We start from the raw sequence: 72,089 nt of genomic DNA, 5'->3' as shown, positions 1-72,089 counted from the left end.
CTCGCTGAATCTACAGAATGTGTATGGCCAGATGCAAAGAATTATCCATGCCAATGCCAGGTTTGCTGGAAGTTACCAGGACACTCTCGTCCTCGGGAATTCTGCCCCCCCCCCCCCCCGATCTGTTCAAGAGAGTATCTGAACTAATGGGAAGGATAGTGGGCAATAAAGCATAGCCCCTACTGCCGTGGAACATAACCCCTCTGCAAGTTGCAAGAATGGCAGCTGAGGAGCACAACGCTTCTATGACAAGTTATATAACTGGGCAGATGAAATTTAATGCAGGCACCCACATAAGAAGGGAAAATCGATGTCATGTGTACTCCATGAATTACAGTATATATTCAGTTTGTGATGAGGGTAAATCGTGTGTGTGGAAAACAAATTGTTTGAAGGGTAGAAAAAAGCAGGAACTTAGTAATGGAATTGCTTTGAGGTTAAGGAAGTGCTAAGTGGGATGCCTCAGGCATCAGAATTGGTACTACCACTTTTTTTTTGTTTACACCAATGACTTAGCTTCAGAATCCAAATGAAATTGGTCACATTTGCAGATGGTACCAAATTATCGGAGGAGGCAGCTGAGAAATTACAGAATGAGTTGGACAAAATATGCAGAACAATGGCAGATGACATTTGATACAATTGTAAAGTGCTTCACATAGGAAGGAAGGAAAGACAACACAACAGCTCCATGAAATGGGTTGAAATCGCAAAGTATGAATCGGAAAGAGACCTAGGAATCTCAGTAGATTCGACACTCAACATGTCCAACCAATTCAGTGCAGCAATCAACAAAGCCAATAGGACATTGAACTACATAGCCAAAACAGTAGAATATAGGTCAGAGGATTTAATGGTCAAACATTATATTGTTCCAGTAAGACCGCACCTTGAATATTGAGTCCAGTTCTGGTCACCAAGACACAAGAGAGACATTCAAGCACTGGAAGCAGTGCGGAGAAGAGCCACGAGGCTGATCCCTAATGTCAGGGGTCTGAGTTCTGGGGAAAGACTTGAGGAACTTGGGTTTTTCAGCCTAGAAAGGAGGCACCTGAGATGTGATCTTATGGTGGTATATATGATCGTTAAGGATATAGCAAATGTTAACCCTGGATGTTATTTTAAATATAACGGTGGGAGTAGAACAAGTTCAAACTAGTAAAAGGTAATTTTACTAATAATATCTGGAAATCCTTCTACAGCAAAGAGTCATCAACATGTGGAATAAACTTCCAGATAGAGTAATAGAGGCAAAATCCTTACAATCATTCAAAAAACACTTGGATGCTACAATGGTGGGAGGGGGTGGGATTAGGATCACTCTGGATGGATGAATTCAGATGCGTCAAATGGCCTTCCTCATCTGTAATTATCTGTAAAAACTGGACATTCATCTCATGGTTATTATTGGATGTTGCTGACGCAGAATAGTTACTGCATTTGCCTACATAACAACAATCAGTACATTGCAAAAGTCACTCATTTCATGAAGGGCTTTGAGACATTTTTATATGATCAGGTGTTATATAAATGCGAGAATTATTAAATAAATTGGGCAGTGGACTAATCTCAGCAACCAATAAGCAATTTCACAGACAATATGTAGATCACTTGTACTTTAAGTGCACTCAGTTTAGGTTGTGCAAGGAAAACGCTAAAACAAAATAGCAACTGTTGTGGTTTCAATATTGTCTTTTGTCAAATAATTTGCATACATGAGGATGTATCTCAATTCTGGGTAGAGCATCTCGCAGTCAGAATAAAGTGCCTTTTTTAGCCCTTCTCGTTAATCATAGTTAATGGGAGCCATTGTCATTAACAGTGAGATTCTTCTACACTTTTCCATTGTAGGTTCTCACACACTATGAACTGGTTTGAGACTGTCCAATCTAATTTCACTTAGGACCCTTTCAACAGAGGGAGAGCATTCAATGTGGAATGTATTCGTACTCAGCTCCTCCGGGTGTAAACGTCCAGTATGCTAACCCACTGTGCCAGCCTGCCCACCCAACATAAATTGGGGGTGATTTTGACTTTAGGCGATAATGCAAAATGTGCGATAGTGAATAGATAGCCCATTTTATATCTCTCTCAATTTGTCTGACTTCAATGGAAATAAAAATCAGGGGAGATGTAAAACGGGCAGCCGATTCACTGTTGCCCGTTTGGGTCAGTTAGAGATAAATAATTTGGGGGCTGGGTGGAGACAAATAATTGTTGGATAACTACAGGTCATTAAGTAATGCTGTGGGCACTTTTAAGAATTAAAAGAGGTCGCAGGGGTACAGCAGTCATGGCTGTTTTTGAATTAGAACAAAATAGGTGTAGGAGCAGGGCACCATGAAGGCAATGGACACTTTTGAAGTTTGAAAAACATGAATATATTATAAACGATCAGCGCTCGGACATCAGCTGTTTACAATATATATCAATGACTTAGATGAGGGGACCGAGTGTAATGTATCCAAGTTTGCTGACGATATAAAGCTAGGTGGGAAAGTAAGCCCTGAGGAGGACGCAAAGAGACTGCAAAGGGATATAGATAGGTTAAGTGAGTGGGCGAGAAGGTGGCAGATGGAGTTTAATATAGGGAAATGTGAAATTATCCACTTTGGTAGGAAGAATAGAAAAGCAGAATATTTTTTAACAGGTGAGAGACTAAGAAATGTTGGTATTCAGAGGGATTTGGGTGTCCTTGTACATGAATCACAGGTACAGCAAGCAATTAGGAAGGCAAATAGTATGTTAGGCTTTATTGCAAGGGGATTGGAGTACTGTGTAAAGTTTTGGTCTCCTTACCTAAGGAAGGATATACTTAACTTAGAGGGGGTGCAACAAAGGTTTACTAGATTGATTCCTGGGATGAGAGGGTTGTTCTATGAGGAAAGATTGAGTAGAATGGGCCTATATTCCCTGGAGTTTAGAAAAATGAGCGGTGATCTCATTGAAACATATGAAATTCTTAGAGGGCTTGACAAGGTAGATGCTGAGACGCTGTTACCCCCTGGATGCCATAGTCTTAAGATAAGGGGTCGGCCATTTAGGACTGAGCTAAGAAAAAATTTCTTCACTCAGAGGATTGTGAATATTTGGAATTCTCTACCCCAGAGGGCTGTGGATGCTCAGTTGTTGAGTCTATTCACATATGGATATTTGGACACTAAGGGAATCAAGGGATATTGGTCTAGGGCAGGAAAGTGGAGTTGAGGCAGAAGATCAGCCATGATCTTACTGAATGGCGGAGCAGGCTCGACGGGCCGTATGGCCTACTCCTGTTCACATTTCTTATGTTCTTATGGTGTCCATTGAAGGAATCAAACTAAAACCATTACAACTTTTTCATCTTCATTCTTTAACCCCAATTTTTTTCTGTTGTATTGACGGTCAATGATTTATGCAAATATATTTATCAAACACAAAACTCCCCCTCCATTGGACGGTCAGCCAAAATAATGAGTATGTCGAATACTGATAATGCACCCTGCAACAGCCAAAATCTGCTGCGTGCAGACGAAAGCCACTATTGCACAGCATGGACTTATCTGATTCGGACACTTCCCGATCGGATTCCAGGATTGACACAGATTCCAATCTATGGAATTTCCTATAGATTTATTTACTGATGAGCCTCATAGGAATAGGAGTAGGCCATTCAGCCCCTCGAGCCTGCTCCACCATTTAATTAGATCATGGCTGACCTGTACCTCATCGACATTTACCCACCGTTGTTCCGTATCCCTTGATACCCTTACCTAACAAAAATCTATCAATCTCATTCTTGAACACTCCAATTGACCCAGCATCCACAGCCTTTTAGGGGAGAGAATTCCAGATTACTACTATCCTTTGTGTGAAAAAGTGCTTCCTGAATTCCCTTCTAAATGGCCTGTCTCTAATTTTAAGATTATGGGCTTCATTTTAGCACCCGCTATCGGGTGCGTTCCTGGCGGGCGGGGCTCCGAAAATCGGGGAATCCCGGAGCGGGTCGGGAGCCCGGCTCCAACCCGCCCACTTCCGGGTTCCCCACAGACGCGCCGACGTGCGCGCGCAGCCCCCGCATGTGGGACTCCCGCAGGCAATTAAAGCCAGCGGGGTGCCACTTAACAATATTTATCTAGCTATTTCAGGTCATTAACAGACCTGATTAAGGGAATATGTCAGGAGGGGTGGGATTTTAGAGACAACTGGGACTGTTTCCCATACTGGGGGAAACACTCCCAGTTGAAATGGACGTGATGCAGCTGTCAGCCTGTGGCAGCTGCAAAGGTCCATTTGACAGGTGGGGGGGGAGACCCTCACCCATTGCAGGAGGCCACTCTGTCACTTGGGACAAAGTTTGGCCTCCACCACCCTCCTCCTGACAGGAAAATTCACCAACTTGCACACTTACCCCGGGGTCCAGAGACATGTACCTACCTTGCGGACCCCCTCAAATGTGTATCTTCTGGATGGGGGCCGCCGTAGCTGCAGTCATGACCTCCTCGGAGGGCAAACAGCATCATCAGCCTCACCAGCCTCGCCATCCACCTCTGACACGTGGAGCTCCACAACAGAGCACTGTGACACATCCACCTGCACAGCAGGAGGGAGGGCAACCGCAGAGAGAGATGCGTCACAGAGGGCACTACCCTCGCCACAGGGGCCACAGACCGAGGCTCAGCTTCCTGGACCTCTCTGAGCAGCAGTGCACACGGAGGCTCAGAGTCACTCGACATGTAGTCGTGGACATCTGCAGCCTCCTTCATGCCAAGCTGCTCCTGGCTGGCCCGAGCACCATCTTCTTACCTGTCGCTGCCAAAGTCACCACTGCCCTCAACAACTTCTCCTCCGCATCCTTCCAGGGTGCCACCAGGGACATCGCCGACGTCTCTCAGTCGTCTGCACAAAAAAGCCCTGCAAATACACCCACTCTGCAGTGACACAATGGGTGGCATCAGTTGTGGGTCTTCATTATAATCCTCAGGAAAGGGCATTATTACACAAACCAGACAAGATTCGCAAAGACGTGGCAGTAGTGGTGCCAATATAATATGTAATGTGAGTTGGTCAGAAATTCAATATAAGTAAAAACCATGACAAACCCTCAAACACCCTTGTGCATCCCCTTTATGCTCACAACACGTTTGCCTTACGCTTCCTACTGCACATATGTGATGCATGCCCTGTGGCTGCAGCACAGGTAGTGGCAGGTTGGGTGAGGCTGACTGTGAAAGAGATGCATGAGAAGGTGAGTATGAGATAGAGCCATGAGATTGTATGAGGATTGGGTTGCGTGGTAGTGGCGGGATGAGTACTGGCGAGGTGAGTAAGTGCAGGTAAGATGAGGATGAGGTTTGAGTGGGTGTGAGGGGTGATGTGACAGAGTAGTGTTGGCAGTGCAGAAGGAGATGTGGGGTGGGGGCGGTGATGTGGCAGACGGAGTGTAGGGGAATGAGTAAGTGTACTCACTTTGGCTGACCTACTTAGGTCATTGCAGCGCCTCCTGCACTGTATGCAGGTGCGTGATATGTTGGTGGTGCAGGTGACCTCCTCTGCCACCTCGAGCCAGGCCTTCCTGGTGGCAGAGGCAGGCCGCTTCCTCCCGCCCGCCGGGGGGAAGATCTCTGTCCTCCCCCTCCTCCTCACCCCATCCAATAAGAGCTGGAGTGAGGCATCATTAAACTGGGAGCAGCCTTCCCCCTGGGCTGCTCCATGCTGTAATTTTTGCTATTTGTTGCAGCATCTGTCAGTGGAGGACTGCTCCTTTAAATAGAGCTCCTCCAGCTGACAGATCTTACTGCGCATGCGCAGCCTGCCCGACGCGCAGATCAGCAGCGGGGAACCCAGAGGAGCAGGTAAGTGGATCCAATTAGGCTGCGATCGCGCACGGGGCAGACTGATTTCGCCCATAGCCCCCCCGCCGCGAACCCGCAGCCCTGCTAACATCGAGCCCCATGTCTCCTTGTTCTTGATTCCCCCACCCCACCACCAGAGGAAATAACTTCTCCATATCCACCCTATCAAATCCTTTTAACATTTTAAACACCTCGATCAGATCACCCCTCAATATCCTAAACTCAAGGGAATACAAGCCAAGTTTATGCAACCTGTCCTCATAATTTAACCCTCTGAGCCCCGGTATCATTGTGGTGAATCATTATCAGTGGAGTATCTCCTTGCAGCAAGGTGAGGTGATGGGTGAGGGGGGAGATAGGCTAAATATCTGAACATCATCTATCAGGTAGGGGATTTTTTTTTTAATTAACAAAAGCAACCCAACTGGTAACAATACTTAATATTTGGAAGATCTGCCTTTTACAGTAATATTCACCTTTAATTAGTCTGAATATGGTTTCATTTTTAGACCTGACCACAGCAGCAAGCGTGTCTATACGTAACCTGCAGTCTAGGTTTCAGGCATGTCTATACACAGACCAGTCATGCCTAGACAAATTCCGATGTACAGGGATGGTAACACACAATGTAAATGTGAGTCAATCTGTTTTGGAAAAGGAAATTTACTGGAACTTCAGTTATACCAAACCACAAAACCAGCGAGCAACGATAGATAACACATCTGCAAATATGAGGGGAAAAATGTTCAGGGCGAGAGAATTTTTTTTATCAGAACGTAAAGATGAGCAAAAATTACTTCTTTTATTTATATTCCTGTAGGAATCCAGGCACTTCTAAATTTCTGAGATGAACTAGAGGTCAATTATATTCTTGTAAATTTCAGCCACACAATTACTACAAGAGCAGGTCAGAGGCTGGGTATTCTGCAGCGAGTCACTCACCTCCTGATTCCCCAGGAGGCACGAGTCGGGAGTGTGATGGAATACTCTCCACTTGCCTGGATGAGTGCAGCTCCAACAACACTCAAGAAGCTCGACACCATCCAGGACAAAGCAGCCCGCTTGATTGGCACCCCATCCACCACCCTAAACATTCACTCCCTTCACCACCGGCGCACTGTGGCTGCAGTGTGTACCATCCACAGGATGCACTGCAGCAACTCGCCAAGGTTTCTTCGACAGCACCTCCCAAACCCACGACCTCTACCACCTAGAAGGACAAGGGCAGTAGGCCCATGGGAACAACACCACCTGCACGTTCCCCTCCAAGTCACACACCATCCCGACTTGGAAATATATCACCGTTCCTTCATCGTCGCTGGGTTAAAATCCTGGAACTCCCTTCCTAACAGCACTGTGGGAGAACCTTCACCACACGGACTGCAGCGGTTCAAGAAGGCGGCTCACCACCACCTTCTCAAGGGCAATTAGGGATGGGCAATAAATGCTGGCCTCGCCAGCGATGCCCACATCCCACGAATGAATTAAAAAAAAGGTTTCCTGTTGAAAGAACCCAGGCTGAAATGCCTTGCTCTCTCTACTTTTTCAAGACTGTTTTGCATCAGTAACAAAGCGTGAAATCTGGAGTGTGATGGTTGCAAACTGGGTGGATATCTTTTTATATACATACTATGGTAAGTCAGAGGATACACTATTTTATAAGGACAGAAGTACTATGGCATATAATGCACAATGTGTTACTCTCCTGTTAAAGTAAACCCATGTCCCTTTAAGGCCACAAAGTCTAGCCGCTGCTAAGTAAACACTCAGTGAGTTCATTTAGAGATTAATTGCTCTTTGGGGTGCAGGTCAGAAGCCTGACTTTGTCATTTCTTTTGGTGATGTCAATTAAGAGGCTGCGGACATTCTGACTCTGGTGCTTCCTGTTTCTGAAGAATTTCTCTGTGCGTTACAAATTATATGTCTTTGCTTTTTTATACTCTCTTATTAAATGTGACACAAAAAATTGGAGTGTGACATTTGAAGTGAGACAGACTGGAATGGCCCACTGGACATACCATTTAAATATACTTGGTGCTAATTCATTTCCCTACATTTTATTAAATTAGGTTCTTGTAACTGTTTGTTTCAAACTTGTTTTTCTCTCTCTGTATTCCTCTCACACGTCCTCAATATCATCTTTATTGTTGTTGGTCTGCAGCTCTCTCTCATTCTTTCACTCTTTCTGAAGGAAAAGAGGAAGTTGTTCCATTTTAAATAAAACTATAGCATCTCGCTATGATATGATTAAAATTGCTATGGCAACAGTCACAAACGTTATTGGAGAGGATTTCTTCATTAAGCATGTGTACATATGACACCAAATTGGGGGGGGTATAATTAATACTGAGAAAGACTGCGACAAAGTACAAGAAGACTGTAATAAACTTGCAGAATGGGCGTGTAAATGGCCCCATCTCCAACCTCCCTTTCCTCCCCAAGGTGCTTGAATGTGGTGTTGCCTCCCAGGCCCGTGCCCATCTCTTCCTCTATGTTTGAATCTCTCCACTCAGGTTTCCACTCCTCTCACAGCATTGATACAACCCTAACCAAAGTTCCAAATGACATTCTCTGTGACTGTAACCATGGTGCATCTGCCTCCTTGTCCTACTCATCCTCTCTGCTGCCTCCCACATGGTTTATCACACCATCTTCCTCCCACGCACTTCTGATGTCCAGCTCAATGAGACTGCCTCTGTTTGGTTCCACTCTTACCTATGCCAACGTAGTCAGAATATTTCCAGCCATCGCTTCCCTTTCCGCCTCCGCACCATGTTCTTAGAAGTCTGCCGAGGCTCCAATCACATACTGCCCCTTGGATACATCATCCGCAGATGTGGGCTCAGTTTCCTCATGTGATGACACACGTCTCCAACACCTCTCTCGACCCGTCCACTGCCACTGTGCTGTCAGATTGCTTGTTCAAGATCCAGCCTCCACCTCCCTCTCCTCCTTTAAACCCATCTCTCTGACCTAGCTTTTGTTACCCTCCCTAATCCCTCTTTGGTTCATTGTCCATTTTTCCTTAGGCCTCTGTGAAGCACCTTGGGACACTTTCTGATGTTAAAGTTGCAATATAAATGCAAGTTGTCGTAGTAATACAAATTCTGAAGTTGGAATACAAAAGTGTGGCAGTGCTTCAGTTGTACAGATCCTTGGACAGGCTCCATCAGGAGCATCTCATTCAGCTTTGGGCACCGCACCTCAGGAACGAATTATTGGCCTTGGAGGGGGTGACAACGCAGATTCACCAGAATGATACCAAGGCTGAAAGGGTTAAATTATGAGGACAGGTTGCATAAATTTGGTTTGCATTCTCTTGAGTGTAGACGGTTGAATGTGGCGGGGAGGGGAAATATTAATCTCTAGAGGATGAGCAGTCCCACTGACAGATGGTGAGGTCGGGTGAGATGGCAGTGCCTCACACAGTCTTTCTTACTCTGTGATGTGGGCGCGCACAGGTCTTCAGTCCATGCCTCAGTACATTACATTCATCAGAAAAAAAAAGTACTAGTTTAGTTGGTAGCAGACTTCAAAGCACGACTGTTAGGAAAACATCCAGCAATAAGACAAAGATAAAGCAAAAATGCATATGTTACATAGAATTACAATCACACAATGTATAACACAGAAACAGGCCATTCAGCCCGACTGGTCCATGCTGTTGTTTGTGTGCCATATGAGCCTCCTCCTACCCCTCCAACTAATCCTATCAGCAAATCCTTCTACTCCTTTCACCCTCTCGTGTTTATCTAGCTTCCCCTTAAAAGCATCCATGCTATTTACCTCAACTACACCTTATGGTAGCAAATTCCACATTCTAACCACTCTCTGGGTAAAGAAGTTTCTCCTGAATTCCCTATAGGATTTGTTAGTGACTATTTTATATTTATGGCCCCTAGTTCTGATCTCCCCCCACAAGTGTAAACATCTCTATATTTACCCTATCAAACCCTTGCATAATCTTAAAGACCTCTATCAGGTCGCCCCTCAGCCTTCTCTTTTCTAGAGAAAAGAGCCCCAGCCCTTTCAATATACCCCACAAGTGGAAACATGGGGGGTTATATTGGATAACCCCCGAAACCGGGTGCGGGGGTCGCGATGCGTGATTAACCCGTGCCTGGTCGTTGAGGTTCAGGCAACACGTAACATTCGTGCTGCCTTTGATTTCTATGATTGCTGTGTGCAGCCAGGCCGACCTCCGCTGTTAAGTGACTGCTCACCAGCAGGGGGCCCAGATATCATGAGTGGCGAGCACCAGTTAAAGGCAGTCTGCTCCTCTTAAAGGGAAGGTGCATTGTGGCTGCAGAAAGTGGTGGAAGTCAATTGTGAAGTGAATCTGTGCTGTGATATAGTGCAGCATGGTGATGATGGGACCTCTGGAATTTTTAATGAGCAACAACTGGGCTGCTCAACGGGACTCTGATATTTGCAAAATATAAGATACGGGTCCACACGGAGTCTGAACGGAGATCAGACATCGTAAACACAAAACACAGATGCAGGTCCCGTCCCTATGTTTACAAACTGTTGAGTTATTTTAAAACATTGAATAAAGGTTGTGCACTACTAAATCCCACATCCTCCAATCTGTACGCCAGACCTCACCAATCTGTCGATCTGAGATTGTACCGGGTCTGCAAGAGAGCATGCACCAAGGTTCTCTGATGATGCACTGGAGGCCTTGGTGCAAGAGGTGGAAAGAAGGAGGGACATCCTATATCCGCAGTGGGGAAAGAGGCCTCCAGACATATGTTGCCGAGGCAGTGGGGGGCAGTAGGGGACGCAGTCAATGCCAGGCGCATAGCACCTTGAACATTAATGCAGTGCAGGAAGAAGTTCAATGCTTTGACACAAGTGGTCAAGGTGAGTGAGGTCAACTGTCAAGTGGTGTCTCCTACCAACTGCACCATTAGCCCCATCCACTGCTCCACTCACTACACCCCCCATCACCCACGTACCAACAAACTCTTTCAATCAGTACTCAACTCTTCCAATCAAATGCTTCCCCTCACCTTCACACATTACCACAGTTGCAAGCCGCACACCCACAACTCACAGGTCACACACACTGGCAGCTATTCAACCAAGACAGCCACATCACCCAAACATCCTGCAGGACACTCATCGACACACGTCCCACTTTCTTGCAGGAGAAGGTGGCGCATAACAGAAGGCAGCAAGTGACAGTGGCTCCATGGAACATGAACCTGCTGTCCTCTCTCAGGATGACAGCGTTCCTCTCCCACCCCTGCCCTTGCTGTTTCCTGTCAGCTAGCCAGCCCACTCCCTTTTGAATATTGAAACTTTATTATAGGACATAGGAAGATAGGAACAGGAGAAGGCCATTTAGCCCCCCAAGGAGATCATGGTTGATCTGTGACCTAACTCCATATACTCACTTTAGCCCCATGATCCCTTAATACCTTTGGTTAACAAAAATCTATCAATCTCAGATTTAAAATTAACAATTGAGCTAGCATCAACTGCCGTTTGTGGAAGAGAGTTCCAAACTTCTACCATCCTTTGCGTGTAGAAGTGTTTCCTAACTTCACTCCTGCAAGTCCTGGCTCTAATTTGTAGGCTATGTCCCCTAATCCTAGTATTCAAGTATAGGAGACCTCTAAAAACAGTTACAAATGCACCAGCAGCCAGAAGCAATAATCCAGCAACTAACCTGTAAATCCTGCAAGATCCCTTTAAATAGCGCTGGTGGGGGGTACTCCATGCTGTTTACGACCTGTTCAGCTGTGCGAGCTTAAGACAGTGCGTTGGCTGGAGCATTGAGTTCCAAAATCACATCTGTCCCTTTAAATCAGCGTTGCACACTGATCTATAGCATATTCTCCCTACTCTACATGATGCCGGTGTTCGTTATGTAAGCGTGCGTAAACGCCTTTACCAAGATGGCGTCCGGCGCACGTCACGCTAGAAGTGTGTGTGCGCATTCCAGATGCCATTTTTGGAGTTTAGGAGGCCACGTAGAGCCTACAAAACGGGTGCTGCACGGCCCAATTTAGCTTCCATATTCCCTACGTCAACCCTATCGAACCCCTCCATAATTTTAAAGACCTCCAGCAGGTCATCTCTCAGTCTTCTCTTTTCTAGAGAAAAGATTTCCAGTCTGTTCAATCCTTCCTGGTAGGTATATTCTCTCAGTTCTGGTATCATCCTAGTAAATCTTTTTTGCACACTCTCCAATGCCTCTATATCCAGAACTGTGCACAATACTCCAAGTGTGGTCTAGCCAAGGTTCTATACAAGTTTAACATAACTTCTCTGCTTTTCAATTCTAATCCTCTAGAAATTAACCCCAGTGCTTTGTTTGCTTTTTTTATGGCCTTATTAACCTATGTCGCTACTTTTAGTGATTTGTGTATCTGTGCTGCTAGATCCCTTTGCTCCTCTAGCCCATTTAGACTCTTATTTTCCAAGGAGTATGTGGCCTCCTTATTCTTCCTACCAAAATGCACACTTATTTACATTAAAATTAATTTGCAATTTTAAATTGAAGTATTTCAATTATTTCAGATGACTGTAACCATGAATAAGAAACTTTCACACTCTCTCTCCCCAAACTCCCTGTTAGCTGGTTACTATATTTAGGACACCACGGACTTGCTGTAATATGCTGCTCTGATGTCATAGTGGATACAGGACATTGAACGGTGGAGAGGGAGGGGATAACTCCTGGCAAACCACAGCCAACGGTAAAACCTTTAGATAATTAGCAGGCGATTGGAAATGGAGATATTTCTAGTCAGAGAAAAGCTGATAAATGTTACAGTATCCTGGTGGTTTCATTAATTTTATACAGCTACAGTCTGTCACTTTGTGTAAAAACAATCCGAAAGCTCCTCATATTACATATTCACCAATGTTTCACTTTATTTGTGGCTGTGCCTTCAGCTGCCTAGGCCCTAAGCTCTGGAATTCTCTCCCTAAACCTCTCCGCCTCTCTACCTCTTTCTCCTTCTTTAAGACGCTCCTTATAACCTACCTCTTTGTCCAAGCTTTTGGTCACCTGTCCTAATATCTCGTTATGTGGCTCGGTATCAAATTCTGTTTGATAATCGCTCCTGTGAAGCGCCTTGGGACGTTTTACTATGTTAAAGGCGGTATATAAATCTAAGTTATTGTTGTTGTTATTCTAATGAGTAGCAAGGAGACTAAATCATGGATGAAAACCATTCTGCCAAGTCCCAACTTCTTTGGCAGTTTCCCTAAAAAGAAGCAAGTACCAAGAACTCATCATACAGTTATCTCCCATTGAAACCCATAATTCACTAGTTTAGAAGGGGCCTTGTCTGACATCAGGCATCAGCTGGTTTATTTTTAACTGTCGAAAGTGAAGCTGCTGCCTGGCACCTGTTGCCCTCTCTCCGGTTGACAGCATGTCTGCTCCCCCGTCACCCCCTCATCCAATGCCTACCACAGTGCCAGAAAGCCAAAGGGGCCAGACTGCCCCAGCAGCAGCTGAGATGCTGCAGTCTACAGCCGGGCCCTCTGAGGCCCGAGTTCCCAGAGATCACCAACCATGAGTGCCACATTGGATCACGAGCAAGCAGCCTTCCACCATCCATGCTGAAAGCACTGCGGCAGAACCTCGTAGGAACACAAGAATAGCTAAAAATAAACATTTAAGAAAAGCACTATGGGCTAAAAACATGGGTGAAAATATTGTTTGATGGCAGCCATTAAAATGTCAATCCGTTAGAAATTGTGACTTTGTCTGCAGGGTAGTTCGGTACTGGCTGCTGAGCCTGCTGTGTCAGGTATAATGTATACAAATGTTGGTCAGAGGTTGGAAGGACTGATTGAGATGGCGTCGAGGACTATTAATGCATTGGTAGGAGAAAAGGGTAGATCAGCTGAAGCGGTGGTTAATCAACTGTTGCTGATCTGCTCCACCTTCTGAGGTTCCCTGATCTGCCAGGCTGACTCCTATGTTGAGCACTGTGTAGTCCCTCCCTAAGTTTCCTGAAGGCTTTGAAGCAGAATAGAGTAGAAGTTTCAACGGCAGAAGCTTCGAAGAAAAAATACAACCAGGTGAATTGCAAGCAGATTCCAATGACCTGAGCACATGCAGGTGAGTGCTCCTTTAATTGAGTTTCTAAATGCCATTCCTTGCCTGTACTGCCCAGTACTACAAGGCGATCCAGCACTGCGCATAACATCCATTTTTTGGGCAAAAATAGCATCAGGTTCCTATTGACGTCCTAAGACCCTGATTCGATTATGGCAAACATTTGGGTCATCCTTCTGACTGCCCCCCACCAAATGGGTGGATTGGAAGCGGGAATGGGGAGGTGATTTTCGTAGCGCTACCTCTTAGTTCACACCCATTGGAGGCAGATAAAATCGATCCCAAAAATGTCTTTACTGTTAAAAATTTAAAGAATATTTTCTTTAAGTTTGTCTTGCCAGCCTTTAAACTCACTTTCATCTTGGAGAAGTGACAAATGCTTTAAGGTGATGTTCAACGCAATGTAGATTCATAATCTTCTTCCGAAGGAGAAGTTTAAAAAGAGGGCGTCTTTCCCAGACAAATTCTATTCCTCAGGGAATCTGGTTGGGTTAAAAGGAGTTGTACAATTTCTCTCCACATGAAAGGACTTACTCGCACTGACCCGACGCCTTCCATGATTCTTTCCACCATGGAACATGTTGCAGAATTATCCCTTTGATTACATTTTCTCTCTTTTGGTCTGCACTTGTTACACACAACTCCAGGCACAACACAAGAGGGCAGGCAAGTGAACTGCAACTGAGCCTCCACAGACATCACAAGACGGTGCACAGGAGCATCATTGGGGCTCCATTTACTACATCCCCACAACAAACAGCACAGTCAAGATCAGGACCTCAGCAAGGAATCCTCAAACTCCCTTCCTAACAGCACTGTGGGAGAACCTTCACCACACAGACTGCAGCGGTTCAAGAAGGCGGCTCACCACCACCTTCTCAAGGGCAATTAGGGATGGGCAATAAATGCTGGCCTTACCAGTGACGCCCACATCCCATGAACGAATAAAAAAAAAGACAGCGCTCAAGAACCTTGTTGCAGTTATACTGCTATCCTTCATTTTGTTAAATCAAACCTTTACACAATTCTAATCAAAGAAAGAAAGACTTGGGTTTATAAAGTGCCTTCCAAGATCTCAGGATGTCCCAAAACGCTTTACAGCCAATTAAGTATTTTTGCAATGTAGTCACTGTTGTAATGTAAGAAACGCAGCAGCCAATTTGCGCACAGCAAGGTTCCATAAACAGCAATGAAATAAATGACCAGATAATCTGTTTTTAGTGATGTTGGTTGAGGGATAAATATTGGCCAGGACACCGGGGAGAACTCCCCTGCTTTTCTTCGATTAGTGTAATTAGGGTCTTTTACGTCCACCTGAGAGGGCAGACGGGGCCTCCGTTTAACGTCTCATCCAAGAGACACAGTATTGCTGCAACAAGGTTTCTTGAGTGCTATCTCTCCCTGACTGAGCTCCTGATCTTGATAATGCAGCACTCCCACAATATTGCACTATAGAGTCAGCTTGGATTATGTGCTCAAGTCCCTGGAGTGGGACTATGAACCTACAACCTTCTGACTCAGAGCCAAGGCTGGCACTGTGCCAGGTATTTTAACAGGAATCGCCAGGCCAGTCTCTTATAAAGTCAACATTGGTAACATAAAGACAGAACCTCCTTCTCAACACAGAATTGTCAATTGTGCATTACCTTTTTCTACAGAACCTACACACACTGGGGGTAAAATTGGGCAAGAGCAGGGACACAGAACAGGTGGTACTGCATCAATCACCTCAGTCCCATTCACTTCGAGAGTTGGTAAATGCATTTCCGCCTGCTTTGCGGCCCCGCCCTTGTCCAGTGTCACCCCCACCATTTGTTAGGGTCATCTCTTATCAGACCACTGTATGTAACAGAGATCAATGGGGAGATGATGAACCGCAAAGCTTCCCTTCACTCTCACTTTCTCTGCCCCTTCAGTTTGCATCAGCTAAACCAGCGATTTTTTAAAATATTATTATTAAAGTTAAAAATTAAACGATTAGCAACCATCATCCTGCACGAAATATTTACTAGTTTTTTTACACAAAAACTTGTTTGATCGAAAAGCCAGAAACCTGCTGTGTGTTAATGTTCCATTTACAGCGAGAAATAGTGGCATTTTAAGCCCTGTTTACTACACCTGAATCATATTGAACACAAGATAACTACAATTAGAACCCAATTTTAAACATTAACATAAAAATGTTACCTGACCAAACCAAATTGAATGAAATAATTAAGCTACACATACCAGCATCTTCTGTTCCTATGCAGCTCTATAGTCAATCATTGATTGACAATAAAAATCAGAGGCAGGGAGTGGTGAATATCATCGCTGTGGTTAGATGTTTAAAAAAATGCAGCTTAAATTAACCTGAGGGAGTGAACAGTTATGCAAAAAAAAAACACAAACCGCTGTGAAAAGACTTGAGTTTGAACTGAAATGAACATCTGCCCCTTGCTCCCTTCAAATCACGGGCCCAGCTGGGAGTTTGGCTCAGTTCTGAGTACATGAAGTGATAATTCAGGACGTCAGTCACTACCCAGAGAGGAATTGCCCTCCCCAGCCAGCTGCACTCAGAGTCGCGCTGGGCCTTGTGTCGTTACAGTCTTGCGACCTTGCTGAACATAAATCCATCCACCACTACCAATCCCCCCCATCTTGCCCCTCATAACTGACAAGGACCCATCCCACCATGAGACAGCAGGTCAATGATTAGTCACAGATACGGGGGAACGTGCATGCATGAGCAAGCAGCAGCTCAGTCACACTCTCCAGGGAGCACACTTGGTGATATGACCATAGTTGTCACGTCACCGCCTGCAGGCCGGGGATTGGTTTTGACGCTCCAGTTGCTTCACATCTGTGGAGTGAGCTGCGGAGCCAGCATTTCAGAGAACAGATGACAGATGCAGCATTTAGGGGAACAGAAAGACGCAGCACTTCAGGGACTCTGGGAGCAGCTGGCAGAAGAAGATTGAGGTCTCAGCATCAGCAAATCGTGATAGGAGAATGAGTGAGAGGAAAAATAATTACATTTGATTTTTTTACATTTAAGTAAAATGTAGACAAGGGAAGGTCATAGAAAGATAGAAAGGTTACAGCACGGAAGGAGGCCTTTCGGCCCATCTAGTCCATGTCGGCTCTGTGCAAGAGCAATCCAGCTAGTCTCACTCTCCCGTGCTATCCCCGTAGCCCTGCAAATTTTTTCCTTTCAAATGCTTATCCAGTTCCCTTTTGAAGGTCTGATTGAATCTGCCTCCACCACCCCCTCGGGCAGTGCATTCCAGATCCTAACCACATGCTGTCTAAAAAAGATTTTCCTCATGTTATCTTTGGTTCTTTTGCCAATCACCTTAAAACTATGTCCCTATCTACTCTGTCTAGACCCTTCATGATTTTAAATACCTCTATCAAATATCCTCGCAACCATCTCTGTTCCAAGTAGAACAACCCCAGCTTCTCCAGTCTATCCATGTAACTAAAGTCCTTCATCCTTGGAACCATTCTAGTAAATCTCTTCTGCAACCTCTCTAAGGCCTTCTCATCTTTCCTAAAGTGCGGTGCCCAGAACTGGACACAATACTCCAGTTGTGGCCGAACCAGTGTTTCATAAAAGTTCATCATGACTTCCTTGCTTTTGTACTCTATGCCTCTATTTATAAAGCCCAGGATCCAGTATGCTTTTTTAACCACTTTCACAAACTGCCCTGCCACCTTCAACAATTGTGCACATATATCCCCAGGCCTCTCTGTTCCTGTAACCTTTTTAGAATTGTGCCCTTTAGTTTATATTGCCTCTCCTCATTCTTCCTACCGAAATGTATCACCTCGCATTTTTCTGCGTTAAATTTCATCTGCCACGTGTCCGCCCATGCCACCAGCCTGCCTATATCCTCTTGAAGTCTATCTCTATCCTCCTCACTGTTCACTACACTTCCAAGTTTTGTGTCATCTGCAAACATGGAAATTGTGCCCTGTACACCCAAGTCCACATCATTAATATAGATCAAGAAAAGCAGTAGTGCTAGTACCGACCCCTGGGGAACACCACTGTACACCTCCCTCCAGTCCGAAAAACAACTGTTCACCACTACTCTCTGCTTTCTGTTGCTTAGCCAATTCTGTATTGCTGCTGCTCCTGCCCCTTTTATTCCATGGTTTCAATCTTGATGACAAGCCTAGTATGCGACACTTTATCAAATGCCTTTTAATAGTCCATATACACCACATCAACTGCATTGCCCTCATCTGCCCTCTCTATTACTTCATCAAAAAACTCTATCAAGTTAGTCAAACATGATTTGCCTTTAACAAATCCGTGCTGGCTTTCCCTAATCAATCCACACTTGTCCAAGTGACTGCTAATTCTGTCCTGGATTATCATCTCTAAAAGTTCCCCACCACCGAGTTTAAACTGACTGGTCTATAGTTGCTGGGTTTATCCTTATACCCTATTTTGAACAAGGGTGTAACATTTGCAATTCTCCAGTCCTCTGGCACCACCCCAGTATCTAAGGATGTTTGGAAGATTATGGCCAGAACCTCCGCAATTTCCATCTTTACTTTCCTCAGCAGCCTAGGATGCATCCCATCCGGACCGGGTGACTTATCTACTTTAAGCACAGCCAGCCTTTCTAGTACCTCCTTTTTATCAATTTTTAGCCCATCCAGTATCTCAACTATAACTTCCTTTACTGAGACTCTGGCAACATCTTCTTCCTTGGTAAAGAGAGATGCAAAGTATTAATTTAGTACCTAGGCCATGCCCTCTGCCTCCATGAGTAGATCTCCTTTTTGGTCACTAATGGGTCCCACCCCTCCTCTTACTACTTGTTTACTGTTAACATGCCCATAGAAAACTTTTGGATTCCCTTTTATGTTGGCCGGAAGTCTATTCTCATACTCTCTCTTTGCCCCTCTTATTTCCTTTTTCACTTCCCCTCTGTACTTTCTATATTCAGTCTGGTTCTCACTTGTATTATCAACCTGACATCTGTCATACGCCCCTTTTTTCTGCGTCGTCTTACTCTCTAGCTCTTTTGTCATCCAAGGAGCTCTGGCTTTAGTTGCCCTACCTTACCCCATCGTGGGAATATACCTAGTCTGTACTCGAACCATCTCCTCCTTAAAGGCCGCCCATTGTTCAATTACAGTTTTGCCTGCCAATCTTTGATTCCAATTTACCCGGCCCAGATTTGTTCTCAACTCACCGAAATTGACCCTCCTCCAATTGAGTATTTTTACTTTAGAGTGGTCCTTATCCTTTTCCATCGCTATTCGAAACCTTTATGATACTATGATCGCTGTTCCCTAAATGTTCCCCCACTGACACTTGCTCCACTTGGCCCGTCTCATTCCCCAGAACCAGATCCAGCAATGCCTCCTTCCTCATTGGGCTGGAAACGTACTGGTCAAGAAAGTTCTCCTGAACACACTTCAAAAATTCGGTCAGTAGTGGTGTTACCGAGCCACTCTTGGTGATAGACATTGAAGTCCCCCACCCAGAGTACATTCTATGCCCTTAGCTACCCTCAGTGCTTCCTCCAAGTGGTGTTCAACATGGAGGAGGACTGATTCATCAGCTGAGGGAGGGCAGTAGGTTTCCTTGCCCATGTTTGACCTGATGCCATGAGATTTCATGGGGTCCAGAGTCAATGTTAAGGACTCCCAGGCCCACTCCCTCCTGACTGTATATCACTGTACCGCCACCTCTGGTGGGTCTGTACTGCCGGTGGGACAGGACATACCCCGGGATGGTGATGAGAGTCTGGGACATTGGCTGAAAGGTATGATTCTGTGAGTATGGCTATGTCAGGCTTTTGCTTGACTCGTCTGAGGGACAGCTCTCCCAATTTTGGCACAAGTCCCCAGATGTTCATGAGGAGGACTTTGCAGGGTCGACTGAGCTTGGTTTGCCTTTGTCGTGACCGGTGCTTAGTGGTCCGATGCTGGGTGGTCTGTCTGGTTTTATTCTTATTGTGACTTTCTGTAGTGAGATTGCACAACTAAGTGGCTTGCTGGGCCATTTCAGAGGGCAATTAAGAATCAACCACATTGCTGTGGGTCTGGAGTCACATATAGGCCAGACCGGGTAAGGACGGCAGGTTTCCTTCCCTAAAGGGCATTAGTGAACCAGGTGGGTTTTTACGACAATCCAGTAGTTTCATGGCCACCATTACTGATATTAGTTTTGTTTTATTCCAGATTTTTATTTAAATTCAAATTCTCCAGCTACTGTGGCAGGATTTGAACTCATGACCCCAGATTATTAGTCCAGGCCTCTGGAGTACTAGTCCAGTAACATAACCATGATGCTACCGTACCCCTACCACGACACTGCCGTACGCCTAGAATATCTGAGTCATTTATCAGCTGTTGCCTTGGAGATTGGATGAATTTACTTCTAAGGTCAGAGCATCCTCTGCTGGAACAATACGGTATTGTACCATCAAAATTTTCCAGTGTAAAACAACTGTCGGGTAGCTCTTCCAACCTGTATATATGACATGACTTAACGTCTTACAGCACATTCATTAACTTATCAATGGCCTCAAACGCCAAGTGGGATAACTTCTTTCATATGAGTAGTCTTGATTTTTTTTCTCTCTTTTATATGGTGAAACCAAGGTGAAGGGCCAACGTCCAAAGTCCTTGGGCTCAATTTTAAACTTAAATTGCGGGTGCGTTGGGGGCGGAGGGGGGGCTGCGAAAATGGCGAAAATCCCGAGCGACTTCCTGCCGACTTCCAGGTTCCCCACAGACGCACCTGTGTGCGCACACTTCACCAATCCGGAAATCCCACCGGCAATAAAAGTTGATTTCTGACGTAGTAGATAATTTTAAAAATTTTAAACTTACCAGGTGTGAAGGGCCGGATCAGGCAAAAATAAACAAAATAAATTAAATAAAAAACCAATGCACAAAGTTAAAAAACAAAATCAACCTACCTTTCCACCCTGCTCCGATGTCCAATGTCCACCTCTCCGATCTCCACCTCTCCACCTCCCCCGATGTCCCTCTCCTATTTCCCCTCTCCCCCCCTATCTTTTACTCTCCCCCCGATCTCCCACTCTCCCCCCCCCGATCTCCCACTCTCCCCCCCGATCTCCCACTCTCCCCCCTGATCTTCCACTCTCCCCCCCCTGATCTCCCACTCTCCCCCCCCCGATCTCCCACTCTCCCCCCTGATCTTCCACTCTCCCCCCCCGATCTCCCACTCTCCGCCCCCGATCTCCCACTCTCCCCCCTGATCTTCCACTCTCCCCCCCCGATCTCCCACTCTCCCCCCCCCGATCTCCCACTCTCCCCCCTGATCTTCCACTCTCCCCCCGCAATCTTCCACTCTCCCCCCCAATCTTCCACTCTCCCCTCCCTGATCTCCCCCTCTCCCGCCCCCGATCTCCCCCTCTCGCCCCCTCGATCTCCCCATCTCCCCCCCCCCGATCTCCCCCTTTCCCCCCCCCGATCTCCCTCTCTCCCCTCCCTGATCTCCCCCTCTCCCCTCGCTGAGTTAGAGTAAAAGACCACCATCGTTGCAATTAGGAACATAGAAACAGGAGTAGGCCATTCAGCCCCTCGTGTCTGCTCCGCCATTTGATAAGATCATGGCTGATCTATGATCGAACTCCATATACCTGCCTTTGGCCCATATCCCTTAAGACTTTTGGTAGCCAAAAAGCTATCTATCTCAGATTTAAATTTAGCAATTGAGCTAGTATCAATTGCCGTTTGCGGAAGAGAGTTCCAAACTTCTACCACCCTTTGTGTGTAGAAATATTTTCTAATCTCGCTCCTGAAAGGTCTGGCTCTAATTTTTAGACTGTGCCCCCTACTCCTAGAATCCCCAACCAGCGGAAATAGTTTCTCTCTATCCACCCTAACTGTCCCCCTTAATATCTTATAAACTTCGATCAGATCACCCCTTAACCTTCGAAACTCTAGAGAATACAACCCCAATTTGTGTAACTTAACCCTTGAAGTCCGGGTATCATTCTAGTAAACCTACGCTGCACTCCCTCCAAGGCCAATATGTCCTTCCGAAGGTGCGGTGCCCAGAACTGCTCACAGTACTCCAGGTGCGGTCTAACCAGGATTTTGTATAGAGTGAAGGCAGACACAATGCCTAGTTATTTTACATGACCATCCAATACCTCACACAGGACTATGTTGAAGTCACATTGAGTGATTCTGTGGAGATTAGGCCAGAGATTTTCAAACTTTTCTTTTCGTGACCCAGGGACCCAAAACAATAATATCTTCTGACTAGAGTTTGCATAAAATCACAATAAAAGTCAATACATGCTAGCTTTACCCACTTCATTTCAAGTAATAACTAAAATTAGACAACGATGTTACTTGGAAAACATTTTAAATACAAAAAGATCAGGTTGAGCTTCACTTACTTAATGTGACGGGTGGGTCTGCCTGTTTTTTTATGATCTCGTTCTAATCTGACACCACTCACCTTGGCTTTGGCAGTGAGGAAGAGTGCGTCCTGGTTGATGCTCGAAAACACTAAATGTAGCAGGAAGACTATTACACTGGAACAAGGTCATCGCTCCACAGAATGGAATGACTCTCATCTGCCCAATGTAAGGTAACTGTGCAATAATAAAAACGGGAATGTAACTTCAGTCCAACATTCAACCAATCAATATCACGCAATCACAAGTTTTGACTACAAAACTGCCTGTAACATATCATGTCTTTATAAAATAAATGTTTGCCCTTTTTTTATTTGCCATCCAGTTGACAACTCAACCGACATGAAGTAATTGTGTAGTCACAAAAATTTTGTAAAGTACTAGTCTATATATTCCATGGAATGGGTTCTGTTTGGTTTGAAACGTGTTTCAACTGTGCCTTGGGGGATCAAAGCAGTGTGCAAGTTTTCAGTTTTAACTATAATTCTGTTTCAGGACATGTTCCACACCCAGAAATTAAAGTTTTCCCCACTTGTTCTCCCACTTCAAGCTGTCTCCTCCATTCATCCTCCTTCAGCTGGGAGGGATCTGGAATGCAGTGTGCGGTGTAAACAATGCCTCAGCCCAGCTTCCGTTCAGGTTAGAATGCACCAGGAGCAACTGAGGTTGTGGAAGTCACGTCTTGCAGTCTGATTAAAACGTAGCCGTCGGGAGTTTAAGGGTTAATCTCTTTTAAAATCTAGTGTAAATTGCTATCAACTGTTTAAGTTCAATTGCTATCAACTGTTTAAGTTCAATTTTAAACTTTAAATTTTTAAGTTTCTGTCAGGCAGAGACAAACAAGCAAGCTCTCCTACTGGAGAGCTGCTGCAGTTAGTGTTTGCTAGTGCTGTTGGGGAAGGTTTAAACTAGAGTGGCAGGGGGATGGGAACCTGAGCGGGGAGTCAGAAGGGAGTAAAGTTGAGAGCAGCAAGAGAGGGGAAGACCCAGGGGAAATTTACAATACAAATAGTACAAACAGTTGTTCAAGAACAAGTGAAAGGGAAAAGTGTAGAGCAGCAGAAAGAAAGTGTACTTTAGATACTACAGATAAAGTGAAAACTAGAAGGCGTAAGGCGATTAACCCAGCATCAAAGCTGAAGGTCAGGCTAGGGTGTGTGGCCCAACTAAGAGTTCTATATACAAATGCATGGAGTATAAGAAATAAATTAAATGAACTACAGGTTCAAATTCAAATTGGAGGGTATGACATGATAGCTATTACTGAGACATGGCTGCAGGATGGTCAGGATTGGGAACTAAATGTACCGGATTATAAGGTCTACAGGAGAGATAGGGAAAATTGAAGAGGGGGAGGAGTAGCCTTAGTGATTAGAGATGAAATCACTTCAATGATAAAGGAGGATAAAACGAAAGGTAAGCAGCCAACAGAGACCTTATGGGTTGAATTGAGAAATAGGAAAGGATCTAAGACTATAGTGGGAGTTGTATATAGGAGCCCTGGCAGCAGCTCTGAAGTGCTAGATTGTATAAATGCAGAGATTGGACAAGCGTGTAAGAAAGGCATAGTGGTCTTAATGGGGGACTTTAACCTTCACATAGATTGGGGAAAGCAGACTAGCAACTGTCAGAAAGGTAGTGAATTTCTTGAGTGTGTCCGGGATAGTTTTTCTGCAGCAGTATGTCCTAAAGGCAACAAGGGGGCAAGCCATATTAGATTTAGTAATGAGTAATGAACCAGATTTAGTTAACAGCTTAACTGTGTGTGAACATCTATCCAATAGCGATCATTACATGATCGAGTTCAATGTAGTGTTTGAAAGGGAAAAAAGTGAATCAGCTGCTAAGATTCTAGACTTGGGTAAGGCCAATTTCAATGGGATGAGACAGAGACTGTCCACAGTAAACTGGGCAAATCTGTTAATGGGTAAAACGACTGATGATCAGTGGGAAATGTTTAAAGAAACATTTAACAAGATACAGAACCGGTTTATATCTCTAAGGAGCAAGAACTCTACTTGCCAAAAAAAACAGCCATGGACAACTAGAGGTAAGGGATACAAGGAAAGGGCATACAAAAAGGCAAAAAATGGCACAGATCCTGGCGAATGGGAAAGATACAAAGATCAACAAATGGTCACAAAACAGATAGTAAGAACTACAAAAAGAGGGCATGAAAAGAAACTTGCAAGGGATATCAAAACCAATACAAAGAACTTTTATAATTACATTAGGAAAAAGAGGGTGGTCAGGAGCAGTGTTGGCCCCTTAAAAACTGAAAGTGGAGATATTGTCATTGACAATGGGCAAATGGCGGACATGTTGAACAATTACTTTGCGTCAGTATTTACAGTAGAAAAAGAGGATAGCATGCCGGAAATCCCAAGAAAACTAACATTGAATCGGGGACAGGGACTCGATAAAATTAACATAAGTAAAGCAACAGTAATGAAGAAAATAAGAGCACTGAAGAGTGACAAATCCCCAGGACCAGATGGTCTCCATCCCAGGGTTTTAAAGGAAGTAGGTGAGCAGATTGCAGATGCCCTAACTATAATCTTTCAAAGTTCTCTAGATTCAGGAACTGTCCCTCTGGATTGGAAAATTGCACATGTCACTCCGCTTTTTAAGAAAGGAGAGAGAGGGAAACCGGGGAATTATAGACCAGTTAGCCTAACATCTGTTGTGGGGAAAATGCTGGAGTCTATAATTAAGGATAGAGTGACTGAACACCTCGAGAATTTTCAGTTAATCAGAGAGAGCCAGCATGGATTTGTGAAAGGTAGGTCGTGCCTGACAAACTTGATTGAATTTTTTGAAGAGATGACTAAAGTAGTGGACAGGGGAATGTCAATGGATGTTATTTATATGGACTTCCAGAAGGCATTTGATAAGGTCTCACATAAGAGACTGTTAGCTAAAATAGAAGCCCATGGAATCGAGGTAAAAGTACGGACTTGGTTAGGAAGTTGGCTGAACGAAAGGCGACAGAGAGTAGGGATAATGGGTAGGTACTCACATTGGCAGGATGTGACTAGTGGAGTCCCGCAGGGATCTATCTTGGGGCCTCAATTATTCATAATATTTATTAACGACTTGGATGAAGGCATAGAAAGTCTCATATCTAAGTTTGCCGATGACACAGAGATTGGTGGCATTGTAAGCAGTGTAGATGAAAACATAAAATTGTAAAGGGATATTGATAGATTAAGTGAATGGGCAAAACTGTGGCAAATGGAATTCAATGTAGACAAATGTGAGGTCATCCACTTTGGATCAAAAAAGGATAGAACAGGGTACTTTCTAATTGGTAAAAAGTTAAAAACAGTGGATGTCCAAAGGGACTGAGGGGTACAGGTACATAGATCATTGAAATGTCATGAACAGGTACAGAAAATAATCAAGAAGGCTAATGGAACGCTGGCCTTTATATCTAGAGGACTAGAGTACAAGGGGGCAGAAGTTATGCTGCAGCTATACAAAACCCTGGTTAGACCGCACCTGGAGTACTGTGAGCAGTTCTGGGCACCGCACCTTCGGAAGGACATATTGGCCTTGGAGGCAGTGCAGCGTAGGTTTACTAGAATGATACCCGGACTTCAAGGGTTAAGTTACGAGGAGAGATTACACAAATTGGGGTTGTATTCTCTAGAGTTTCGAAGGTTAAGGGGTGATCTGATCGAAGTTTATAAGATATTAAGGGGAACAGATAGGGTGGATAGAGAGAAACTATTTCCGTTGGTTGGGGATTTTAGGAGTAGGGGGCACAGTCGAAAAATTAGAGCCAGACGTTTCAGGAGTGAGATTAGAAAACTTTTCTACACATAAAGGGTGGTAGAAGTTTGGAACTCTCTTCCACAAACGGCAATTGATACTAGCTCAATTGCTAAATTTAAATGTGAGATAGATAGCTTTTTGGCTACCAAAGGTATTAAGGGATATGGGCCAAAGGCAGGTATATGGAGTTAGATCACAGATCAGCCATGATCTTATCAAATGGCGGAGCAGGCACGAGGGGCTGAATGGCCTACTCCTGTTCCAATGTTCCTATGTTCCTAATTGGTTAGCTGGATTAAACTGGTTCCTGAAACAGGAGCAGGCCTGACTCATCTGAGTCACGAACAGTAGAAATACAGGGGCCTGTGATTGCAACTGGCACTCAGCGCAGTGGGCACAGAGTGAACAGCTGAGAGTTTGATGAGTGTGGGAGTTCGGTGAAGTGGGGGAAGGAGGTGCTGCTTTGCCTTGCATTTCCTAACTTTTTCCACAGTGCGGCGGCAGACCTGAGCAGCAGAAGACTGAGAGCGGGGATAAAAGCAGCAGCAGACCGACAACAAGAGAAAACTACTGTGTGACGTCACAGGTGAGGCAGGTCACTCGGAGAGCGGGAGGAGAGTCCGAGAGGTGAGCACAGTGTAAAAGGAGAGATCGGGAGCGGGAGGAGAGTCTGAGAGGTGAATGCAGTGTAAATCTAAGGCAAGTCATGGCAGCAGAGCTCGCACCCGTGATATGCTCCTCCTGCACTATGTGGGAAGTCATGGACACTACCAGTGTCCCTGGTGACCATGTGTGCAGGAAGTGTGTCCAGCTACAGCTACTGGCTAACCGTATTTCGGAGCTGGAGCTGGAGCTGTGGGTGGATTCACTGTGGAGCATCCGCGATGCTGAGACTATCGTGGATAGCACGTTCAGTGAGGTGGTCACACCACAGGTAAAGATTACGCAGGCAGCAAGGAAATGGTTGACTGCCAGGCAGAGTAAAAGGACTAGGCAGGTAGAGCAGGAGTCCCCTGGGGCCATCTCCCTCTCAAACAGATATACCGCTTTGGATACTGTTGGGGCAGATGGCTTATCAGGGGAAAGCAGCAAGAGCCAAGTTCGGGGCACCACAGGTGGCTTTGCTGCACAGGAGGGGAGGAATAAGAGTGGCAGGGCTATAGTGATAGGGGATTCAATTGTAAGGGGAACAGATAGTCATTTCTGTGGCCCCAAACGTGACTCCAGGATGGTATGTTGCCTCCCTGGTGCTCGGGTCAAGGATGTCATGGAGCGGCTGCAGGGCATTCTGGAGGGGGAGGGTGAACAGCCAGTAGTCGTGGTCCATATCGGTACCAGCCACTTAGGTAAAAAAAGGGATGAGGTCCTGCAAGGTGAATTTAAGGAGTTAGGAGATAAATTAAAAAGCAGGACGTCATAGGTAGTAATCTCAGGATTACTACCAGTGCTACGTGCTAGTGAGTATAGGAACAGGAGAATAGACAGGATGAATGCGTGGCTGCAGGGATGGTGTAGGACAGAGGGATTTAGATTCCTGGGACATTGGGACCAGTTCTGGGAAAGGTGGGACCTGTACAAGCGGGACGGGTTACACCCGAGCAGGACCGGGACTGATGTCCTCGCGTGGGTGTTTGCTAATGCTGTTGGGGAAGGTTTAAACTAGAATGGCAGGGGGATGGGAACCTGAGCAGGGAGACAGAGGAGGGGGAAACAAGGATAGAAACAAAAGACAGAAAGGGAAGAAGCAATAGTGGAAGGCAGAGAAAACAAGGGCAAAAAACAAATAGGGCCAAAGTGCAAAATAATACTGAGATGACTAGCAATCTTAAAAAGACAAGTCTAAAGGCATTGTGTCTTAATGCGCGGAGCATTCACAATAAGGTAGATGAATTAACAGCGTAGATAGATATTAACGGTTATGATATAGTTGTGATTATGGAGACAGGGCTGCAGGCTGACCAAGGATGGGAACTGAACATCCAGGGGTATTCAATATTTAGGAAGAACAGGCAAAAAGGGAAGAGGTGGGGTAGCCTTGTTCATAAAGGAGGAAATCAATGCAATAGTGAGGAAGGATATTGGCTCGGAAAATCACAATGTGGAATCTGTATGGGTGGAGCTAAGAAACACCAAGGAGCAGAAAACATTGGTGGGGGTCGTCTATAGGCCCCCAAACAGTAGTGGAGATGTAGGGGAGAGCATTAAACAGGAAATTAGAGACATGTGCAAGAAGGGTACAGCTATAATCATGGGTAACTTTAATTTACATATAGATTGGTCAAACCAAATTAGCAAATAATACAGTGGGGGAGGAATTCCTGGAGTGTGTACATGATGGATTTCTAGACCAATATGTTGAGGAACCAATTAGAGAGCAGGTGATCCTAGAGTGGGTATTGTGCAATAAGAAAGGATTAATTAACAACCTGTTGTGCGGGGTCCCTTAGGGAAGAGCGACCATAACATGATAGAATTCCTCATTAAGATGGAGAGTGAAGTAGTTGAATCCGAAACTAGGGCCCTGAATCTAAATAAAGGAAATTACGAAAGTATGAGGTGTGAGTTGGCTAGGATAGATTGGGGAACTTTACTAAAAGGGATGATGGTGGATCGGCAATGGCTAATATTTAAAGAACGTGTGCAGGAATTACAGCAATTATTCATTCCTGTATGGCTCAAAAATAAAACAGGAAAGGTGGCTCAACTATGACTTACAAAAGGAATTAGGGATAGTATTAGATCCAAAGAGGAGACCTGTAAAATTGCCAGAAAAAGCGGCAAGCCTGAGGATTGGGAGCAGTTTAGAATTCAGCAAAGGAGGACAAAGAGATTGATTAAGAGGGGAAAAATAGAGTATGAGAGTAAATTAGCAGGGAACATAAAAACTGACTGTAAAGGCTTCTATAAATATGTCAAGAGAAAAAGATTAGTGAAGACGAATGTAGGTCCCTTACAGTCAGAAATGGGGGAAATTATAATGGGGAACAAAGAAATGGCAGAACAATTAAACACATACTTTGGTTCTGTCTTCACAAAGGAGGACACAAATAACCTCCCAGAAATGTTAGGGAACCAAGCGTCTAGTGAGAGGGAGGAACTCAAGGAAATCAGTATTAGTAAAAAAAATAGTGCGAGGGAAATTAATGGGGCTAAAGGCTGACAAATCCCCAGGGCCTGATAATCTACATCCCAGAGTAAGAAAGGAAGTGGCCCTGGAAATAGTGGATGCATTGGTGATCATCTTCCAAAATTCTGTAGACTCTGGAACAGTTCCTACAGATTGGAGGGTGGCAAATGTAACCCCACTATTTAAAAAAGGAGGGAGAGAAAAAACAGGGAATTACAGACCAGTTAGCCTAACATCAGTAGTGGGGAAAATGCTAGAGTCTATTATAAAGGATGTGATAACAGAACACTTGGAAGGCATTAACTGGATTGGACAAAGTCAGTATGGGTTTATGAAAGGGAAATCATGCTTAACAAATCTACTGGAGTTTTTTGAGGATGTAACTAGTAGAATAGATAGGGGAGAACCAGTGGATGTGGTGTATTTGGATTTTCAGAAGGCTTTTGATAAGGACAAGAGGTTAGTGTGCAAAATTAAAGCACATGGGATTGGGGGGAATATATTGGCATGGATTGAGAATTGGTTGACAGACAGGAAACAGACAGTAGGAATAAACAGGTCTTTTTCTGGGTGGCAGGCAGTGACTAGTGGGGTACCGCAGGGATCAGTGCTTGGCCCCAGCTATTCACAATATATATCAATGATTTGGATGAGGGAACTGAATGTAACATTTTGAAGTTTGCAGACGACACAAAGCTGGGGTGGAATGTGAGCTGTGAAGAGGATGCAAAGAGGCTCCAATGTGATTTAGACAAGTTGGGTGAGTGGGCAAGAACATGGCAGATGCAGTATAACGTGGATAAATGTGAGGTTATCCACTTTGGTTGTAAAAAGAGAAAGGCAGATTATTATGTGAATGGTGATAGATTGGGAAAAGGGGAGGTGCAATGAGACCTGGGTGTCCTTGTACACCAGTCGCTGAAAGCGAGCATTCAGGTGCAGCAAGCAGTTAGGAAGGCGAATGGTATGTTGGCCTTCATTGCAAGAGGATTTGAGCACAGGAACAGGGATGTCTTACTGCAGTTGTACGGGGCTTGGTGAGACCACATCTTTGTGTGCAGTTTTGTTCTCCTTATCTGAGGAAGGATGTCCTTGTCATGGAGGGAGTGCAAGAAAGGTTTACCAGACTGATTCCTGGGATGGCAGGACTGATGTATGAGGAGAGATTGGGTCGACTAGGCCTATATTCACTCAAGTTTAGAAGAATGAGAGGTGATCTCATCGAAACATATAAAATTCTAACAGGACTAGACAGACTAGATGCAGGGAGGATGTTCCCGATGGCTGGGGAGTCCAGAACCAGGGGTCACAGTCTCAGGATATGGGGTATGCCATTTAGAACCAAGATGAGGAGAAATTTCTTCACTCAGAGGGTGGTGAACCTGTGGAATTCTCTACCACAGAAGGCAGTGGAGGCCAAGTCACTGAATATATTCAAGAAGGAGATAGGTATATTTTTTAATACTAAAGGGATCAAGGGATATGGGGAAAAAGCGGGAACGGGGTACTGAGTTAGACAATCAGCCATGATCATTTTGAATGGCAGAGCAGGCCCGAAGGGCCGAATGGCCTACTCTTGCTCCTATTTTCTATGATTAAATAAGAGAGGGGGAAGCGAACAAAAAAAAGGCATGATATTTCAAATGCAGACCGAGTGAGATCGTGCAGAGTGTACGGTCCTGAGCCCAAGTGGGATAGTGCAGAGTGCAGAGTGTACGGACCTGAGCCCGAGTGGGATAGTGCAGAGTGGAGAGTGTAAGGTCCTGAGCCCGAGTGGGATAGTGCAGAGTGCAGAGTGTACGGTCCTGAGCCCGAGTTGGATAGTGCAGAGTGCAGAGTGTACGGTCCTGAGCCCGAGTGGGATAGTGCAGAGCGCAGAGTGTACGGTCCTGAGCCCGAGTGGGATAGTGCAGAGTGTACGGTCCTGAGCCCGAGTGGGACAGTGCAGAGTGGAGAGTGTAAGGTCCTGAGCCCGAGTGGGACAGTGCAGAGTGGAGAGTGTAAGGTCCTGAGCACGAGTGGGATAGTGCAGAGTGCAGAGTGTACAGTCCTGAGCCCGAGTGGGATAGTGCAGAGAGTACGGTCCTGAGCCCGAGTAGGATAGTGCAGAGTGTACAGTCCTGAGCCCGAGTGGGATAGTGCAGAGTGTACAGTCCTGAGCCCAGTGGGATAGTGCAGAGTGTACGGTCCTGAGCCCGAGTGGGATAGTGCACAGTGTACAGTCCTGAGCCCAGTGGGATAGTGCAGAGTGTACAGTCCTGAGCCCGAGTGAGATAGTGCAGAGTGCAGAGTGTACGGTCCTGAGCCCAGTGGGATAGTGCAGAGAGTACAGTCCTGAGCCCGAGTGGGATAGTGCAGAGTGTACGGTCCTGAGCCCGAGTGGGATAGTGCAGAGTGCAGAGTGTACAGTCCTGAGCCCGAGTGGGATAGTGCAGAGTGCAGAGTGTATGGTCCTGAGCCCGAGTGGGATAGTGCAGAGTGCAGATTGTACAGTCCTGAGCCCGAGTGGGATAGTGCAGAGTGTACGGTCCTGAGCCCAAGTGGGATAGTGCAGAGTGCAGATTGTACAGTCCTGAGCCCGAGTGGGCTAGTGCAGAGTGTACAGTCCTGAGCCCGAGTGGGATAGTGCAGAGTGCAGAGTGTATGGTCCCGTGCCCGAGTGGGATAGTGCAGAGTGTACGGTCCTGAGCCCGAGTGGGATAGTGCAGAGTGCAGAGTATACGGTCCTGAGCTCACGTGGGATAGTGCAGAGTGTACAGTCCTGAGCCCGAGTGGGATAGTGCAGAGTGTACAGTCCTGAGCCCGAGTGGGATAGTGCAGAGTGTACAGTCCTGAGCCCGAGTGGGATAGTGCAGAGTGTACAGTCCTGAGCCCGAGTGGGATAGTGCAGAGTGCAGAGTGTACGGTCCTGAGCCCGAGTGGGACAGTGCAGAGTGCAGAGTGTACGGTCCTGAGCCCGAGTGGGATAGTGCAGAGTGCAGAGTGTACGGTCCTGAGCCCGAGTGAGATAGTGCAGAGTGTACGGTCCTGAGCCCGAGTGGGACAGTGCAGAGTGTACGGTCCTGAGCCCGAGTGGGATAGTGCAGAGTGTACGGTCCGGAGCCTGAGTGGGATAGTGCAGAGTGTACGGTACTGAGCCCGAGTGGGTTGGTGCAGAGTGCAGAGTGTAAGGTCCTGAGCCCGAGTGGGATAGTGCAGAGTGCAGAGTGTACAGTCCTGAGCCCGAGTGGGATAGTGCAGAGTGCAGAGTGTACGGTCCTGAGCCCGAGTGAGATAGTGCAGAGTGTACAGTCCTGAGCCCGAGTGGGATAGTGCAGAGTGTACTGTCCTGAGCCCGAGTGAGATAGTGCAGAGTGTACGGTCCTGAGCCCGAGTGGGACAGTGCAGATTGTACGGTCCTGAGCCTGAGTGGGATAGTGCAGATTGTACGGTCCTGAGCCTGAGTGGGATAGTGCAGAGTGTACGGTACTGAGCCCGAGTGAGTTGGTGCAGAGTGCAGAGTGTACGGTCCTGAGCCCGAGTGGGATAGTGCAGAGTGCAGAGTGTACGGTCCTGAGCCCGAGTGGGATAGTGCAGAGTGCAGAGTGTACGGTCCTGAGCCCGAGTGGGATAGTGCAGAGTGCAGAGTGTACGGTCCTGAGCCCGAGTGGGATAGTGCAGAGTGCAGAGTGTACGGTCCTGAGCCCGAGTGGGACAGTGCAGAGTGCAGAGTGTACGGTCCTGAGCCCGAGTGGGATAGTGCAGAGTGTACGGTCCTGAGCCCGAGTGGGACAGTGCAGAGTGCAGAGTGTACGGTCCTGAGCCCGAGTGGGATAGTGCAGAGTGCAGAGTGTACGGTCCTGAGCCCGAGTGAGATAGTGCAGAGTGTACAGTCCTGAGCCCGAGTGGGATAGTGCAGAGTGTACGGTCCTGAGCCCGAGTGGGACAGTGCAGATTGTACGGTCCTGAGCCCGAGTGGGATAGTGCAGAGTGTACGGTACTGAGCCCGAGTGGGTTGGTGCAGAGTGCAGAGTGTAAGGTCCTGAGCCCGAGTGGGATAGTGCAGAGTGCAGAGTGTACGGTCCTGAGCCCGAGTGAGATAGTGCAGAGTGTACAGTCCTGAGCCCGAGTGGGATAGTGCAGAGTGTACGGTCCTGAGCCCGAGTGGGTTGGTGCAGAGTGCAGACTGTACAGTCCTGAGCCCGAGTGGGATAGTGCAGAGTGTACGGTCCTGAGCCCGAGTGGGATAGTGCAGAGTGCAGAGTGTACGGTCCTGAGCCCGAGTGGGATAGTGCAGAGTGCAGAGTGTACGGTCCTGAGCCTGAGTGGGATAGTGCAGAGTGTACGGTCCTGAGCCCAAGTGGGATAGTGCAGAGTGCAGATTGTACAGTCCTGAGCCCGAGTGGGCTAGTGCAGATTGTACAGTCCTGAGCCCGAGTGGGATAGTGCAGAGTGCAGAGTGTACGGTCCCGTGCCCGAGTGGGATAGTGCAGAGTGTACGGTCCTGAGCCCGAGTGGGATAGTGCAGAGTGTACGGTCCTGAGCCCGAGTGGGTTGGTGCAGAGTGCAGAGTGTACGGTCCCGTGCCCGAGTGAGATAGTGCAGAGTGTACAGTCCTGAGCCCGAGTGGGATAGTGCAGAGTGTACGGTCCTGAGCCCGAGTGGGTTGGTGCAGAGTGCAGACTATACAGTCCTGAGCCCGAGTTGGATAGTGCAGAGTGCAGAGTGTACGGTCCTGAGCCCGAGTGGGATAGTGCAGAGTGCAGAGTGTACAGTCCTGAGCCCGAGTGGGATAGTGCAGAGTGCAGAGTGTATGGTCCTGAGCCCGAGTGGGATAGTGCAGAGTGCAGATTGTACAGTCCTGAGCCCGAGTGGGATAGTGCAGAGTGTACGGTCCTGAGCCCAAGTGGGATAGTGCAGAGTGCAGATTGTACAGTCCTGAGCCCGAGTGGGCTAGTGCAGAGTGTACAGTCCTGAGCCCGAGTGGGATAGTGCAGAGTGCAGAGTGTATGGTCCCGTGCCCGAGTGGGATAGTGCAGAGTGTACGGTCCTGAGCCCGAGTGGGATAGTGCAGAGTGCAGAGTATACGGTCCTGAGCTCACGTGGGATAGTGCAGAGTGTACAGTCCTGAGCCCGAGTGGGATAGTGCAGAGTGTACAGTCCTGAGCCCGAGTGGGATAGTGCAGAGTGTACAGTCCTGAGCCCGAGTGGGATAGTGCAGAGTGTACAGTCCTGAGCCCGAGTGGGATAGTGCAGAGTGCAGAGTGTACGGTCCTGAGCCCGAGTGGGACAGTGCAGAGTGCAGAGTGTACGGTCCTGAGCCCGAGTGGGATAGTGCAGAGTGCAGAGTGTACGGTCCTGAGCCCGAGTGAGATAGTGCAGAGTGTACGGTCCTGAGCCCGAGTGGGACAGTGCAGAGTGTACGGTCCTGAGCCCGAGTGGGATAGTGCAGAGTGTACGGTCCGGAGCCTGAGTGGGATAGTGCAGAGTGTACGGTACTGAGCCCGAGTGGGTTGGTGCAGAGTGCAGAGTGTAAGGTCCTGAGCCCGAGTGGGATAGTGCAGAGTGCAGAGTGTACAGTCCTGAGCCCGAGTGGGATAGTGCAGAGTGCAGAGTGTACGGTCCTGAGCCCGAGTGAGATAGTGCAGAGTGTACAGTCCTGAGCCCGAGTGGGATAGTGCAGAGTGTACTGTCCTGAGCCCGAGTGAGATAGTGCAGAGTGTACGGTCCTGAGCCCGAGTGGGACAGTGCAGATTGTACGGTCCTGAGCCTGAGTGGGATAGTGCAGATTGTACGGTCCTGAGCCTGAGTGGGATAGTGCAGAGTGTACGGTACTGAGCCCGAGTGAGTTGGTGCAGAGTGCAGAGTGTACGGTCCTGAGCCCGAGTGGGATAGTGCAGAGTGCAGAGTGTACGGTCCTGAGCCCGAGTGGGATAGTGCAGAGTGCAGAGTGTACGGTCCTGAGCCCGAGTGGGATAGTGCAGAGTGCAGAGTGTACGGTCCTGAGCCCGAGTGGGATAGTGCAGAGTGCAGAGTGTACGGTCCTGAGCCCGAGTGGGACAGTGCAGAGTGCAGAGTGTACGGTCCTGAGCCCGAGTGGGATAGTGCAGAGTGTACGGTCCTGAGCCCGAGTGGGACAGTGCAGAGTGCAGAGTGTACGGTCCTGAGCCCGAGTGGGATAGTGCAGAGTGCAGAGTGTACGGTCCTGAGCCCGAGTGAGATAGTGCAGAGTGTACAGTCCTGAGCCCGAGTGGGATAGTGCAGAGTGTACGGTCCTGAGCCCGAGTGGGACAGTGCAGATTGTACGGTCCTGAGCCCGAGTGGGATAGTGCAGAGTGTACGGTACTGAGCCCGAGTGGGTTGGTGCAGAGTGCAGAGTGTAAGGTCCTGAGCCCGAGTGGGATAGTGCAGAGTGCAGAGTGTACGGTCCTGAGCCCGAGTGAGATAGTGCAGAGTGTACAGTCCTGAGCCCGAGTGGGATAGTGCAGAGTGTACGGTCCTGAGCCCGAGTGGGTTGGTGCAGAGTGCAGACTGTACAGTCCTGAGCCCGAGTGGGATAGTGCAGAGTGTACGGTCCTGAGCCCGAGTGGGATAGTGCAGAGTGCAGAGTGTACGGTCCTGAGCCCGAGTGGGATAGTGCAGAGTGCAGAGTGTACGGTCCTGAGCCTGAGTGGGATAGTGCAGAGTGTACGGTCCTGAGCCCAAGTGGGATAGTGCAGAGTGCAGATTGTACAGTCCTGAGCCCGAGTGGGCTAGTGCAGATTGTACAGTCCTGAGCCCGAGTGGGATAGTGCAGAGTGCAGAGTGTACGGTCCCGTGCCCGAGTGGGATAGTGCAGAGTGTACGGTCCTGAGCCCGAGTGGGATAGTGCAGAGTGTACGGTCCTGAGCCCGAGTGGGTTGGTGCAGAGTGCAGAGTGTACGGTCCCGTGCCCGAGTGAGATAGTGCAGAGTGTACAGTCCTGAGCCCGAGTGGGATAGTGCAGAGTGTACGGTCCTGAGCCCGAGTGGGTTGGTGCAGAGTGCAGACTATACAGTCCTGAGCCCGAGTTGGATAGTGCAGAGTGCAGAGTGTACGGTCCTGAGCCCGAGTGGGACAGTGCAGAGTGCAGAGTGTACGGTCCTGAGCCCGAGTGGGATAGTGCAGAGTGCAGAGTGTACGGTCCTGAGCCCGAGTGGGATAGTGCAGAGTGTACGGTCCTGAGCCCGAGTGGGACAGTGCAGAGTGCAGAGTGTACGGTCCTGAGCCCGAGTGGGATAGTGCAGAGTGCAGAGTGTACGGTCCTGAGCCCGAGTGAGATAGTGCAGAGTGTACAGTCCTGAGCCCGAGTGGGATAGTGCAGAGTGTACGGTCCTGAGCCCGAGTGGGACAGTGCAGATTGTACGGTCCTGAGCCCGAGTGGGATAGTGCAGAGTGTACGGTACTGAGCCCGAGTGGGTTGGTGCAGAGTGCAGAGTGTAAGGTCCTGAGCCCGAGTGGGATAGTGCAGAGTGCAGAGTGTACGGTCCTGAGCCCGAGTGAGATAGTGCAGAGTGTACAGTCCTGAGCCCGAGTGGGATAGTGCAGAGTGTACGGTCCTGAGCCCGAGTGGGTTGGTGCAGAGTGCAGACTGTACAGTCCTGAGCCCGAGTGGGATAGTGCAGAGTGTACGGTCCTGAGCCCGAGTGGGATAGTGCAGAGTGCAGAGTGTACGGTCCTGAGTCCGAGTGTGATAGTGCAGAGTGCAGAGTGTACGGTCCTGAGCCCGAGTGGGATAGTGCAGAGTGTACTGTCCTGAGCCCGAGTGGGATAGTGCAGAGTGCAGAGTGTACAGTCCTGAGCCCGAGTGGGATAGTGCAGAGTGTACAGTCCTGAGCCTGAGTGGGATAGTGCAGAGTTTATGGTCCTGAGCCCGAGTGGGATAGTGCAGAGTGCAGAGTGTACGGTCCTGAGCCCGAGTGAGATAGTGCAGAGTGTACAGTCCTGAGCCCGAGTGGGATAGTGCAGAGTGTACGGTCCTGAGCCCGAGTGAGATAGTGCAGAGTGTACGGTCCTGAGCCCGAGTGGGACAGTGCAGATTGTACGGTCCTGAGCCTGAGTGGGATAGTGCAGATTGTACGGTCCTGAGCCTGAGTGGGATAGTGCAGAGTGTACGGTACTGAGCCCGAGTGGGTTGGTGCAGAGTGCAGAGTGTACGGTCCTGAGCCCGAGTGGGATAGTGCAGAGTGCAGAGTGTACGGTCCTGAGCCCGAGTGGGATAGTGCAGAGTGCAGAGTGTACGGTCCTGAGCCCGAGTGGGATAGTGCAGAGTGCAGAGTGTACGGTCCTGAGCCCGAGTGGGATAGTGCAGAGTGCAGAGTGTACGGTCCTGAGCCCGAGTGGGACAGTGCAGAGTGCAGAGTGTACGGTCCTGAGCCCGAGTGGGTTAGTGCAGAGTGCAGAGTGTACGGTCCTGAGCCCGAGTGGGATAGTGCAGAGTGTACGGTCCTGAGCCCGAGTGGGACAGTGCAGAGTGCAGAGTGTACGGTCCTGAGCCCGAGTGGGATAGTGCAGAGTGCAGAGTGTACGGTCCTGAGCCCGAGTGAGATAGTGCAGAGTGTACAGTCCTGAGCCCGAGTGGGATAGTGCAGAGTGTACGGTCCTGAGCCCGAGTGGGACAGTGCAGATTGTACGGTCCTGAGCCCGAGTGGGATAGTGCAGAGTGTACGGTACTGAGCCCGAGTGGGTTGGTGCAGAGTGCAGAGTGTAAGGTCCTGAGCCCGAGTGGGATAGTGCAGAGTGCAGAGTGTACGGTCCTGAGCCCGAGTGAGATAGTGCAGAGTGTACAGTCCTGAGCCCGAGTGGGATAGTGCAGAGTGTACGGTCCTGAGCCCGAGTGGGTTGGTGCAGAGTGCAGACTGTACAGTCCTGAGCCCGAGTGGGATAGTGCAGAGTGTACGGTCCTGAGCCCGAGTGGGATAGTGCAGAGTGCAGAGTGTACGGTCCTGAGTCCGAGTGTGATAGTGCAGAGTGCAGAGTGTACGGTCCTGAGCCCGAGTGGGATAGTGCAGAGTGTACTGTCCTGAGCCCGAGTGGGATAGTGCAGAGTGCAGAGTGTACAGTCCTGAGCCCGAGTGGGATAGTGCAGAGTGTACAGTCCTGAGCCTGAGTGGGATAGTGCAGAGTGTACGGTCCTGAGCCCGAGTGGGTTGGTGCAGAGTGCAGAGTGTAAGGTCCTGAGCCCGAGTGGGTTAGTGCAGAGTGTACGGTCCTGAGCCCGAGTGGGATAGTGCAGAGTGCAGAGTGTACGGTCCTGAGCCCGAGTGGGATAGTGCAGAGTGTACAGTCCTGAGCCCGAGTGGGATAGTGCAGAGTGTACGGTCCTGAGCCAGAGTGGGATAGTGCAGAGTGTACGGTCCTGAGCCCGAGTGGGTTGGTGCAGAGTGCAGAGTGTACAGTCCTGAGCCCGAGTGGGATAGTGCAGAGTGTACGGTCCTGAGCCCGAGTGGGATAGTGCAGAGTGCAGAGTGTACGGTCCTGAGCCCGAGTGGGATAGTGCAGAGTGTACTGTCCTGAGCCCGAGTGGGTTAGTGCAGAGTGCAGAGTGTAAGGTCCTGAGCCCGAGTGGGATAGTGCAGAGTGTACAGTCCTGAGCCCGAGTGGGTTGGTGCAGAGTGCAGAGTGCACAGTCCTGAGCCCGAGTGGGTTGGTGCAGAGTGCAGAGTGTCCAGTCCTGAGCCCGAGTGGGTTGGTGCAGAGTGTAGAGTGTACGGTCCTGAGCCCGAGTGGGTTGGTGCAGAGTGCAGAGTGTACGGTCCTGAGCCCGAGTGGGTTGGTGCAGAGTGCAGAGTGTACGGTCCTGAGCCCGAGTGGGATAGTGCAGAGTGTACGGTCCTGAGCCCGAGTGGGATAGTGCAGAGTGCAGAGTGTAAGGTCCTGAGCCCGAGTGGGACAGTGCAGAGTGCAGAGTGTACAGTCCTGAGCCCGAGTGGGACAGTGCAGAGTGCAGATTGTACGGTCCTGAGCCTGAGTGGGATAGTGCAGATTGTACGGTCCTGAGCCTGAGTGGGATAGTGCAGAGTGTACGGTACTGAGCCCGAGTGAGTTGGTGCAGAGTGCAGAGTGTACGGTCCTGAGCCCGAGTGGGATAGTGCAGAGTGCAGAGTGTACGGTCCTGAGCCCGAGTGGGATAGTGCAGAGTGCAGAGTGTACGGTCCTGAGCCCGAGTGGGATAGTGCAGAGTGCAGAGTGTACGGTCCTGAGCCCGAGTGGGATAGTGCAGAGTGTACGGTCCTGAGCCCGAGTGGGACAGTGCAGAGTGCAGAGTGTACGGTCCTGAGCCCGAGTGGGATAGTGCAGAGTGCAGAGTGTACGGTCCTTAGCCCAAGTGAGATAGTGCAGAGTGTACAGTCCTGAGCCCGAGTGGGATAGTGCAGAGTGTACGGTCCTGAGCCCGAGTGGGACAGTGCAGATTGTACGGTCCTGAGCCCGAGTGGGATAGTGCAGAGTGTACGGTACTGAGCCCGAGTGGGTTGGTGCAGAGTGCAGAGTGTAAGGTCCTGAGCCCGAGTGGGAGAGTGCAGAGTGCAGAGTGTACGGTCCTGAGCCCGAGTGAGATAGTGCAGAGTGTACAGTCCTGAGCCCGAGTGGGATAGTGCAGAGTGTACGGTCCTGAGCCCGAGTGGGTTGGTGCAGAGTGCAGACTGTACAGTCCTGAGCCCGAGTGCGATAGTGCAGAGTGTACGGTCCTGAGCCCGAGTGGGATAGTGCAGAGTGCAGAGTGTACGGTCCTGAGCCCGAGTGGGATAGTGCAGAGTGCAGAGTGTACGGTCCTGAGCCCGAGTGGGATAGTGCAGAGTGTACGGTCCTGAGCCCAAGTGGGATAGTGCAGAGTGCAGATTGTACAGTCCTGAGCCCGAGTGGGCTAGTGCAGAGTGTACAGTCCTGAGCCCGAGTGGGATAGTGCAGAGTGCAGAGTGTACGGTCCCGTGCCCGAGTGGGATAGTGCAGAGTGTACGGTCCTGAGCCCGAGTGGGATAGTGCAGAGTGCAGAGTATACGGTCCTGAGCTCGCGTGGGATAGTGCAGAGTGTACGGTCCTGAGCCCGAGTGAGATAGTGCAGAGTGTACAGTCCTGAGCCCGAGTGGGATAGTGCAGAGTGTACGGTCCTGAGCCCGAGTGGGTTGGTGCAGAGTGCAGACTGTACAGTCCTGAGCCCGAGTTGGATAGTGCAGAGTGCAGAGTGTACGGTCCTGAGCCCGAGTGGGACAGTGCAGAGTGCAGAGTGTACGGTCCTGAGCCCGAGTGGGATAGTGCAGAGTGCAGAGTGTACGGTCCTGAGCCCAAGTGGGATAGTGCAGAGTGTACGGTCCTGAGCCCGAGTGGGACAGTGCTGAGTGCAGAGTGTACGGTCCTGAGCCCGAGTGGGATAGTGCAGAGTGCAGAGTGTACGGTCCTGAGCCCGAGTGAGATAGTGCAGAGTGTACAGTCCTGAGCCCGAGTGGGATAGTGCAGAGTGTACGGTCCTGAGCCCGAGTGGGACAGTGCAGATTGTACGGTCCTGAGCCCGAGTGGGATAGTGCAGAGTGTACGGTACTGAGCCCGAGTGGGTTGGTGCAGAGTGCAGAGTGTACGGTCCTGAGCCCGAGTGGGATAGTGCAGAGTGCAGAGTGTAAGGTCCTGAGCCCGAGTGGGACAGTGCAGAGTGCAGAGTGTACAGTCCTGAGCCCGAGTGGGACAGTGCAGAGTGTACAGTCCTGAGCCCGAGTGGGATAGTGCAGAGTGCAGAGTGTAAGGTCCTGAGCCCGAGTGGGTTGGTGCAGAGTGCAGAGTGTACGGTCCTGAGCCCGAGTGGGTTGGTGCAGAGTGCAGAGTGTAAGGTCCTGAGCCCGAGTGGGATAGTGCAGAGTGTACGGTCCTGAGCCCGAGTGGGATAGTGCAGAGTGCAGAGTGTAAGGTCCTGAGCCCGAGTGGGTTGGTGCAGTTTACACAGTGTACAGTCCTGAGAGGGGAAGAAATTAAGCTGAAGTTGAAGGGTTAAAATAAAAGTGTGACGATATTGTGTCTCCATCTTCAGGCGCTGAAGGGAGAAGTGAAAGTCCACGCACTGACTGCAGTTTCACGAGGGATTGTAATTAGTAAACATTTGGGCCAAGTGGACCCGAAGTGAAGATGAAATCTCTTCCCCTCCCCACCACCCCCATTATCCATAGATGATTATAATTACCAATACTTTTTTTCCCCCAAAGTTAATAACCAAACCCTCTCGGGCTGAGGTAACAATTCTGCACCGTTTACAAAGATGACGAGGGAGAAGACTATCAAGGATCTGATCTTCCTTTCCTATCGATTTGCCCTGGTATATAAATATATATTTTTCTTTCAATGGCAACGACTCTCCCGCTTGACCGTCTGATTCAGACCGCACAATGGATGTTTCAGGCCTAACCCTAATCCATTAATGGGTTGCCACCCGTAGTTTGAAAAACACTGGGTTAGGCGAATAACACATTTATAATCAGTGGAAGATTTTAGTTGTCAGAAATGAATTGAATGTCTATCAAACTAGTTGGTATGGGCTCTGGTATAGGTAATATACCCACAATTAATCAGGTCATACTGCAACTGTTCTACATTAGACTCTGGCATTGTTTCAGTGGCAAAATATTAAGGAACAGTCTTAATCTCTCAGTTATGACTGGACCAATTAATTTATGGACTGGCTAATTTATGCAATCTGAAGAATCTAGGAACTGTTCTCCGTGCTTTTAGCCACGCGAGGCATTAAACTTTGGAAGGAGCAGGGCCATCTTGCGGCCCTGATTTCACACGGTCTCGCCAACCTGTGCAGCAATTTACATGAGGTCACAATTATGTCTGCCTGGCCTTCGTCACTACGGTAAGGCAATTGCTTTCATTGGGTTTAATTTGAAGGCGTCACTCTCTGGACCGGTCATGGAGTCTGCCCTCACTCTCACGGCAACTAAGTTACGAACATACGAAGAATGACGGACAGGTAAAGACTCTCTGGTCCATCCAGCCTGTCCCACACAGTCGCCTTGTTCATCACAGCACATACATTTCCCATCCCACCTGAAAGCCATGTGCTTTCCTGGGAGAGGCGAAAAACCAAATTAAAAACCCAGGCCAATTAGAGGGGAAAAATCTAGAAAATTCCTCTCTGCCCCCTCACCCCTTAGGCGATCAAAACTAGTCCAGGAGCTGACTCTGGCTCCAATTAATGCCGTGCAGTAGCTACCTTATATCAAAAAAAATTTAAGAAAAAGGTAATTAATTTGAAACGGTTTGAAAAATATAATCATGATTAGAATTGCATCCAGTTTAATCCTACTGGATATCCCTCCATCCCAGAATAGTGAGCTGCACGTGCACTATGCAAGTCTAATGACAGGCATCCACTACCTGTCATGTCTGAGCTCTGTGCCAGCCAGCACAGCCAGAGTCCGCAAGATGCCACCCCTGAGATCATTCTGAAGACTGAAAGGAAAATGTGGCTTTAATAACAGGGAAATTTTCCTTGACTGTCATAACAGGGACTTGGTGAGTGAGACCACAAGGGGATTTCTTTCAATGAGCACTAAATCTACTATTGGAAAAGCGTCACTCCTGAATTGCAAGATTTGATTCTTTGCAAAAACGATTATTGTCCTTTCAATATAAAGTGACGCAATGTTTCATTAAGATTCCACCTACCTGAATAGTCTAAAGGTTTTATCAATAAGAACTAACGCAGCATGTTGAGATAGCTTTAAACATAACTATGATCAGACTGACAAGGATACCTACTGGAGGACCTGCAGCAAGAACCTCCCTAAAACAAACTGTGCAGTGTGCTCCGATCCCTGATACATTTGATAAATCCCATTATCTGTCTGTATTTCTTTGGAACACCAATTAACTCCAAATACATATAAATTAGAGCTGCTGCATTCAGTTGCAGGATGGGAGAGTTAGAAGTATCTGCTAAACAGGACTATGTAAACTGTGCTATCTTCATTGGATTGAATATTGGGGGCGTCTTCCCTCTCAGTAACCCCCTATTTTTCAGTGTGAATGGAGCAGGACAATATTTTTAATTATAAATACTCGCCGTTGGAATCTCGCTCGAGGCCCGCCCGATGCAATTTTCGACAGGACCTCAGTTTAGGCGGCCAGCACTCCTGCCTGAAAACAGGGCAGAGCTGGGCAGAGTACTCGCTCTGCCCCGTAGAACTGAGTGCTGAGCGGGTAAACCAATGGTCCTTAAAGGGACCGCTGCAGGCCATTCCCAAATCACTCAAAACAAGCTTTTCCAATGATTTCTGCACCTCCCGGCCCTACCAAAAAACCTTCCCTCCCATTGCCGGATCATCCGTGCCCCGTTCCCCACCTCACCCCTCCCCCGGGATTTCCACTTCCCCTCTTTAATCGTAAAAACTCCTGGCTTGGCTCAGATTTCCCAGGCTGCGATTGGCGAGCTGCCCGTCAGCACCCGTTCAGTGCTGGCGGCTCTTCGCGAAGCCTGATCAGGAAAATGGATCGAGCCTCCCGCTGACCTCATCGGGCAGACGGTACTGATTCATCGCCCACTGCCCGCCACTGGTGATGCCAGGCACCAAACACGCTCCCATTGAGTCCTTCACGTACAATAAGGCAGGGGATGAATTATAGGCAAAGCAATGTCCATTATCACCACCTGCTGCCACATTAGATCCCCTGTCGGATATATAGCCGAACTTGGGCCTTGCTGTTGGTCTAAGGATCCGTCCTGGCTCAGTTGGTAGCACTTTCTCCTCTGAGTTAGAAGGCTGTGAGTTCACAGTCCCACTCTAGAGACTTGAGCACATAAAGCAAGCCTGACACTCCAGTGTAGTACTGAGGGAGTGCTGCACTGTCGGAGGTGCTGCCTTTCAGATGAGATGTTAAATTGAGGCCCTGTCTGCACTCTCAGGGGGACGTACATGATCCCATGGCATTATTGGAAGAAGAACAGGGGAGTTCTCCCGGTGTCCTGGCCAGGATTTATCCCTTCACTAAAATAGATTATGTGGTCATTATCTCATTGTTTTTTGTGGGACCTTGCTGTGCACAAATTAGCTGCCACGTTTCCCTACATTGCAACAGCGTCTACACTTCATACGAACATACGGAATTGACGGGCAGGAAAAGACCAACTGGTCCATCAAGGCTGCCCCACTCCGTGATGGCCACACCATCATGACGAAACACTTCTTCCCTTCCCCGACCTCCCACCCCCACAGCGACGTAATCTCCTGGGAGAGGCAAATAGTACTTCATTGGTTGTAAAGCACTTTGGGACACCCTGAGGTTGTGAAAGGCGTTTTATCTTCTCAGGGAAGTGATCAATGTTTTGTCAGCATTTAGATGATCAGATATTTAATTTTGAAATTAGAAGTGGAGATTATTTTGCACCTCGATAGTTACCACCCACTGAGATTAATAAGCTTTTTGTTACATCTGTGAAGTGGAAAACCATCATCCAATTTATCAAATTCCCAGTTATGCAAAATTCATTGCAATTAATTAGAAGTCAATGGCATGTTAATAAGCTGTGTCCATATTACTTGAGGCCAACTAGATATCAACCTGTGTTATTGTCACTTTTTCACCTAGAGAGTAGAAAGAAATGTCACAGTTGAGGAGTAATGAAATCTGTTACTGTTGTCCCCAATTCAACCATGTTCTCACCACTGTCGATATTGCCGATCTGTCACATGTTGTAAAATCAGCAATTGCTACTGATAAATAGTCATCATATTACCACAACAAAAACCACCTACATTTACATACCACCTTTCATGTAAAAACGTCCCAAGGCGCTTCACGGATAGACGAATGGAAAATGGACGCCAAGCCATGGTAGGAGAGGGGTGACCAAAAGTCACCCTCCTTTAAAAACCTCCTTAGAGAAAGGAGAAACGGAGAGAAGGAAGGGCTTAGCAAAAGTCGACAGGAGAAGGCTCCATTGCCAATGGGGCAAAGAGAGGGGGAGGCACAAGCATCCAGAGTCAGAGAAATGAACTGTTTGGTGTGTGAGAGGTTGCATGTGGAGTGAAGCCATCGAGCAACTTAAAGACAAGAATCTTAAATTTGAGGTACTTGGGGATTGGGGAAATCAGTGTGGGTGAGCAAGGGGTGAAGGGTGAATGGAACTTTAAAAATCAAATTCAAAATTTATTATTAATATCTTTTTGGGCTTTTTTTTAAATTTCTGTTTTGGATTTTGAATATTTTCCTTTATGCAGATGACAGCAGTGGGGGAACTAGCTTGGAGTTAGAATCCAATATTGTAGTCAACAACCAAAGGTTTCACCAATGATGTCATTCCACCCATGCCTACAGTAGTCCAGATCTGTGCTCCTTTCTGTTAACAGTTCCTCCGAACCAGTATGCCCAATTAAATATATTCAAAGAAATGGGGGTTCTCACTTTAAAATCACTAGATTCTATCTGCAGCTAGTCCGCTACTTATCTTGTCGCACTTTAGTTGATTTTTAAACTCCTCAGCTCTGGATCTGACGGTGGCATTTGGTTCAATCAGGATGTACTATGGTTACATGAACCCACACGCTGACAGTGTACAGTGAGTCATTGGAGAACCAAAACCCAAATCACACTGACAGCAGTCTCCAGTGAAATACAGGAGAATTGGAACCCTGAAGAGGACAAAGCAATGGCTTTGGATGAAAGGTCCCGCTTTAAATGTTAGCCCGCCTACTCTTTCAGCTGCTGACTGACCCGCAGCAGAATTCCAGCAGATCCTCTTTTTGTTTCTTGGAATCAGGTACTGTCCCTGGGCTGTGTTTAGGACGGTGCAAAGGGGAGAGCGTGGAGTTAGGTCGTCTGCTTGTGGGGTGCAGGTGGATTCTTGCAGGCCTCTGAATTCAGCACGTACACATAAGAACATAAGAAATAGGAGCAGGAGTAGGCCAATCGGCCCCTTGAGCCTGCTCCGCCATTCAATAAGATCATGGCTGATCTGATCCTAACCTCAAATCTAAAGAACACAAGAAGTAGGAGCAGGACCTGACCACTCAGCCCCTGGGCCCGCTCCGCCACCCACAGGGCCTTGACCGATCCAAACTCAGCTTCATGTCAAATTTCCTGCCCGCTCCCCATAACCCCTAATTCCCTTTACTTCTAGGAAACTGTCTATTTCTGTTTTAAATTTATTTAATGATGTAGCTTCCACAGCTTCCTGGGGCAGCAAATTCCACAGACCTACTACCCTCTGAGTGAAGAAGTTTCTCCTCATCTCAGTTTTGAAGGAGCAGCCCCTTATTCTAAGATTATGCCCCCTAGTTCTAGTTTCACCCATCCTTGGGAACATCCTTACCGCATCCACCCGATCAAGCCTCTTCACAATCTTATATGTTTCAATAAGATCGCCTCTCATTCTTCTGAACTCCAATGAGTCGAGTCCCAATCTACTCAACCTCTCCTCATATGTCCGCCCCCTCATCCCCGGGATTAGCCGAGTGAACCTTCTTTGTACTGCCTCGAGAGCAAGTATGTCTTTTCTTAAGTATGGACACCAAAACTGTATGCAGTATTCCAGGTGCGGCCTCACCAATACCTTATATAACTGCAGCAATACCTCCCTGTTTTTATATTCTATCCCCCTAGCAATAAAAGCCAACATTCCGTTGGCCTTCTTGATCACCTGCTGCACCTGCATACTAACTTTTTGATTTTCTTGCACTAGGACCCCCAGATCCCTTTGTACTGCAGTACTTTCCAGTTTCTCGCCATTAAGATAATAACTTGCTCTCTGATTTTTCCTGCCAAAGTGCATAACCTCACATTTTCCAATATTGTATTGCATCTGCCAAATCTCTGCCCACTCACCCAGCCTGTCTATATCCCCTTGCAGGTTTTTTATGTCCTCCTCACTCTTTACTTTCCCTCCCATCTTTGTATCATCTGCAAACTTTGATATGTTGCACTCGGTCCCCTCCTCCAAATCGTTAATATAGATTGTAAAGAGTTGGGGACCCAGCACTGACCCCTGTGGAACACCACTGGCCACTGGTTGCCAGTCCGAGAATGAACCATTTATCCCAACTCTCTGCTTCCTGTTAGATAACCAATCCTCCACCCATGCCAGAATATTACCCCCAATCCAGTGATTCTTCATCTTGAGCAATAATCTTTTATGTGGCACCTTGTCGAATGCCTTCTGGAAGTCTAAATACACTACGTCCACTGGTTCCCCTTTATCCACCCTGTACGTTATGTCCTCAAAGAACTCAAGCAAATTTGTCAGACATGACTTCCCCTTCATAAAGCCATGCTGACTTTGTCCTATTAAATTATGCTTATCCAAATGTTCCGCTACTGTCTCCTTAATAATAGACTCCAAAATTTTACCCACCACAGATGTTAGGCTAACTGGTCTATAATTTCCAGCCTTCTGCCTACTACCCTTTTTAAATAAGGGTGTTACATTAGCAGTTTTCCAATCTGCCGGGACCTTTGCCGAGTCCAGAGAATTTTGGAAAATTATTACCAAAGCATCCACAATCCCTACTGCCACTTCCCTCAAGACCCTAGGATGTAAGCCATCTGAGGACACGCAGCTAAGCACGCACATGTGAGCGGGAGCATCTGATGCTCTGCTCCGCGTTCTAGAGTAAACTGTGTTAGAGTTAGAATCCTCTGCAGCGCCTGTTAGCACTAAGAATACCAAACCATAGCTTCCAGGTGGACTCACTCTCAGTATACAGAATCACAGGCCAGCACGAACTGGGTGCAGGGAGTAGGGTTGCCAACCCTCCAGGATTGTCCTGGAGTCTCCAGGAATTAAAGATTAATCTCCAGGATACTGCTGCAAGCACCTCAAGGGAAAAATCATAGGGGCATTAAAAAAAAATGGTGTTTTTTTTTGTTTTCGTTGAACACTTTCATTCGTTATAAAAATATTGAAGATGGGGGGAGAAAGCTGTTTGACCAGTTGGGCGGTTGGAGATGGGAGATCATGTGATGAAACCTCCAGGCAAATGTCCAATCAAAGTTGGCAACGCTAATAGGGAACCGTTCCTGGTGATTATACTCCACAAGAGCCTCCTCTCGCTCTAGTTACCTCCTCCCACTCTGCCCCCCCCACCCCATAACACACTATTCCCTTTTCTCTCATTTATGCATCAAGCCTCCTCTTGAATGTGTCAATGCTATCTGCTATCTGCTTCACCCACTCCATGTGGGAGTGAGTTCCAAATTCTCACCACTCTCTGCATGAAGGAATTCCTCCCAAATTCTTCATTTGATCTGTTAGCGGCTATCGTAGATTCATGCCCCCTTGTTCTGGACTCACCTGCAAATGGAAACAGTTTCTCTACATTTTCAAAATCACAGAGCAGTAAACAAGCCTTTAGCAGCAGCACTGCAAACAAAGAGCATCACACTCGTGCAAAAGCTGCATGAGTGTGATGCTCTCTGTTTGCACCAATCTTTTGAATACATTTAGTTGTTTTATATGCAAAATGTAAAATATCCACCAGCACCACAACAACTGCAACAGTTCAGGGGTCAGGGATTGCAACGATGCCCACAGAAATAAAGAGGAACAAAAAGATAAAATGTTGGAAATACACAGCAGGTCAGCCAGACTCTGAAATATTGACCGAGGCCAGCCAGCCTCTGAAATATTGACTGAGGCCAGCCAGACTCTGAAATATTGACTGAGGCCAGCCAGCCTCTGAAATATTGACCGAGGCCAGCCAGACTCTGAAATATTGACCGAGGCCAGCCAGACTCTGAAATATTGACCGAGGCCAGCCAGACTCTGAAATATTGACCGAGGCCAGCCAGACTCTGAAATATTGACCGAGGCCAGCCAGACTCTGAAATATTGACTGAGGCCAGCCAGCCTCTGAAATATTGACTGAGGCCAGCCAGCCTCTGAAATATTGACCGTGGCCAGCCAGACTTTGAAATATTGACTGAGGTCAGCCAGACTCTGAAATATTGACTGAGGTCAGCCAGCCTCTGAAATATTGACCAAGGCCAGCCAGACTCTGAAATATTGACTGAGGTCAGCCAGCCTCTGAAATATTGACCAAGGCCAGCCAGACTCTGAAATATTGACCGAGGCCAGCCAGACTCTGAAATATTGACCGAGGCCAGCCAGACTCTGAAATATTGACCGAGGCCAGCCAGACTCTGAAATATTGACCGAGGCCAGCCAGACTCAGTCAATATTTAAGGTAAGGAATCTTACAACACCAGGTTATAGTCCAACAGTTAAATTGGAAAATCACCTTTCATCCATTCACTGGGGAAGTAATAGAGCGTCAATAGAGGTTTCTGACTAAAAGTACCCACGATGTAAAGGGAGAACCTGCTTTCTGTTGGCAGCTGTGCTCACTGGCTCTAAGTGAGAACGGGGTTATTCTTAGCCAGAAATTGGTCTTTCTGGTGAACCATTATGAAAGGCATTACAATCCCAGTTTCAGAATTCCTAAGCTTTGCATCAGACACTTGGGGGTAATTTAGACTTTGTGCAATAGTGTAAAACAGGTGATAGTGAATCACCTATCTATTTTATATCACCCCGATTTTTATTTCCATTGAGAGATGTAAAACAGGCTGCTGATTCGTTATCACCCATTTTATACTATCGCACAAAGTCAAAATTACAGGGCCTCGGTTTAACGCCTCATCCGAAAGACGGCATCTCTGACAGTGCGGCACTCCCTCAGTACTGCACTGGAGTGTCAGCCTGGATTATGAGCTCAAGGTCCCTGGAGTGGGACTTGAACCCACAACCTTCTGCCTCAGAGACGAGAGTGTTACCACTGTTTGGACTCCAGTAATTAAAAGCCATGGTAGCATAAAATCTTTAACACTATTTTTTTTCAAATTTAACACGACTCAGGCAATCTCTGTGATTCCGACATGTGGTTTGGAGCCATTCCAACCATTTTAGAGTTTAAACTGAAAGGCTTTTGCTGCAGTCATTCTTCCTGGTTTTATTCAGTGAACTGATAGATTTCTCACAAGCCTCCAGAAATTGGAGTCAGTAGGATCTAGAGGGTTAATAGAGGTTTTTGACTAAAAGTACCCCTGTTTAGGGAGAAGTTGCTCAATCACGTCAGAACCATTATTTTTACAAACCAGATAGGGGAATTTTTTGAGGTGTTTTCCTTTTATCTTAATGTCACTAACCAGAGAATTAAGTAATAATTATTTATAGGGCAAAGGCTCCCACACTTTTAATTATCAAAGCTCAATGGCCAAGTCACTTAATTAAAGCACAGGAGATGCTTATTGTCAATGACGCTCCAGACAAATGTGGCTGTCTTAACAGGTTGGGACAATGAAAAGACTTGTGCCTGATGTGTGCCCACAGAGTGTGGGATGTGGGCCAGGAGCACACCTGTAGGGTGTGAAGCACAATGATTGGCTCAAAGCTTCCTTTCACGTCTTTGATTCACTAACAAAGTACCAGCCTAGATTTTCTGCCTCTTCACCCCCACCCCCTCCCTTTACAGGGCAGGTCTTCCGCCTACCACTGACATCCAGCTTACTTTCTAGGCTTGGGGTGAGGAGGGGGGGTCATTACCATATGGATTCGCCCCCCCCCCCACCCCGATCTCTCCTGGGAATTCCCAACCAAAGGCCCTCCTTCTTGGGCCTGTGCAAGGAGCGCTCCCCGAGAGCTTGGACAGACCTTAGCTGCACACTGATTTCTTGGCTTCCATCGAGCACTAAACACTGACACTTGGGCCCAACAAGTTGCCGTGGAATCCAGTGATCGCATGGTGCAAATGGCGGGAAACGGGGCAAAGGCTGATGGCTTGCATGAAGTTAGCATACACCTATCTACATATGGGTGGGGAACGTCTACCCTAGAACAACCACCCCCAATGGACCAAGTCCTTAAGTAGCTTGATGCTCTCATCCACTCCAGATGGGCCAAGAAATTAGTGGCATGTGGAGATGGGACAGATCTAAGTCCCTATTTCTAAAATTGTTTTATCACCAAATCGCTAAACCTTTATAAAACACTGGTTAGGCCCCAGCTGAAGTATTGCGTTCAATTCTGGGCACCACACTTTGGGAGGGATGTCAAGGCCTTAGAGAGGGTGCGGAAGAGATTTACTAGAATGATGCCAGGGATGAGGGACTTCAGTTACGTGGAGAGACTGAAGTAGCTGGGGTTGTTTTCCTTAGAACAGTGAAGGTTAAGGGGAGATTTGATAGAGATGTTCAAAATCATGAATGGTTTTGATAGAATAAATAAGGAGAAACTGTTTCCAGTGGCAGAAGGGTCAGTAACCAGAGGACACAGATTTAAGGTGATTGGCAAAAGAACCAGAGGCAACATGAGGAAACATTTTTTTACGCAGCGAGTTGTAATGATCTGGAATGCATTGTCTGAGGGAGGTGGAAGCAGATTCAATAGTAACTTTCAAAAGGGAATTAGATAAATACTTGAAAGGAAAGATATCACAGGGCTATGGAGAAAGAGCAGGGGAGTGGAATTAATTGGATAGCTCTTTCAAGGAGCAGGCACAAACATGATGGGCCAAATGGCCTCCTTCTGTGCTGTAACATACTATGATAGCACTTCTATTTTTCCATTCCATAAAATGCAGCCAGTGAGCAATCAGCAACTACCACAAAAGCAATCAATGAATTCACTGAATTTTCTTATTGGTTCCCCATCCACCCCCTATGTACCCCCTAAAAATAGCATTTATAACATGATGAGCACATAAAAATTACACAATTCTGAAATAAGTCACTAAGCTAGAAATGCCTTCAACAATTATCCCCATCCATTAGGCCTCGCCATCCTGTAATAGGCCTCAGCCATGCCAACTGCTCTATTCCTGGAGCTTAGATCCTTAATCAGGGCCTTAGATCTGACACTCACATCAGCAGTAAGACTGTCCTCCAAGCAAGAGTTTTAGCTTTCATGCTAGAATTTAAACCCCTCCTGCACTTTTCTCTCAGGACAGCCTGCTTTAAAAGTAACACCAAAAAAAAAATTCACTTTGCATTATTTTGCACACAATTGCTGCAGTTTTATATATATATATATAAAAAAAACACAATTCCAAACTGTCGCACAGATGTTTTGTGATGTCAGTAATAGCATCAGTTGCTGTCATTTCTATAAACTGAGGCATCACTTTGCAAACACTTTTAGCCTGATTGACAGAGCGAGCAACACAGAAAGAATAACGCAAAGAATTAGAAAATAGGAAAGAATGAGCCACAGGAGATGAACCAGTTTTTAGAAAGAACTGGTAAGATGAATATTTTTAAAAATAATTGGTCATAATATATTTTTATTGTGATGAAATGAGGTTAGATTTCCCTTCCTCCACCCCAGCACTGGACAGAAACAATATACCTGAAGCTTTCTTCTCCTCTTCAGGGCTACGAGCACCAGGATTTCCTCTCCGGAGCCATTAACATGCCCCAGGGGCACACCCCCTGGCAGAGCCTATCACTAATAAAAGAGGCAGGAAGTTTAGGCTCAGCTGCAGGCCTCTCAAGCCTGCAGCTGTGCGCCGGGCCTCTGAGATTGGGATCTACTAGCTGCTGATGGAGACTGTAACATTTGGCGGTGGGTGGGGAGGACAGGAAGTTTAAACTGTTTAAAAATAGCCTTTAAATCTTCGGCCTACCACACTGACCTTTCAATCAGCCAGGGTCTGGGGGGCAGATTGTAGCATCATATTTCCCAGATCTGGCAGGAAAATAAGGTGGGAGGCCAGAAAAACCCCCTCTGGCCTAATTTATGCAGCTACGATAGGCCTGTTTATAAATCCATAAGCAATGTAAAAGGGATAGAGATCCATTTCACTGGGTCTCCACACGTTTTCCTGACCTATGCACCTGGGGAAATGGGCAATCCCTGGGGCCAAAGGTCAGAAAATTCTACACTATGGTTTCCCTAGGTTACAGAATTTCACCTGTATTAGTTTAGCGTTATATAACAGGTCAAATCAAAACAGCTCCTGAAAACCTAAAAGATAAAGATTGGTATTCCCTGCAGTTACTTATAAAGTGATAGAATCACAGTATCACAGAATGGTTACAGCACAGAAGGAGGCCATTCGGCCCATCGAACCCATGCCGGCTCTTGTAAGAGCAACCCAGTTAGTCCCATTCCCCTGCTTTTTCCCCATAGCCCTGCAAATTTTTTCCCTTCAAATATTTATCCAATTCCTTTTTGAAAGCCACGATTGAATCTGCTTCCACCACCCTCTCAGGCAGCGCATTCTAGATCATAACTACTTGCTGCGTAAAAAAGTTTTTCCTCATGTCACTTTTGGTCCCCTGGTTCTTGATCCTTCCGCCAATGGAAACAGTTTTTCTTTATTTACTTTATCTAAACCCTTCATGATTTTGAACACTTCTATCAAATCTCCTCTTAACCTTCTCTGCTCTAAGGAGAACAACCCCAGCTTCTCCAGTCTGTCCACATAACTGAAGTCCCTCATCCCTGGAACCATTCTAGTAAATCTTTTCTGCACCCTCTCTGTGGCCTTCACATCCTTCCTAAAGTGCGGTGCCCAGAATTGGACACAATACTCCAGTTGCGGCCAAACCAGTGTTTTATAAAGGTTCAACATAACTTCCTTGCTTTTGTACCCTGTGCCTCTATTTATAAAGCCCAGGATCCTGTATGCTTTTTTAACCACTTTCTCAACCTGTTCTGTCATCTTCAAAGATTTGTGCACATATACTCCCAGGTCTCTCTGTTCCTGCACCCCCATTAGAATTGTCCAATTAATTTATATTGCCTCTCCTCATTCTTCCTGCCAAAATGTGTCACTTTGCACTTCTCTGAGTTAAATTTCATCTGCCATGTGTCCGCCCATTCCACCAGCCCGTCGATGTCTTATTGAAGTCTATTACTATTCTCCTCACTGTTTACTACACTTCCAATTATGTGTCATTTGCAAATTTTGAAATTGTGCCCTGAAAATTCAAATCCGTGTCATTAATATATATCAAAAAAAGCAGTGGTCCTAGTATCGACCCCTGGGGAATACCACTGTATACCTTCCTCCAGTCCGAAAAACAACTGTTCACCACTATTCTCTGTTTCCTGTCACTTAGCTAATTTTGTATACATGTTGACACACTGCCCCTTTTATTCCATGTGCTTTAATTTTGTTGACAAGTCTATTGTGTGGCACTTTATCAAATGCCTTTTGAAAGTCCATATGCACAATATCAACCACATTACCCTCATCAATCCTTTCTATTACCTCATCAAAAAACTCAATCAAGTTAGTTAAACTCAATTTGCCTTTAACAAATCCATGCTGGCTTTCCTTTATTTATACGGACTTGTCCAACTGACTATTAATTTTGTCCCGGATTATCGTTTCTAAAAGCTTCCCCACCACCCAAGTTAAACTGACTGGCCTGTAGTTGCTGGGTGAGATAGGTGAGTTCTAAATCTGCTAATTAAACCAAATAGAAAATAACTTTACACTGTTTTTAAAGTGCCTTTATTAAACAGATTTTTTTGGGGGGGGAAGATGTGGTGAATGAGTGTACTGTAAAGAATACTTTTTGATGTAAAATGGTGGAAATAGCGATACATTATAGATTATGATTCTCTTCACATATTAACTGTGGAGAGACTAGAGAAGCTGAGATTGTTCTCCTTAGAGCAGAGAAGGTTAAGAGGAGACTTAATAGAGGTGTTCAAAATCATGAGAGGTTTTGACAGAATAAATAGGGAGAAACTCTTTCCACTGGCAGGAGGGTCGGTAACCATGTAATTGGCAAAAAAACCGGAGGGGAGATGAGAAGAAATATTTTTATGCAGCAAGTTGTTATGATTTGGAATACGCTTTGGTTGCCTGCTATTCATTGAAGTAGCAAGCATTTTGAGCTTGACAAATATTAACACCTGTGACGTATTTGTATATTTATTATATTTAATGTAAGATGTAATGGTGGTGGGAGCAAATTCAATAGTAACTTTCAAAAGGGAATTGGATAAATACTTGAAGGGGAGGAAATTGAAGGGCTATGAGGAAAAAGCAGGGCAGTGGGACTGTTTGGCTAGCTCTTTCAAAGAGCCGGCACAGGCACGATGGGCTGAACGACCTCCTTCTGTGCGGCATGATTCTATGTTTCTATGAACTGTTGTCTGCAGCTTTCAAAGTCCTCATGTTTTCTTGTAAAATATGCAAAAGAAAAAGTGTAAGGTTTCTAATACTAGTTATCGTAAAAATACAATGGAATTGTACAGAACACAGAGCAGCACTAACCTGGTTATTTACTGAGCAAAGTGCATCATAGTGACAATTATTCCCCAAGGTGGAAAAAAACACTTGTCTGAATGAGGATTAACAATTGATGAATTACCATGTCATCAGGGAGTTTTTGGAAGTCAAACAAAATCCCTTCAGCACTTTTGATTTTATTTTTAATTAACAGTGATGTCCAGGAGGTGGTGCCTTCAACTGGCTGGTTCTTTTTGTTTCTACGTTCTTTCCAATAATGAGTGATTCTCTGGTTAATTGTAATCTTCTCTGTTCAATAGGGGGAGCTCAAATATCAAAGAGAATAAGTGAATCACTATTTGGATAACCAGCGAAAGTTTCTTATTTGAAAGTCTGGTGAGCTTTCTGGGCTTAGAAAGTGGCCCACTAAAATACCAAGTAGTGGTAGATTCCTTGGGCATATGGGTTAAATTATGAAGACTGGTTGCATAAACTTGGCTTGAATATAAGAGATTGAGGGGTGGTTTGATCGAGGTGTTTAAAATGTTAAAAGGATTCAATAGGGTAGATGCTGGGAAACTATTTCCTTTGGTGGGGGAATCAAGAACGAGGGGACATAATCTTAAAGTTAGAGTTAGGCCGTTCAGGAGCAAAATCAGGAAGCATGTTTTCACACAAAGGGTAATCGAAATCTGGAACTCTCTCCCCCCAAGAGGCTGTGGATGCTGGGCCCATTGATATTTTCAAGGCCGAGATCAAAGGTTCGACCTGTTTTTGTAGATAGGACATGCCTGGGCAATCTTCCACATTGTCAAGAAGATGCCAGTATCATAGCTGTATTGGAACAGCTTGGCTAGGGGAGCGGCTAGCTCAGGTGCACAGGTCTCCAGCACTACAGCCAGGAGGTTGCCAGGGCCCGTAGCCTTTGCTGTGTCCAGTGCGCTCAGCCACTTCTTAATGTCACATGGAGTGAATCAAATGGTCTGGACACTGGCACCTGTGATGGTGGGGACCTCGGGTAATGATCAAGTAGATTCATCCTCTTGGCACTTTTAGCTGAAGACATCTGCAAACACTTCGGTTTTGTCTCTTGTACTCCCATGCCAGGCTGCACCATGGTGGAGGATTGGGGATGTCCATGTAGCCTCTTCCTCTTCTTAGGTGGCTGGTTGTCCGCCACCACAGACTGCCATCAGGGAACATTACCCACACATATCAGATAGTTGAGGCGAATGGCATAGATGCATTTAAGGGGAAGTTAGATAAACACGAGGGAGAAAGGAATAGAAGGATATGATGATAGGTTTAGATGAATGGGAAGAGGCTCATGTGGAGCATAAACACTGGCATAGACCAGTTGGACCGAATGGCCTGTTTCTGTGCTGTAAAATCTATGTAACTCTATGTAAAAATCACAGGTGAACTCTCCACGCTTTTCAATGCATTGGAATCGATGGACGTAAAATCGCAAGCAGCGTATTTGGCATTTCCCGATGCGCGCAGTCAGTGGCCATGGCTTCCACCAGCCGCATGTGCTTAGAAAATTGGCCCTACATGTGTGGGAAAATGTAATTAAAATGTGTGTGGCTCTTTGTGTGTATTGCAGGGGCAGAGCATTTTATTAACCTCTTCTGTATTGTGTATTACCAAAATGATCAGTTCTTGGGTTGGATTAAATGGAAACGTTTAGTTCAAATGTTTGAACACAGTCACTCAGATATGTTAAAACCTGTTCAAAATGATCATAGCACTTCCTCCTCTGGTCCAGACCACAACCGTGCAATGTATCATCAGATACACACAGCAGGCCTACACCAAACTCCCTTAGATTGTAACACTACCCACAGGACCTCAAACTACTCCTCAGAGGGGTTGGTCACAAATTCCACTCGATGGCTGTTCAGTTTCATTTTCATTGACATTTAACAAAAATCCCTTTAAATTTAGCACCGTGTTCCATTGCAGCAATCCAAAATATCCCGTGTATTGTAAACATGCGATATGGCAGGGGAAATAAACTGGAGCATGTTAGAGGCTCGATGGGCTGAATGGCCTTCTTCTGTACTGTATGATTCTGCCATGACCATTCATCATCATTTGGCAATGCTCCCTGCTGTGTGTCAGATTGATACTCGATAATGAGCTAACACTATCGGTTTCAAGTCCTGCCAAGTCTAGTTTTTTACTGACACCTTCACACATGGTTTGATCATAAAAATTTCAGTCCTGACCGAGGCCATTCAGCCCATTGCCTGTGATAGCAATCCCACCATACCTCTCCCACTCTACTCCAATTCTCCTGCTCTTTCCCCATACTCTTTGATATCAGGATACAGTAGTTGTGGTGGTTATTGTACTTGACTGGAAACCCAGAAAGTTCAAATCCCACCATGATGAGTCGTGAAATTGAATCCAATAAATTTTGTGAATTGGCACCGGGGGGAAAAGAAATGACCATGAAAGTTGCCCGATTGTCATGAAGATCCCACTGGTTCAGTAATGGTGCAGGGAAGGAAATGTGGCCCCCCTAATGTTGTCTACATGTGACTCTAGTCTACACTACATGGTTGACTCTTAATGCTCTCTGGCATTGGTCCACAGAACCATTACTGGCAAAATGGGTTTCCCTGGAAATCCCCCATTTGACATGTTTGAAAGAAGACGAGAACCATATGGAGAGAAGCCAGGCAGGCCAGCCTGCAGTTACTGAGACTCAGACATCTGCATCTGCACAGAGAGGTGAACATACCTCACTCTTCAGGTGATTCCTGCACGTGAAGGCCCCTCTTGCTTAAAGGAAGCTGGGATAGCAGACTCGACGGCCTCACCAAGGCATGAGAACTGGAATATTGGTAGCTTCATCATGAAAAGCCCAGTCACAGTACAGCATGCTTTCATGGTTACTATATGAAAGAAGGCATCCCCCGGCTATCAACTGCTTGGCCACCCACCCAGCAAGATGAAGCTATCTGTTTCTGCAGGCACTGGCACATTACCTGGCAATGACCACAGGGAACGGACTTTTTAGAAGTCTAGATGAGCAGAGAGGTAGTTGCACAGGTGTGCTATCTGCTGTAAGGAGACCTGCAGCTACCAAGCTGCATAGGGCTGGCACATCGAGTGTGAGTAATGATCAGCCGTGATCTGAAAGTTGGCTGCTACACCTTGCAGGCTTGTGTAATGCTGACCTACAGGGATGGATTCATAAAGCAACATTGTGGACCACTGTTGTCACAATCACGTCTTGAAAGACCACCTCAACCTCAGACCCTGGGTTTCTCCATCACTTCCCTGTAGACGCATAAAGAAAAGAAATAACTTACATTTGTGTAGCACTTTTCACAATCTCAGTACATCCCATAGTGCTTCACAGCCAATTAAGTACTTTTGAAGTGTAATTACTGTTGTAACATGGAAAATGCAGCAGTCAATTTGTGCACAGCAAGATCCCACAAACAGCAATGAAATAAATGACCAAATCCTCTGTTTTAGGCATTGGCCAAGGGATAAATATTGGCCAGGACACCGGGGAGAACTCCCCTGCTCTTCTTTGAAATAGTGCCATGGGATCTTTTACATCCACCTGAGAGGGCCGACGTCTCATCCAAAATTGCAGCGCTCCCTCACTACTGCATAGAAGTGTCAGCCTAAATCTTGTGCTCAAGTCTCTGGAGTGGGGCTTGAACCCACAACCTTCTGAATCAGGTGCCTGAACTTTGAGTTTCCTTTCTCTTCACTATTGCTCATCTCTTCTTAGTTCCCTGCCCCTTCAGCCTTGGCAATGGCTGATAATGATTGAGATGCCCTTTGAAGCTCACCAAGGACTTCCAGAGTTTTTCACCCCGCATTGTGATACTCTCCTTTAATTGTCCCCATCCTTTAAATTTCAATTACATGCAAATTTTTCACTCTTATCACTAGCAAGATCTGTTCAAATCTGCATCTTCAGTTATGCTAATGAAGTGAACACAGAGCACTGAGTGTAAGCAGCACACTTCCATTTGGGTCTGTTTATGCAGAAAATTAATGCATTTCTGGACCTCTGTGATTTTTTAATTTATAAAAGGCATGGGGCAGGATTTTAATAAGGCGGTGGGATGGGAGCGGAGTCGGGGGGGAGTCAATGGCCACGTGGCAAACACAAATAATAAAAACCTACCGTTCCCCACTCAGTCGCAACTTCATTGGTGGCCATTAATCTTGCTTCTGGGTTTGCCGTCCGAAAGCTGCGCAGTGTCCCGACAGACTGTCAGCTGCAGCGTCTAGATTTAAAGGTATAGTCCAACAAATTTATTTTAAATTCCACAAGCTTTCGGAGGCTTCCTCCTTCCTCAGGTGAACGGTGCGGAAATGAAATTTTCGAATCCTTCGCATTTGAAAAGCACAGAACAATGCCTGGTGATTACTGCCCGTTGCCAAGGCAATCACAGTGAGCAGACAGAAAGGTGTCACCTAAAAGGCCACCGAATGTACAAACCCCCCAAAAAAAGAGAGAGAGAGAGAGAGAGAAGGAAGACAGTCAATGACCCGTTATATTAAAAACAGATAACATTTGTTCGCTGGTGGGGTTACGTGTAGTGTGACATGAACCCAAGATCCCGGTTGAGGCCGTCCTCATGGGTGTGGAACTTGGCTATCAATTTCTGCTCGACGATTTTGCGTTGTCGTGTGTCTCGAAGGCCGCCTTGGAGTATGCTTACCCGAAGGTCGGTGGCTGAATGTCCATGACTGCTGAAGTGTTCCCCGACAGGGAGAGAACCCTCCTGTTTGGCGATTGTTGCGCGGTGTCCGTTCATCCGTTGTCGCAGCGTCTGCATGGTCTCGCCAATGTACCATGCTCTGGGGCATCCTTTCCTGCAACGTATGAGGTAGACAACGTTGGCCAAGTCACAGGAGTATGAACCGTGCACCTGGTGGGTGGTGTCCTCTCGTGTGATGGTGGTATCTGTGTCGATGATCTGGCATGTCTTGCAGGGGTTACCGTGGCAGGGTTGTGTGGTGCCGTGGACGCTGTTCTCCTGAAAGCTGGGTAATTTGCTGCGAACGATGGTTTGTTTGAGGTTGGGTGGCTGTTTAAAGGCGAGTAGTGGAGGTGTGGGGATGGCCATAGCGAGGTGTTCGTCATCATTGATGACATGTTGAAGGCTGCGGAGAACATGGCATAGTTTCTCCGCTCCGGGGAAGTACTGGACGACGAAGGGTACTCTGTTGGTTGCGTCCGTGTTAGTCTTCTGAGGAGGTCTATGCGATTTTTCGCTGTGGCCCGTCGGAACTGTCGATCGATGAGTCGAGCATCATATCCTGTTCTTACTAGGGCGTCTTTCAGCGTCTGTAGGTGTCCATCGCGTTCCTCCTCGTCTGAACAGACCCTGTGTATTCGCAGGGCCTGTCCATAGGGGATGGCCTCTTTGACGTGGTTAGGGTGGAAGCTGGAAAAGTGGAGCATCGTGAGGTTGTCCGTGGGCTTGCGGTAGAGTGAGGTGCTGAGGTGCCCGTCTTTGATGGAGATTCGTGTGTCCAAGAAAGAAACTGATTCTGAGGAGTAGTCCATGGTGAGCTTGATGGTGGGATGGAACTTGTTGATGTTATCGTGTAGTCTCTTTAGTGATTCCTCACCGTGGGTCCATAGAAAGAAAATGTCGTCGATGTATCTGGTGTATAGTATTGGTTGGAGGTCCTGTGCAGTGAAGAAGTCCTGCTTGAACTTGTGCATGAAAATGTTGGCGTATTGGGGTGCGAATTTGGTCCCCATGGCTGTTCCGTGTGTTTGGGTAAAGAACTGGTTATTGAAGGTGAAGACATTGTGATCCAGGATGAAGCGGATGAGTTGTAGGATGGCGTCTGGAGATTGGCTGTTGTTGGTGTTGAGTATTGATGCTGTCGCAGCGATGCTGTCATTGTGGGGGATACTGGTGTAGAGTGCCGAGACGTCCATCGTGGTGAGAAGTGTTCCTGGTTCAACAGGTCCGTGGGTACTGAGTTTTTGTAGAAAGTCTGTAGTGTCGCGACAGAAGCTGGGGGTTCCCTGCACGATCAGTTTCAGGATGCCCTCGATGTATCCAGAGAGGTTCTCACACAGGGTTCCATTGCCTGATACGATAGGACGTCCGGGTGTGTTGGCTTTGTGTATCTTTGGGAGGCAGTAGAAGTTTCCCACGCGGGGAGTACGTGGGATGAGAGTGCGTAGGATGTTTTGAAGGTCTGGATCGAAGGTCTTGATCAGTTTGTTGAGCTGATGGGTGTGTTCTTTGGTCGGTTCTGCGGGTAACTGTCTGTAGTGTTCCTGGTTGTCCAGTTGTCAGTATGCTTCTTTGCAATAGTCCGTTCTGTTCTGTATGACGATGGCTCCTCCTTTGTCCGCTGGTTTGATGACGATGTTGCGATTGGTCTTGAGAGCTTTGATGGCGTTGCGTTGTGCTCGGGTGACATTCTGGACTGTCTTCCGAGTGCGGCTGATGAATCTGGCATAGACGCATTTCCTGACAGCTTGAGCATACATGTCAAGCTGAGGGCAGCGACCCTCTGGAGGAGTCCAGTGAGACTCTTTCCTCTTCGGTTGCTGTACTGCGGATCCCTCTCTCTGCTGTTCCGGATCGTTGATTGTCCCATTGGGTTCGCTGCTGAAATCTTGGGGTTTGTGGTAGAATTCACGGAGCCTCATTCTCCTGATGAATTCCTCTGTGTCTGCCGTGAGACTAGTGGGGTCCATTTTGGTAGTTTAGGCAGAAATTGAGTCCTCGGCTGAGAACTTCGATTTCGTCTGGTTGAAGGGTGTGGTCGGACAAATTAACGATAGACTTCCCTGCGGTTGCAACCGTGGTACCAGGGGAAGCTTGGTCGATGCTGATGGTGATGCCGAGTTTCTCAAGCTTCCTGCTCTTGGTTTTCATGTAGGCGGCGTAGTTCCGTTGCCTCGCCTGTTTGGCGGTATCTCGTAGCTGGTCTGCTGTGTCCTGAGTACAGGTTGAGAGTATGGACTTTATCTTAGTTTCGAGGTTGCGGCGTCTGCTGTAGAGTTGGTGTACGAGATGGTTGCGGAGTGTGCGAGAGGTACGACGGCAGAGTCTCTCAGCGTAATCCGAGTTGTATGTGGACTTGAGTGGGTTCGTGATCTGTAGTCCTTTCGGGATCTTGTCTGCTTTCTTGCAGCTCTGTAAAAACTTGATGTCTGTGTCTAAATGCGCGATCTTCTTGGATATCCTTTCCACTGTGAGCCGGCAGTTTGTGGTGTCGATGGTAGCCATGATGTGGACTGGGGTTGAAAATTGTAAACAATTTTACAACACCAAGTTATAGTCCAACAAATTTATTTTAAATTCCACAAGCTTTCGGAGGCTTCCTCCTTCCTCAGGTGAACGGTGTAGAAATGAAATTTTCGAATCCTTCGCATTTGAAAAGCACAGAACAATGCCTGGTGATTACTGCCCGTTGCCAAGGCAATCACAGTGAGCAGACAGAAAGGTGTCACCTAAAAGGCCACCGAATATACAAACCCCCCAAAAAAAGAGAGAGAGAGAGAGAGAAGGAAGACAGTCAATGACCCGTTATATTAAAAACAGATAACATTTGTTCGCTGGTGGGGTTACGTGTAGTGTGACATGAACCCAAGATCCCGGTTGAGGCCGTCCTCATGGGTGGATACATCGAGGGCATCCTGAAACTGATCGTGCAGGGAACCCCCAGCTTCTGTCGCGACACTACAGACTTTCTACAAAAACTCAGTACCCACGGACCTGTTGAACCAGGAACACTTCTCACCACGATGGACGTCTCGGCACTCTACACCAGTATCCCCCACGATTCACCTGAGAGACTCTGCCGTCGTACCGTGGGACAATCAACGATCCGGAACAGCAGAGAGAGGGATCCGCAGTACAGCAACCGAAGAGGAAAGAGTCTCACTGGACTCCTCCAGAGGGTCGCTGCCCTCAGCTTGACATGTATGCTCAAGCTGTCAGGAAATGCGTCTATGCCAGATTCATCAGCCGCACTCGGAAGACAGTCCAGAATGTCACCCGAGCACAACGCAACGCCATCAAAGCTCTCAAGACCAATCGCAACATCGTCATCAAACCAGCGGACAAAGGAGGAGCCATCGTCATACAGAACAGAACGGACTATTGCAAAGAAGCATACTGACAACTGGACAACCAGGAACACTACAGACAGTTACCCGCAGAACCGACCAAAGAACACACCCATCAGCTCAACAAACTGATCAAGACCTTCGATCCAGACCTTCAAAACATCCTACGCACTCTCATCCCACGTACTCCCCGCGTGGGAAACTTCTACTGCCTCCCAAAGATACACAAAGCCAACACACCCGGACGTCCTATCGTATCAGGCAATGGAACCCTGTGTGAGAACCTCTCTGGATACATCGAGGGCATCCTGAAACTGATCGTGCAGGGAACCCCCAGCTTCTGTCGCGACACTACAGACTTTCTACAAAAACTCAGTACCCACGGACCTGTTGAACCAGGAACACTTCTCACCACGATGGACGTCTCGGCACTCTACACCAGTATCCCCCACAATGACAGCATCGCTGCGACAGCATCAATACTCAACACCAACAACAGCCAATCTCCAGACGCCATCCTACAACTCATCCGCTTCATCCTGGATCACAATGTCTTCACCTTCAATAACCAGTTCTTTACCCAAACACACGGAACAGCCATGGGGACCAAATTCGCACCCCAATACGCCAACATTTTCATGCACAAGTTCAAGCAGGACTTCTTCACTGCACAGGACCTCCAACCAATACTATACACCAGATACATCGACGACATTTTCTTTCTATGGACCCACGGTGAGGAATCACTAAAGAGACTACACGATAACATCAACAAGTTCCATCCCACCATCAAGCTCACCATGGACTACTCCTCAGAATCAGTTTCTTTCTTGGACACACGAATCTCCATCAAAGACGGGCACCTCAGCACCTCACTCTACCGCAAGCCCACGGACAACCTCACGATGCTCCACTTTTCCAGCTTCCACCCTAACCACGTCAAAGAGGCCATCCCCTATGGACAGGCCCTGCGAATACACAGGGTCTGTTCAGACGAGGAGGAACGCGATGGACACCTACAGACGCTGAAAGACGCCCTAGTAAGAACAGGATATGATGCTCGACTCATCGATCGACAGTTCCGACGGGCCACAGCGAAAAATCATGTAGACCTCCTCAGAAGACTAACACGGGACGCAACCAACAGAGTACCCTTCGTCGTCCAGTACTTCCCCGGAGCGGAGAAACTACGCCATGTTCTCCGCAGCCTTCAACATGTCATCAATGATGACGAACACCTCGCTATGGCCATCCCCACACCTCCACTACTCGCCTTTAAACAGCCACCCAACCTCAAACAAACCATCGTTCGCAGCAAATTACCCAGCTTTCAGGAGAACAGCGTCCACGACACCACACAACCCTGCCACGGTAACCCCTGCAAGACATGCCAGATCATCGACACAGATACCACCATCACACGAGAGGACACCACCCACCAGGTGCACGGTTCATACTCCTGTGACTCGGCCAACGTTGTCTACCTCATACGTTGCAGGAAAGGATGCCCCAGAGCATGGTACATTGGCGAGACCATGCAGACGCTGCGACAACGGATGAACGGACACCGCGCAACAATCGCCAAACAGGAGGGTTCTCTCCCTGTCGGGGAACACTTCAGCAGTCATGGACATTCAGCCACCGACCTTCGGGTAAGCATACTCCAAGGCGGCCTTCGAGACACACGACAACGCAAAATCGTCGAGCAGAAATTGATAGCCAAGTTCCGCACCCATGAGGACGGCCTCAACCGGGATCTTGGGTTCATGTCACACTACACGTAACCCCACCAGCGAACAAATGTTATCTGTTTTTAATATAACGGGTCATTGACTGTCTTCCTTCTCTCTCTCTCTCTCTCTTTTTTTGGGGGGTTTGTATATTCGGTGGCCTTTTAGGTGACACCTTTCTGTCTGCTCACTGTGATTGCCTTGGCAACGGGCAGTAATCACCAGGCATTGTTCTGTGCTTTTCAAATGCGAAGGATTCGAAAATTTCATTTCCACACCGTTCACCTGAGGAAGGAGGAAGCCTCCGAAAGCTTGTGGAATTTAAAATAAATTTGTTGGACTATAACTTGGTGTTGTAAAATTGTTTACAATTGTCAACCCCAGTCCATTACCGGCATCTCCACATCATAGATTTAAAGGGCCATTGCTCCAATGGATTTTGCTGGAGCAAGGAGCAAGAAGACACAATGGAGCAGCACAGGGGCAAGGCTGCTCCAAGATTCAGCGATGCCTCATTTGAGGTGTTGCTGGCCGACAGGAGGAAGCACCCTGCCTCTGCCACCAAGAAGGTCTGGATCGAGATGGCAGAGGAAGTCACGGGCAGGAGCAACATATCCAGCACCCGGGGCCAGTGCAGAAAGCATTTCAATGACCTAATTAGGTCAGCAAAAGTGAGTACACTTACTGATTCTCCTGCATTCTGTGTTGCACATCAAACCCCCCCTCCCAACTCATTCTGCTCTGCCAAGACTATTCCATCACATTACTCCTTAACACTATCTCAGACATTTCAGCAGTTACGTGCAACACTATGTCAGATAGTTCCTTACATCCCTGTGACACTATCTCAGAGATTTCCTCCCGTACCTGTGCCACCATTCCACTAATGCAGGAGTTGGACTCCTCCATCCTCTGCGCTATTGTGGAGAGTGTGCGTGGCACCTGTTCCAGTACCTCGCAAATGTGCTGCCTTCTCTCAATCATTCTCCTTTTAGAGGATGGCCCTCGGGGTTCAGCATCTGCGTCCAGCTGACCAGAGCCTGGAGAGGAGCGGTCCCACTGACGCGGACTCTCCACAGCTGTCTCTGCCACCAGTGTCTGCTCGTGCTCACTTGTGTGTGGTGACTCACCAGGTGCCAACCCAACTAACTGACTACAAGGACCCACCGAGGTGTGAGTATCTGCGCTGGTGGATGGCTCGCTAAGATGTGACGGAGCGCCCTCAGAGGCCGAGAGCTCCTCTGTGGAATCACCCTCTCCCGTCATTGAGTTGAGTGTGTGATGATGAAGTGGCCAACCGATGAATGCATTGCTTTGGGTGAGGCTGACCGTGAAAAGGTGCATCAGAGGGTCATTGTCAGACAGAGACATCACATTGGATCAGGATTGGAGTGAGTGGGAGTGGTGGGGTCCCTCCAAACTGTTCTCCAGCAGGGTGGTAGGAGTGATGTGGGCCTGGTCCAGGAGAGGGATGATGGTGAAAGGGGACATGGAAGTGGGGACGCCACTCAAAGCGTTCCCATGTCTCACCCGTTGCCCCCCTGTCAACCAGTACCCGCAATGCTGCCTCCTCTCCAGGTGGCCAAGTCTGCCCCTGCACAGGGTATAGGTGGAGCAATCTTTGGTGGGGCCCTCACGGGCTCCAAACCCAGAGGGCGTAGGCCTAAAGCATCTAAGCAGTCTGGCCATGGACATGAGGAACCTGCCACTACCTCCGCTGCAGCCACAGGGGATGCACCAAGTAGAAGTGTAGGAAGAGAAAGGCTAAGGATTTGTGATCACGAAGGGGATTCACAAGGGTGTCTGACAGACTGTCATGTTTTTCATTTATATTTGGTTTTTGTTATCTTCACATTAAATGTTATTGTTCTCACCACTACTGCCACGTCTTGCCCATTCTTGACTGCCTTTTGTGAAAGGGCCCTTTTATGTGCTTCATCATGAAAGGTGACACTTGATTCCCAGTGGGATCACTTTACAGTGGGTGTATGTGTAGTTGCAGGACTGTTTTGTACAGGGTTGGGGTGAGGCGATGTGGGGACTGGTGTTGGCGCTGGTCTTTCCAGGTGGTGTGAGGACTGCACTATTTTCACGAGAGAACCGTTCACATATGAGTGACTCCCTGGCCTCACGAGCAGCCAGGTGAGCCACTGCTCTGCCCGTGGGTTCCTCCTTCTCCTCCTCCTCCTCCTCCTGCTGCTGCTATTCCTCCTCAATCCCGGGGATGAGGGGGCGGACATATGAGGAGAGGTTGAGTAGATTGGGACTCTACTCATTGGAGTTGAGAAGAATGAGAGGCGATCTTATTGAAACATATAAGATTGTGAAGGGGCTTGATCGGGTGGATGCGGTAAGGATGTTCCCAAAGATGGGTGAAACTAGAACTAGGGGGCATAATCTTAGAATAAGGGGCTGCTCCTTCAAAACTGAGATGAGGGGAAACTTCTTCACTCAGAGGGTGGTAGGTCTGTGGAATTTGCTGCCCCAGGAAGCTGTGGAAGGGAAGGGAATTAGGGGTTACGGGGAGCGGGCAGGAAATTGGACATGAATTTAGATTTGAGGTTAGGATCAGATCAGCCATGATCTTATTAAATGGCGAAGCAGGCTCGAGGGGCCGATTGGCCTACTCCTGCTCCTATTTCTTATGTTCTTATGTTCAATGTTCATTGCAGATGTGGATGTTGGATGAGGGAATGAGGCCTCCTTAAGCGGTACCCCTCTCTGTTGTGCCATGTTGTGCAGGACACAACACACGACTATAATGCGACCCACTCTGTCTGGTGCGTATTGAAGCGCTCCCCCAGAACGATCGAGGCACCAAAATCGCAACTTCAGCAGCCCTATCGCATGTTCAATTATAGACCTGGTGGCGATGTGGCTGTCATTGTATCGACGCTGTTGCTCACTGATGGGGTTCCTCAGCGGGGTCCTGAGCCACGTGTGCAGGGGGTATCCCTTGTCCCCAAGGAACCAGCCCTTAATGGTATTCAGTGCGTGGAAGAGGCCCGGGATGTTGGATTCCCTCAGATTGAACGAATTGTGGCAGCTGCCAGGGAATCTTGCACACACGTGAAGAAATCTTTTGTGGTGGTCACAAACAAGCTGAGCATTGATGGAGTGATAACCCTTTCTGTTGATGAACAGTCCTGGCTCATGTGGAGGTGCTCAGATTGCTATATGGGTGCAATCGATTACACCCTGCACCCGTGGGAAGCCAGCCACAGAGTGGAATCCCACTGCCCTCTCCGTCTGGCTGAGGTCATCCATAGGAAGTTAACGTATTGCAAGGCTCTGCTAAACAAGCCGTCGGTGATCTGCCTTATGCACTTGTGTGCAGATGACTGAGAGACCCCGGCGATATCCCCGATGGCACCCTGGAATGATCCGGAGGCAAAGAAGTTGAGGGCAGTGGTGACTTTAACAGCGACGGGTAATGAGATGCCGTCAGGCCCAGCTGGGAGCAGCTCGGCATGAAGGAGGCTGCAGATGTCTGCGACCACCTGGCGATTCACTCTCAGCCTCTGTATACACTGCTCCTCAGAGAGGTCCAGGAAGCTGAACCTCGGTCTGTAGACTCTCTGACGAGGGTAGTGCCTCCTACGACATCGGTCTCTCTCTCTGTTCCGCTCTGTGCTCTTGTGCAGGTGCCTGTGGCGTGGCACTGTGTTGTGGAGATCCAAGTGGCAGAAGCGCACGCCGGGCCTGGCGAGGACGGTGATGTTGCTCCTCCTCGGATTTACTGGTCAATGCAGCCATCTCGTCCCCCATCCTGATGGTGTCAGTTTGAGGGGGTCCGAAAAGTTGGTAAATATGTGTAAATAGAACGATTCTGAGTGGCAACCAAGAATTCTCAGTCTAAACACAAAGATCTCCCAGCCAAAAGTGTGTCTGAGAGAACTGAGTGCCCTGCTGCAATAACTCACCTTTTATCCCCATCTGTCAAACAGGCCTTTAAATGTCCAAATGGCTGAAACACGGCTCGTTTCCCAGCACGGGAAACATGTTGAGGCAGTGTTGAAATCGCTTGCCTTCATAGTTTAATTGCATTTATGGATTTTTTATCAACTTTAAATAGGTGATTTACTGCGTTGAATATTGTCCCGAATGGCGCGGGCACCCAGATGACTCTGGGTCGTGCGTGTTCTTGGGCGTGTTGGAGCCGGGATTTCTGCCCGCTCCTCAAAAACTTGAGCGATTTTCTTTGCCCCCCCCGCCCCCAACGCACCCAGACTTTTGTCTTCAAATCGAGCCCATGATCACATGAATATCATCCTAGTTCATCCTGAAATATCAGAGTTCTCAACTTAGTTATTCCTTTACACCATACACAACCCAGGAAGTGAAACGGTGGTTTAAAGAGTATCCATGTAGAATTATTTAATTAATATTCTTTGCAAGTAATGTTCCAACATGCATTTCTGGTGTACGGGGAGTGTGTAAGCAGAAAACCTAAAGTCCTTGATATTAACCCCGCCCGGGACGAGCGGGAAGAGGTCGGGGGAGGGGGGCGGGATTAAACCATAAAAAACGCGGAACGCAACCTCAACGCGACGCGTATGCGCCTGATGCCATTTTGACGGCGGTGGGTTGCGAGGTTGCGTAAGTGTCCTGTCTTGGAGAGGCGAGACACTTCATTAATATATTTAAATCAGGCTCCCACAGGGCTCAGGAAAGGGAGGTAGGGGCTGCCGGCTACAGTAGGTAAGTGCTTTATATAACACTCCTTGTGGACCAGGAGCGCTCCCCCCACCGGGCCCCTCAATCAAACCTTCGGCCTCCCTTCTGGCCGATCGCGGACCCTCACTCACCCCTGCCGCGATCGTTGACCCGATTCCCCAAGCCCCGATCTGCAGCCCGTTCTCCTCCCATTTGCCGGGGACCTTCCCTCAGGCTGCGGCCTCCTGCCGCTGGTTTTTCTGCCCGGCAGCCGGCCAGCCTGTCAATCTGTAAATTCGGCAGGACCTCCACATCCCCGGCCTCGCTGGGATCCGCCCCCGCGACCGCGCTCCTCCGCACCCTCTGATGTGAAGTGCGCAGGACGCCATCTTGGTAAAGGGGTTTGCGCGCGCAACTAACGACCGCCGGCAGCATGTAGAGTAGGGAGATTATAATGTTAATCAGTGCGCAACACTGATCTGAAGCAGCCGATGATATTTTGGAACTCCACGCTCCAGCCAACACACTGCCTTAACTTCGCACAGCTGGTCAGGACTTAAACAGCATGAAGGACCCCCCTCCTGAGCTATTTAAAGGGATTATGCAGGAGTTACATTAATTGATGGATTATTGATCCTCGTTGCTGGTGCAATTGTACATGTTTTTGGACGTTTCCTATACTTGGATAAAGTTTCAATATTCTATCGAGAGTGGTCTGGCTGGTCTCGCAGTACATTTAGTGACATTTACAATATAGTGCTGAAAAAAGTTGTTTCCAGACATGAGTGGCCTGCTAGAGCTTCCTCTGGGAATTGAACATGACTGGGAGAATGAAGAGAGGCCACACAGAGCAGGACAAGCTGCTGGAGGAGGGAGGAGGAGGAGGAGGAGGAGGAGGAGGAGCAGGGCATTCAGCAGGAGGCCATATCTGCAGAGGGTCTTCAGGGACCAATTCTCTTACCTCAACTTCAGCGACAACCAGTGTATCAGACATCTGCTGTTCACTAAAGAGGTTGTGACTGAAATAAAGAGACGTCACCTGCTGCAGCCACAACTGCAGCCTCAAAGCAGGGTAAGGACAGCATTGCCTGTGGTTGTCAAGGTAACCGTGGTGCTTAATTTTTATGCTTCTGGCTCCTTTCAGGCTGCTGTTGACGATATAAGCGTCTATATAACGGCACAAATAACTACGTATGGGTATGATCTTGTGGCCATTACAGAAACATGGCTGCAGGGTGACAACGACTGGGAATTAAATATGCCAGGGTATTTAACAATCAGGAAGGAAGGGGAGGTGGGGTGGCTTTGTTAATAAAGGAAGGAATCACTGTAATACAGAGAAATGATATTGGGACAAAGGATCAGGATAATGAAACAGTTCGGATAGAGATAAGGAATAATAAGGGGAAAAAAACACTAGTGGGTGTAGTATATAGGCCTCTTAATAGTTGCAACTCTGCTGGAAGAAGTATTAATCAGGAAATAGTCGGGGCATGTAATAAGGGAACAGCTATAATTATGGGGGATTTTAACTATCATATTAACTGGACAAATCAAATTGGGCAGGGAAGCCTTGAGGAAGAGTTTATTGAGTGTATTAGGGATGGATTTCTTAAGCAGTATGTAACTGATCCTACAAGGGGGCAAGCAACCTTGGACCTGGTCCTGTGTAATGAGCCAGGATTAATTAATAATGTCATAGTTAAGGATCCCCTTGGAATGAGTGACCATAACATGGTTAAATTCCATATCCAATTAGAGGGTGAGAAGGTTGGTTCTCAAACAAGTGAACTGAGCTTGAATAAAGGAGACTATGATGGTATGAGAGCGGAATTGATTAAAGTGGACTCGGAAAATAGATTAAAGGGTAAGACGGTACATGAGCAGTGGTGTTCATTTAAGGAGTTATTTTGCAACTTTCAAAAAATATATATTCCACTGAGGAAAAAAGGGTGTAAAAGAAATGACAGCCATCCGTGGCTAAGTAAAGAAATTAAGGATAGTATCCAACTAAAAACAAGGACATATAAGGTAGCCAAACTTAGTGGGAGGATAGAAGATTGGGAAGTCTTCAAAAGACAGCAAAAAGTAACTAAAGGATTGATTAAGAAAGGGAAGATAGATTATGAAAATAAATTAGCAAAAAATATAAAAACAGATCGCAAGAGTTTCTATAGTTATATAAAAAGAAAAAGGGTGGCTAAGGCAAACATAGGTCCCTTAGAG

This window comes from Heptranchias perlo, chromosome 9 (assembly GCF_035084215.1).
Source record: "Heptranchias perlo isolate sHepPer1 chromosome 9, sHepPer1.hap1, whole genome shotgun sequence".
Taxonomy (NCBI): Eukaryota; Metazoa; Chordata; class Chondrichthyes; order Hexanchiformes; family Hexanchidae; genus Heptranchias; species Heptranchias perlo.
This window is presented reverse-complemented; position numbering follows the sequence as displayed.